Genomic DNA, 60,948 nt, shown 5'->3' with positions numbered 1-60,948 from the left:
GCACTCTTGTATTGGCAAATCCAAATCATGCGCGTTTGAGGACTTGGCTGGCTCACGTCTACCACTTGACGATCGACTCGCCTTGGCTCACCTACCATACTATCTGAGCATCTGGCGTGTGTTCGCCATCTGGTGGCCCGTGCCTAGACTAATGCACCCATCCCATAGGTTAATGGCAATTCGACGTACTTTGTTTTCGCCGTCAGCCAGTGCTAGTGCAGCCGCGGCTGCGCACCCTGCATGTACTACGTCGTATATACTTACCCGTACGACTGCATCAATCACGGATATCAACGTTTGCCTGAAAGCGAAGCTGAAGCTCACGAGTCGTTCAACTCCCACTTGCCGTGATCCGAGGATTCTGATGTCTCCGTCCTCTCAGCAGAAGTCTCCGCAGACTTTCTCATTCAACGATGGCAGTCGAAACACCTCATCTTTCACAGGTAATGGTGTATTGGGTCCGTCCTGCGACAGGCGGACACACTGCGCGGCGCCGCCAGAGGAGGAGCGGCTGGTCCGGGCTCGCCGCCTCCGGCCAGGCCTCGACCACGCGGCACCGAGCCCACGGTTTGCCCACGCGACGCTCATAGAGGCCGGGGGCGGCGGCGCGACCGGGCGCCCTCCCCGGTCGGTCGCTCACCACAGCTCGCCGTCCTTCTCCTTCGCCGGCACCTCGATCAGCCGCGGCTTGTCGATGATGCGCGCCGTACGGTTGCCCTTCTCCACGATGCCTATGATCCAGGCCTGGTAGCCTTCGGTCTTCTCGATGTCTTGCAGTAGGCGGCCGCCTGCTCCCGGGGCAGACAGATCAGCAGGCCGCCTGTGGGCACGTCCAGCGGCGGTTATAGCGCGTCCGCTCGGCTGGCGTCCACCGGCGGCTCCGACGCTTGACGCCCAAGCGGGGACGTGGTCCTCCTCTTGTGTTCCAGCTGATCAGATTCCCCCCCCCCCCCCCCCAATGACACCGTGGAGGCCGTTAAATGATCAGATCAGTAGGGTCACCTGACGAAATGCGTAACACAAAGGGCTTTGCCCCACACGCAATTCCTGATCGTTCAAATGGCATGGACCACATAAGCCGATGTGACGGATGATCTGCTACTCATGCGTCCTGCCTGCTTCACAGCTTATGTTCAGATTACACCTTACTTCGCTGAACAAGGCACAAGTAATCCCGTGGACTACCGATCGCATGCCAGTCAAATCGCCACGACCGGTGCTTCGCAGTCGGTAAGCGTGCCGACCGTGCAATTCCCAGTGTCATTCGATAACGCCGCCGACCGAGCCCCGCCATACCGGAGGTCTCCGCCGAGTTGCCCTGCAGCAGCTGGAACATGTTGCCGCAGGCCTTGGCCACGGCACCCATCTTGGCGATGACAGGCAGGTTGTGGATGACGAAGGACACCGCGTTCTTCTGATTGCGCGCCAGGTTCTGGGCGTGGCCCAGCAGGCCGAAGCCCGTCACGTCTGTGGCGCCGTGCGCGTTGTACTTGTGCATCAGCCTGGCTGTGATGCGGTTGAGACGCGCCATCGAGTCCATGGCGCGCGCATACGCCTGTCGCAGGCAGGGGTCATCAACACTACGCTCGGGCCGTCACACAGCACAACGGTCAGGCGACGTCACACACTGCGCCGACACAGTGCGGCGGTCCGTATCGCACACTCGCCGTCAGCAGGACGCCCGTCGCCGAACACTTCCGGCGTCAGGAGTAGCTGTTGAGATGTCCGAAGACAAGAAATTTCCAGTAGCTGGCTGGAACCGCCGACCTCCGGCCAATTTGTTGACGCCAGGTCCCCTCCCCCTCCCCCCGCTGCGCGGTCAGATAGCGGTGGGATTATCGGTTCGTACCAAACCGCTCCCCGCTTCTCACCAACTAGGCGATAGTGATCCACTTTACCTCGCGTACTATCTCGTCACTTACCCGAGGAACTGTAGGCAATTCGCTTTTCTTTGAACTCATCTGGCGACTCCTGAATATTTTGCTCTCAGGTGGTCTGGACGGAGCGGGAACTCAGACATTTGGATTCAGGGTTGGAGTACTTTTACCCCACATTTTCCTTTCCTTCTCCCACATCATAGGCGAACACTTTTTCGCTTATATGTACAAGGTCGAGTTAAAAGAAAATGCCCGTATTTTGACATTAGTGTCTCTTGGCAAAATTGACTGTGCCTAGTTTTTTTATATTTTGCGTATCACCAACTGCTTCAACTAGCTCTGTCTGCCACCTAACTTTTGCCGCGTTCATGCTTTCCAAGCGAATGTGTTGATCTAACTCATTTAAGAAAGCGTTGAATTTAATACATGCCACAAACATTACAAAATTGCTGACCCTTCTTACCATCCAACTGTCGAGACCACTCAACATGCTGCTATGCTGCCTGGTTAAAACAGAGAGCCTGGGAAGATTATCCTCTTGGCCTGCATACTACTTGAATAATAAACCTTCTTTTACTGTGATCGTCACCCCAAAACAGGAAGGTAATGGGTACAATCGAAGGGAGGCTGGGGGAACATGTTCACCTAAATCTTGTCCGAGCTTTTGTTCTTCCAAGTTAGTTTCCATCCCCTATCTCAGCTTGGACCAAATCTAAATAACCAAAAAAGGTGCAATACCAATTGCCGATTGTTGGCTCTAAGAACCTGATGCACGTAAAAACGACTTCAGTTGATGAGAACGTGTTCCACTCAGGTGTGGGCCAACCTCCCGCCCCATATTCTGAAGCGTCTGACAACTGAATAGCCATGCAGCATCCCTTTAACTTATAAATCTGGACTTGCGGGATTTAAATGGAGCTCCAAATTTGAATATCAAAAGCTGGAATGTTAATGAGAAAGATTCAAATAATGACTGCTAGGTTTAAAACTGCATGGCCAACTGCAATTAATTGTGACAGCTACAAAGTAAGTGAGGATATTGTATTTAAAATACTTTTTAGGCCAATATAGCCTTCCATTAACTCAAACACATACGCATGGATTGGTGCCCCATCAGATCAGGTTACATACCTTTGCTTTATTGGTATATCAGTGTCATTTGAAGACTTAAATGCGAAAATTTGAAGGTATTAAACTATACCAAAGATGATCCATTTCTGGTCAAAATCCAGACCAACATCCCCATACGCTAGGACTTGCACAAAAGCACAAAATGCTGGGAATCATCAGCTCCGACCAGCTTTTCTATCCTGGCCTAATGCAAACCCATTTTGACACAAAATGTAATACCTCTGAATTTCGAAACCTTTCAGCATGTCTCCATGAAATCATTCAGTAGCCCATTTCTCAGTGAAACGAGCAGTACAACGAAACACTTCAGCTCATTGAACTTAGGATGACGTCTTCTCTGTTCAGTCAACTTCCCACATGTTGTGGGGTCTAGGCGTTCTACGCATCGAGAACTATCTAGTGCCCGAAGTACCCAACGTTTCTTCTTGCAATCTGCCCAAAATGTTCATCCATGTACACAAATGAACAAAACACCGACCATAGGAGAACTGCACTGATCCTAACGCATCTTCTCGTCCTACACCTTGAGGTCTGAAATACTTCACCTCTAAGAAACTAACCATCAGCATCGGTTTCGCGTTTCTTCCTTTCCTCCCAGCATCGCTTTCAATGAGTCGGCGAAACCTGGGCTGATGCACATTATCAATGCCCACTATCCGCTTTCGTATACAATCTTTCTTCTTCAAAACACATGGACAATCCACAACGACGCAGCCATGGGCGCCGTTCACGCCATGCAATGGCCGATCACGCGCCGAAGAGCCCGGAGAGCGGAGACGACTCCGAGAGAGGCGGAAAATTTCCACAGACAGCGTGACCTTCTGTGGGGGGTCTCAGGGAATCCCCCAGGGTCGTCCCCTGCCATAATCCGGCACCCGGAGACGCGAATGCAGAAAAAATTGGCGCGGATCGGCCGTCCGTAATATTGTGCAGTGCGAGCACAGACAAGAGTTGGCCCGGTGGAAGGTTTAACGATTGGAGTGTGGATGACAACCAATGGAGTGGACGTTTGCAAAAAAATCATTTGAGATGGTTTGCTGCACGACACTGAGTAGCGCGACGTGTACGTGCCCGGCATTCCTTGCTTAGTGTGGATCATGTGTGGTTTTGTGCGAGGAGAGCTTCGCGGGCTATTCTATCTAGTATGAAACCCGGCAGTGTTGGAAAACTTGACTTTTCCTGGTATAATGTATACCACGAGATTTTGTACTCCCGGATTATGACTAGGTAAAATTAAATATTTTATACTCCATCATGATGCAACAAGAACAGCTTTTGGAGAAAAAAACTAATTTTACCTCTTTGTGTCAGGATAAAATAAAACCAGAAATGCGCAACGGCTTGATACTTGCTGCTTCCATCAGGAGCCATGTATTGATATCTGCAAGAGCGCAAGTCTTGCACCCACCAGACTAAGATGCCCAATAGCAAGCAGCCTGTGTTGCCAACTAGGTATATGGTAAACCATGTATGAAAATGTGAAACATAAAGCGTGTGAATGTTGAATGGAATCGCCTTTGAACAATACCGGGAAATGAGAAAAGAGTACCAGAATCGCACCGGTCTCTAGATAAACAAAGCTCTCACTTCCTATGTCCTACGCAGACCAACTCAAACTTGAACATGACTTAACCTACCACTGACGACGAACCGCATCAATTGCAAAGGATGCAACGAACATTCATAGAAAACCGCACGCCCAATCACCTACCGCATACGGCCGCCTACCCGCGCGCCACCAGTGTCATGGCAATACAAATATGAGAATCACTCGCAATTCCGCGTCGGAAACGTCTCAACCATTCAGCGGCTTGTGCCCGCCTCCCAGCTCAGGTTGGAGGTTGAACATACAAAACTCTCCAATTGGTTTTAATAATTCGCCTCCTTGTGACTGATTTGTCAAAAGCATAAATATTCTGCTCGCGCTCATGCCTTGTACAGATTTGTAAACATTTGGAGGGAAGCTATATAGAAATGGGCATCACGATTATGAAGAACTTATTTGTATTCATCCAGAACTGCCATCTGGTTGGATTTTTGGCCACTTCCTGGTATCCGGAGTACAAAAATGTTACGACAGCTGTGGACTTAAACCAGGTTAAATTTGTCACTTAACGGTGTGAAATTAAAGCTGGTAATTCAGGCTTTACAAAGTACCCTTTTAAGTCGAGAAGCGTTGCCGTAAATAGCAAAACACAAAATCGCTCGGGGACAGCCATCTCACCCGGCAAAAACACCAGGACACCAGAGTAACATGAACTCACAACTTTGGCCCGGCAAATTAAGGACATCTGGCCTTCTTTGGCCAAAATCATCAATTAATTGTAACATAAATTATCATATTTCGCAATGATATTGGTTGAAGCGCATCAAAATCCATTAATACATTGCATTATCAGCCGCAGTCAGCGGAGTGACCGACTCCGATCCCTTTTGGCCGGCCTGTACGGATCTACCAGGCATTGTACTTGCGCTGGCTCGGTAAATCGGTTAAGATTGCTGCCTGTCTCTATTGTTCGGGTGGGACGTGCAGGGTCTCGTGTGTTGACCGGGAGTGGGAAGGTGGGGGGCATGACTGTTTAGCTCTTTTCAAAACCAGTTAGCTGGTGGGGCGTGAGTAGCGTGACCGTGGTGAGGCGTGAGTAGCGTGGTCGTGGCGAAGCATGAGCAGGTGGCCGTCTGTGGCATGTTCATTTGCATTTTTTGGGTACCATTTTTGTCTGGTTGTGCGTATCGTACCCACTCTCCATTTTGGAGGGTGTATAAGCTCGGTGTGTAGCCACCCCCCATTTTGAAGAGTGTATAAGCTCGATGCGTAATTACTCTCCATTTTGGAGGGTGTATACACAGAGCCTTCATAAATTGCAAACCAATGTATATGCACATGTGTTTCATATTACAAAGTACCAGACTGTGTTGTTTCAGTGTGTCATGTTTAATAATAATGTCCTTTCATTTCGAGTGCTTTTACATGTATTGCTTACATGAAAAGTGTCGCTTTTGTTGAGTGTCGCTCACTGTACTATTATCTCTCTAAGATGACCTAATAAAGCTGCTATGACCCGCAGCACTTGGATAATTTTGTACTCCACTATATACAAAATTGTACTCCGCTACCAGGAAAACTTCTCGAATTTCCAACGTGGAAATCCGGAGTATAAATTTCATCAGAATTGAATCCCCGACGAAGTGCCATATGCCAACACCGCTGCCAGACATTTGAGACGACGCTTGGGCTTAAGAAGCTGAAGATGTTCTGGAATGGTGTGGTCTCCGTCGACACGGAGCGCTAGCTGGGTGGCGGCTGAGGCAATGTACGCCTCTGGTCTGTCACAGAACTCATATCAATTACCGTCGGTGGCGACTTACTTGTCGGCTGGCCCGAAGTCGCCGGACTCCTTTGGAGCACTCAAAAATCCCAAGCAGAAAAGTTATTGAAGCTTGGATCACATCGTGAAACCGCATTCATCAAAATCACGCATGCTAGTTCATTTCTACACACAGCGCGGCGAACTTTTCCATGAACCTACGTACCTTCTTGACGTCGTCCTCGGTGACCACCAGCTTGACGCGGTTCCAGCGTTCTGGCTGGTCCAGCCACTGATGGGCGTTGACGGCCACCTGTGTTCCGAGCGGCTTGGTGAGCACCAGCACGTCGCCCATGACAGCCGCATCCGGCAGGATGAACTCGTTGGGCTGGCAGACGGTGGTAGCCACGCCACCGATGGTCACCCAGGGGTTCATCACCGACTGGCCGCCGGTCACCGAGGTGCCCGCATCCGCCGCCGCGTCCTGCCCAGCACAGCACGACCGCGTCACGTACGATTTAACGTTGCGCGCCATGCACACCTCCTCACTAGCACACACAAGCATCTTATGGTACACAGTGCTTAAAGTAAGAAGTGCTTAACATGAGCTTAGGTTGTGCTGATTACCACTGTCACTGCATCTGGTAACCAGAACTCAATATTACTATTTCTTTAACAGGTTAAGCACTTATATTTACTATTAGATAAACAATGTTAAATATCTCACTTATGTTTTAGCTCTGAAACATGTGCTTAAATTCAAACTTAATGGAATTAATCACAATGGATACCTCAACTATAAAATACTGGCCCCAGGCAACAATTTGAAACCAGCAGTTCCATGTCTGAGCCACAAATACAAAACTATACTTCACAGATATGTAGTGCCAAAAATACTACTGACCTTCAAAAGCAGTTTTAACAAAAATATACAAACTTTCATAACTATCATTGCAAATGGGCAACTTAAAACATGTTAAGTAGCTAAGTCCTCCCATGTCTATTATTCATTGGGTAAAAGCTCAGAACACCAAAACACATATTGCACAAAAATCACCATTGTGTATTCTGTTACCAGAAGCCAAATATTTACATCAGAGGGTGTCAATCTACCAGCAGTAAAAAAAAAATTGATAGAGCTATATGAAATACAAGCAACACCTCTTTGCATTAGTCTCAAATTTGATTTTTTGACTGGCATGTCAAATTCCTTTATCTTTGCCTAAGGACCTTGATGTAAGCTAGCTCCAATTTTTAAGAACTTTCCCCTGAAGCAATGTGTCAGCACAGTGGTCTCCTACAAAAATGAGGTGTCCAGCCTTTAACCTTTCTGTATCTGATTGGCAGCTTTCTTGACTAACAGCTCAAAATTAGAGTCAGATAAGCAGATACATAGCCAATGTGGCCCACACAGGCAAGTTAGCCTCTTGTTTAAAAGCACAATGCACAGTATTCTGCTTACATCTTAAAACACTACACAGGTATCACAGCATGACAATATACCTGAATCATCCTGCATCCAATGCAGAATTCCACAAACCAGACATGCAAAAAGCAATAACAATTGTCTGACCTTGAAACCACGCATCATCAAAGGGATGACGACATCACGCTCCTTCTCAGTCAGCTTGGTTGAGATGCCCAGCAACATCAGCATGTTGTCACAGTCTGTCACGCCCATGGCGTACATGTCCGAAAGCACATTGGAGCAGGCAATCTTGCCTGGATGGGTAAAAATGTTTTAAGTGAGCATCAGGTCATACATTTCAAACTGTGAGTAAAGCACATATCTGAATTGAAGTCCATTAACACTGACCCAGTGGTAAAGTTTCTAGATGCATGTTTGCAACCAACAAGAATGTGTAATCCAATGCACCCTGACATGTATATTCCGTGATTGTGATATAAAATCAATATAACAAAAAAGCAGGCTATACCAGATGAATGATACATATGACATATTCTACAATCTTTTTGCAGAATACCTCATGGACACTAGCTTGACACTTGTTTTACACACTTGTCTAAGTTTTTGACACTTCTTTAAGCCTGACACTTGTTTTACCCATCATATATGGATCTTCCACTAGTGGGTAGAAGAAATCTGTTGTTTGAACCAGTGACAGCCCTCCATGCCTCAGCGGGGTAATTGACGCATCCATTCCTATACCTGGAAAACATGTTGCAATGTTAAAAGCTGGAAGTCAAATCAAACAGCATCAAACAACTTAAATTTGAAGACATTTTCACTTCTATGGCTAGCCAGGTCAAACATCTCAAAGGAAAATCATTAGAGCACTGAAATCAAACACTGAAATGAACTGTTCTAGCACAAAAACCTTCAATATTCTGAATAACCAACAAATGGTCATGTAGAAATTATTGTAGCATGCAATTTTCATAACAGTAATGATTTCTTACCAACTCTTGGTATTTGAAGGTGCATAAAATGGGCATGTTCCTGATCCTGGGCACTCGCGTCATCCTGAAGTCCCTCCAAGAGTTTCAGAAGAATCTCTTGAGGGACCTTACACCCTCATCCTTTCAGATCAGCGAAACGCGTGAGCCGGAAGTTTGCATCCAACTCATGTGCCAACGGATCAAACGGTCGTCTGACCAGAACATTGCCCCCGAGCTCGAGCTGCGCAGCAGAAAGCGCGTCGTCGCTCGCTGTCGCGTTCTCCATCGGTGCAGCGCAAACAGCACGCTTCAAATTTACCGCAGCTCGGAAACACACAGGCCAACGCACCACCCATGCGCCTGCCCCGCTAGGAAATGACGGCGCCCCACAAAATGATGGCGTCCGGATCACGGGCTCTTCTGGGTCTGTGATTGGCTGAGACGATGCACAGCGCAGCACGGGGAGCGGTTCGTTTTCGATAAGGGAGCTCAGAGGCTGCTTAGAGTTCCACAACAACAATCGCACTCACTCATTTTGGCGCGGCAAGTCTAGAAGTTTGCCGCAGTCTTAAAGAAATGCTATATTTTACCGCACTTTTACCGAGGCGCGTTTTCCTTACACGTGGCTTTATTTTGCATGTATAAAACAATGGTTCAATGGGGTTTTAAGACTCAATATTCTTGGGACTTTGGGAAATGTAGCGCCGTGAAGCAATCTTTGAATATGGGACTCTTTTCAAGAATGAAAATAAGCCATTGGATACCGGTTCTCAAATTTTAAAACTTATGCGTATACCTGTGGCTATATGAGAATCCATCTTCCTGTGTGCAGCCCTAGAAAACTAGGCGTGCTACATGCACATATAGCGCTTATTGTCTTCACATCATGGTGGATTCTCACAGTTTGAGACTGGGTATTTCGGAAAATGTATGAAGAAATGAATTAACATTGACTGGTAAATGACATCAAAACCAAGCACTGCTTTTGATTCCAATGTCATTTACTCATGGCCGGCAAGTCGATGCATGAGCTGATGGTTGATGATGACTGATTCAGAGTTTTTGCTTTGACTGCTGTGGATAAGAATAAAATATCTTAGCATTCCAAACATGTTAAGAACGCGATACACAAGTATAATAGTATCGCGGCACTGGCCGTCCGCGATCTCCGGCAAACGACACAACCGGTGGATGCGCGATATATATGTATATTATGTGCAGGTGGCCGAGTTGACCTCGTATGAAGATCGCGCACGTGCTCCCGGCGTCGCAGCATGGGACGTCAAGCTCGCCGCACCGTAACTAAAAACTATTAGATTGTGTTACATGATCGAGAACGACTACTGAGAGGACACTGTTAAATAACAATCGAACTTCACAACTAATAATAATAACATCCCTATCTACAATCGACACGAATTAAGTGGGTAATTACAAAGACAGAAAATAACCCACATGAAACATTTCACATACATTCAAGGTCTGGCGCAAACGAACTTATATACAAACCCAACGTGGTAGGCACAGGCTTAAAACGCTACCGTGCGTTGACCGCCACAATAGGTGTCACGAAGTCAAATAAACGGAAATGACACATTCCACGTCAGCGGCACGTAAGATGACGTTCGACAATTCGGCGTAAAAATTCATCGGTGCGTATCCGACTTGTTCTCTAAAGATAAGGCACCAAGGCCGGAATTTGAGCAAACATGGGACGGAATAATTAGACTGGAGCTGAACTTGAGCGACCATGGGCGCCGCGGCAGGCCAACAAAGAAGCCAAGGCCACCGTGGTGGACCCGTGAAAGATGGGAGTGCCCCGGCAGGCTGACATATAACGCCCCGGCGGAGAACAGGGCCTTCTAAACAAAGGGAAACTACCCAAGACTAGTGTGCGAAAATCAATGCCCCCGTGCGGTCGGGAGTGCCCGGACAGGTTAACTGAAAGGGACCTGATTGGAGTGAAGCGTCCTTCGAAAACGAGATCAAAGTTAAAGGGCCCTAGATCAAAGAACAGGGCCTTTGATCATCGCGTGGCTCGGTGCCTTACGTTATATGGGCTCCAGCAACAGCACGAGACCCTCCAAGCGAGTGGAAAAAAAACACGAGACTGTTATGGACGGCCCCCAAGCAACCAGGGGCGGATCTAGGATTTTGTGAAGGGGGACCATGCGGCATTGTGGAGACCCTTGAAGTTTGGAGACCCCTCAAAAAATAACACTGCATTTCGGTCATAACATTTTAAGACAAGTCATATTTAACACATTATATATACGTACATATATCTATAAATGTATATATATATATATATATATATATACATTATATATATACATTATATATACCAGACCATATACATTATATATACATATATATATATATATATATATATATATAAGGGACATAGTATTAATCATCTTCATAAATAGATAATAGCCAATGGAAATGACCAGATGTCGGCTGCACATAACATTACGTTCGGCAATCGCGTGTAAAAATTCATCGGCGCATATTCGACTGCTGCTCTTAGGCAAAGGCACCACGGCTAAAAGGGACAAAACGTGAGCGATCATGGGTGCCGCAGGAAGCCAACAAAGTGGCTCCCGTCAACAAGTATAGGCTTCTCAGAGCGAGCAAAAATAACCCAGGACCGACGTGGTGGGCTCCTAAACGATCGGTAGCGCCCCGGTGGCGTGACATATAAGGCCTCTGCCCGACCACAGAACTCTCCGAGCAAAGAGACTTACCTAAGACCATGAATCAATACTCTCTGTGCCATCAAGAGTGTGTGGACAGGTTAACACCACCAGCCTCGATAGCAGTGAGGGGCCCTCCGCAAATGAAACCATAAGTAGAGAGCCCTCGATCAAACTAGAGGTCTCCTGGGCAACGAGTTTCTCCGCGTCTTACCTTATAAGAGCCTGGCAACAGCACACAGCCCTCCAAGCAAGTGGAAAGAACCCGAGACTTATATGTATGGCCCCTGAGCAACTGAGTGCACCCTGGCGTATAGGGCCCCGGAAAAAAAAACGTATGGAGTCCTTCGGGCGAATGGGAAGAATCTGTGGAGGAAAACCTGATCGATCAACAGTGCTCAGGCGTGGAGGCAGATAGCGTCCCAACAGCACATTAGGCCTTACGAGATAATGCAAAGCGATCAAGGGCAACGTGGGAAGCTATTGGTGATCAGATTCACCCGGCAAGTGGACATATAGGACCGTGCAACCAACAGCGTAATACCTCTAGACAACGTAATGAGCCCCAAAATTTTCCCCCAAGCAACACTCTCTCAATCAGCAAAGGATGAACTTTGTCCGTTGATGAACTCTTTACCTTTGCTAACAATTATTCTTGGTCGTCTGTACGCCCTAGGGCGTCCAAATTTGTTGTTTTTTCTTGTAAGAAAACTGCTTCTGTCCCGGTGGTTATCAGCCCCTTCAGAGCCCTTACGTCCCCTCGGCATGGTTCATAGGGCATTGTCCCGTGTCTCCCCCCCCCCCCCCCCCCCCCCTCTGCATCTGCCAACGGCCCGACCAGCTTAATAGAAGGGGCCGATAAGAAGATAGCGCCATCCATTCAAATAAGAAATACTCATGCCACAATGTGTAGAGCTCTGGACGATCGAATGCGCCCCAGCAGGTTAACAAATAGGGCACCCGTCAAGAGCAAGGGCCCTCCATTCAAAAAGGAAGGACCCAAAACCCAATGTAGAGCACCCCCGGATGATCGAGCGTACCCGAGCAGGTTAACAAATAGGGCTCCCAACAAGAGCGTAGGGCCCTCCATTCGAATGGGAAGCACCGGAGACCCTACGTAAATGGCACAAGAATGATGGAATGTGCCCAAACAGCTTATCAGAAGGGGCCCAACAAGAGCGTATGGCTCTCCATTCAAATTAGATGTACCCAAAACCCAGTAAGGAGGGCCCCGAAAGATGAAATATACCCGAGCAGATTATCAGGTGGCTCAGGCAGGAGTGTAGCGCGCTAAATTCAAACACCAAGACCGGGCCCCCGACAATCCAGTGTGGTGGAAGCAGCGAACAGATGGGGTGCTCAACAATTGCGTAGGCCATTGAGATAGGAAGCACCCAAGACACGATGTGGACACGAAGGCCCCGGATATTTAAGTGTTCCCCAGCATATTAACAGATGAGGCCCCGTCAAGAGCGTAGGGCCTTCCGTTCAAATATGAAATACCCACAACGCGATGTAGACGGTCACGAATAATCGAGTGCGCCCAAATAGGTTAACAGATGCGACCCCGAAAAGAGCGACGGGTCCTCCATTCAAAAAAGAAGTTCCCAAAATCAGATGTAGCGGTCCGCTACAATCGAATGGGCCCGAGTATCTTATCAGAAGGAGCCCCGACAGGAGCGTAAGCCCCTCCATTCAAATAAGAAGCATCTAAAACTCGGTGCGGAGGGCTCCAAAAGGTGGAGTGTACCCGGAAAGGTTATCAGATCACCGCGATAAGAGCAGAGGGTATTACATACAAACACCAAGAGCCAATGTGCAGTGCCCCCCAGCTTTCCGGTGTGGCCAAGGAAGCGAACGGAGGGGATCCCTGACAAGTGCGTAGGCCCCCGTTCAAATAGGACGCATCCAAAGCCCGACGTAGAAAGCCCCCGAAGGATCAAATGTGCTCGAGCAAGTTATCAAATAGCCCCCTTCCCCACAAGAGCGTAGGGCCTCCCAAAAGGAAGTACGGACTTCGGAAAAGAAGTACCCAGGATCCAGTGTGGCGGGTCCCCGAACGACTGAATGTGCCCAAGCAGTCTATCAGATGGCCCCCGACAAGAGTGTAGGGTGCTAAGCAAGTGACAGAGAATTGGAAGCGCCTTAGACTACTGTAAAGGGCCCAGAGCAAATCACCAATCTGTCGGTAGGCTAACCGAGATCCACGTAAAAGGCCCCTGAGCAACCGAGAATACCGCGGCAGGTTAAGGTATGGGAACCCGGCTATAACCCATACAGCCTTTCTGACGAATGGAAAGAATCCGTGGTAGGGCCCGTGATTGACAAGAGTGCCACTGTATACTAGCAGGAAGGGCCCCAACAACGCAGGGCCCTCCGAACAAATGCAAAGAAATGAAGGGCAACGTGGAAGCTCCTTAACGATCGGAATGATCCCGCAAGTGAGCACATAGGCCCACGGGAAACAGCATGGGCCCCTAGACAGTGTAATGGGTCCTACAATTTCCAGTTCACAACTCTTTCAATCACTGATTTTTTTACTTCTCATACGCCCTTCACTTTCGCTTACAACTGTTCTTGGTCGCCTGGAAGTCCAGAGATATCCAGTTTTGTTACGTTTTGTGTTAAAAAAACTGCATCTGTTCGGCCGGCTATGAGTGTGCGAGTACCGAGTATAGCGCGCGAGTAGTAGTATCTAGACCGAACGGTAGATGGCAGAGCGTCTCGCGGAGTACGGAAATACAGTCTAGTTCCGACCGCCGACTCGTGTGGACCTTCGCGGAGGGAGACTCAAACAATGAGGGCCCTCTCGGAACCAATGGGCCCCTTCAGGCCCAAGGGGGCCATGACCCCGTGCCCACTCCCCCTCTGGATCCGCCCCTCAGCGTGGGGCCCTCAACTTAAATAATAAGTACCCGAGACACATGTGGTTATAACCCGAAAAATCGAGTATACTCGTGCAGACTTTCAGATGCCTTTCGCTCCCGACAGAAGCGTAGGGCACTACCTTCAAATACTAAGACCCAATGTGCAGGTTACCTGAATAATTTGTTTCGCCCGGGAAGGTGGGCAGATGGGATCCCCGACAAGTGCGTGGGACTCTCCATTAAAATAGGAAGTACTCAAGACTCAGTGTCCAAGGCCCCCAAACGATCTAGTGGGCCAGAGCAGGTTAAGAGATAGAGCCCTCGACAAAAAATGGGTCCCTCCACTCAAACAAAAGATACTACAACACAACTTGGAAGGCCCGAACGAACGAGTGGGCCGGAGTTTGTTAGCAGATAGGGCCCCCGACAAGCGCATAGGGCCCTCCATTCAAATAAGAGGTACCCAAGACCCAATGTAGAGGGCCCAAAACGATAGAATGTGCACAAACACACTATCTGATGGCCCCCGACAGAAGCGCAGAACCCTAAATTCAAACACCCAAACCCAATGTGCACGGCTCCCGAGCAATGCAGTGTGCACAAGTGGCTTAACTTGTAGCGCCCCGAACGACTACGTGTGTCCAAACAGGTTAAAACATGGGCCTCCGATAAGGGCGTAGGGCCCTAAGCAAGGGACAGAAAGTTGGAAGGGCCCTAGATCAATGGAGGGGGCCCGCGGGCATATCGGGGATGTACCGGTGGGTTAACCAATACCACCGTGAAGAGCCCTGAACAACCCAGAATACCTCGGCATGTTGATATGTGGGGTCCACGGCTATAGCTTTATGAGCCTTAAAACTTCCCATTCGCCACTCTCTAGATTAGTGAATAATTTTTTTTGTCTACTAGTGGTCCTTCATTTCCGCTTGTGGCTTTTTTAGTGGCCTGGAAGCCCAAAGACGTGCAGTTGTGTTTTGTGTAAAACAACCTGCGTCCGTTCGGCCGGCTGTGGGCCCTTTCAGAGCCTATGGGCCATTTCGCGGTCCAAAGGGACATAGTCCCGCGACCCTCCGCTCTGGATCCGCCCCTGGCATAATGACCTCCGCAGTTGGGTTGCAGCCGTGCTTGGTTCACCCCGGCTCAGCCGTAGGTGTGCGTCCAAGCGGTGGGACTTCCACGGCTGGGTTGCAGTGATGTTTGGGCCACCTCGACTCGGCCGCAGGCGTGTGTCCACCGTTGGGCCATACACCGCGGGATGAGCGGGACTGCAGGCATGGGTTGCTTTAGGAACGGCGACGGCCTTGGTTACAGCTGTTTACGGAACAAGTGGGATCGCCTCCTTTTCGTTGCGGCCTTGATCGCGGCGCGGCAGCCCAGAGTAGTGCGCGCATAGCCCCACCCTCAGTGGCATGTTCGGAAGCTTTCAGGCGTCCATAAGCGCTGCGATGCGCCGCTGACGTCCCGCACAACGTCCCGTTATGCTCAGTGAGATGCGCTGCTGAGTAGATCGACGGTTCCGCTGGGCCCTCTGCAGCCTCCGGAGCGTAATGTTCTCACATAGTCAAGGAGGTGCAAAAGGTGTCCAACTTGTTTCAACGGTGCCAACTAGCGCCAAAATAAGGAGAAATCCGAGTAACGTTTGAGGCGTAGTTATGCCGATGAAATGCGGGTAGAGTGCAGAAAATTTGGAAACACGCGTCCGGCCTTTATTCAATTAACGGCGACAAATGCTGGAGTAAAACAGAAATGCGCGTCTTCGGTGCACCAACATATGTAACGAAAGACGAGTGTAATTTTCGTGCAAATGTTACTAGAGCGGTCTTCACGTTGATTTTTACAATAATCCCCAGTTCTTTTAAACTCGAGATCATTGGACCACTCACAATAGTGACCTAACACCGAGGCGTTCTAAACTTGGGGATGGGTTGGGCCGTGAGCGGGCCCTTTTGAGGTTAACAAGACCCCCAATGGTAAAGGGTCCCTGGATCCTGCCCCCCCCCCCCCCCCTCCATCTTCCGAGTGTGGTCTCCACCGCTGTTTTGATGGTTCCGTAACAGGGCTCACAAGTGTTTTATCTGGCTTATGTTATTATCAGCTGGCATCTGGACACCAAGGTAGGACTTTTGAGCAAGTGCGAGACGTAAAGCGACTGGATTGAGAGGGCGGCGTTCGGCGGCGCAGCAGGTAGCCTTTGCATGTGGCGTGTGTTTTGCACAAATAGCCTTTCGGAGCAGGGTAGAATTTTGAGTGTGTTAGATTTGCTTTAATCAAACATCTGTGGGCTGCGTTCCGTGTGAGTACCTAACTCAGCTGGTTATTGAGTTGGTACGGCTCTTGAGCAACACTCCTCCGACGCAGCCTGACATGATTAGTATTGGGCGAACATGTACACTCAGTGATATGTCTTGATCGTGCTCCAAGCTTTAAAATCGGCTGCCACCTTACAGGACGGGTGGTTTTGAACACCTTTTACCTTAGTTTTTTATTTAATAGGTTTTGGTTTCTTTGTTTTGCCCCCATGCCAGCCCAGGCTGTTCCAGGTATGCCTTGCAAGAGAAACATGCTGTCAACATTTTCAGGACATGCATGTTGCAAATCCAGAGATGTGGATTTTGGTGCCTGGTTGACATGAATTTCAACCAAAAGATTTCAGTTTGTCAGGAAATTTATGTTTATCAAAGATCATTTCAGGCTGAAATGCTCCAAAGACTCAAGTAGAGATAGAGTGAAAGGTCTGTACAATAGGGTATGGCCTGAGTTTAGCACATGTGTTCCTGGCTCAGTGCATCAGTGTGATGTTGGAATGGAAAATGCAGTGATTTTTACAGATTGCACAACCAATTTTGCATGAAGTGATTTGTTGTATCTCCAGTAATGCATGGAAACAACAAATGACAGTTTTGTTAAAACCATGAAAGGAAATACAACAAGCAAGACCACTGATCAGTGGTGAATACCAGGGGTAGACAACTATTTGCTGGTATTCTGTGTGTGCTCTGAGTGAGCTTAAATCTGTGGTCTTCAAGAATGTTTAGGCCAGCTTGCAAGATATCTGCCCACTGTGCCAGAATGTTATTGCTGTCTTAGAGTGAAGGACATAAGACACATGTGTCAGGCACAGGTTAGGAGAGTTTGTGCTAAATTTTCATCATATTTGGCTTGAATGATGTGTTAAAGTATTTTTGCTAGAACTTGTCATAACATAATTCCTCATAACACTGGCTATCTATGCACCAAAGTTGATTCTGATCTTGTGCTAAGCCTAGGGCTCTCAGCTTACAGTACATGTGTGCCAAAATTGTTGCTGGGATATGAATATCTCTTGGACATGCAGGCACTGGTGTAGCATGTTTTTTATTCTGTCACTCAGGTAACAATGGTATGAGCTTTAGGTCCCTGTAGAGTCCCTTTGTGATATGTCACAATCCTCATTTATTGGTTTACCCATGTTTGTCCATTTGCCCAGGCCTGAAAATATAATAACCACACTTGAACTGGAATAAAATGTCTGAACATGCTAGAACTACAGACCATCTCCTTGTTTCCCTCAGTTCCTCCCTGCTTGCCTACCTATCTATCTACCTGACTCCTGACCTATCAAGTCATGATGGGGTATCCTAATATCCCATTTTTTGAAAAAAGTTATGGGTGCTTGGGTCTAGTGTAGTTGTCTGATTCAAGACATGTTCAGTGGCATCCCTTTTCTCCAAATTTGTGTATCTGTGACTTACAAGATTGGTAGGTTAAAGCTAATTTTTTGGGTTGTAGCACAGCAAGACATTATACAAATGTACATAACATCTACTTGAATGTGTAAATTGGAGCCTTTAGGCCTCCTACAATGCTAATGCTACATTATTGACCATTACATCTTGCTGGCAGGTAACTGAAGAATTGGGGGGGGGGGGGGGGTGAGACAGGGACAGCAGTGCTTACAAATACCAATGTTTGAAATTGTGTCAAAATGAGTATCTTATGAATCCTGGCAGTGGAAGTAGCTCAGCAGTGTTTGTGCATATAACTATGGTATGAGCATATATGACCCCTCTTTAATGCCCTCTGACCTCAGTATTACCTTTACTACTTTACTTTACCTTATCCTGACCTCACTTTGTTATTGCTCACATTGTTGTCTAGAATATGTGAAGGTCCATGTGCTGGCTGCAGTTCTTCAGCCAGAATCTAAGCAGGTTTAGGCAATTTCAGGGGGAGTGATGTATGTAACAAATGAGTTGCAAGCCAGCAGACTTGCTGGCTGTAATCATGCTTTCCCTACATACCAGCTCTAATGTATCCAGGGGCATTGATCAGGAAATGCATTTCCTCAAGTGGAAAGTAATTTAACAGCTCTGGTGTTGAAGGTACAACTGCATCCATTGGGGATGCCATGATGTTTGACATCTGTATGCTTATTTTGAACACATTAATGTGCAACAGGAAAAATATCCTTCAAAAACACCTTGGAACATAAACATCCGCACCTGAGCACCACACTTAACTGTCCCTTCCTGGTACCTTCAGGCCTTTGTACTGTTGCGCACCTCACGACCCATGCTATCTCCTCAGCATGGAGAAATTGATTTCCACACAATGTTGTCTTGAGCTTTGGGAACAGGAAAAGGCTGATGATGTTAGATCTGGCAAAAAACGTGGGTACTGCTCACTGAGGCTTCATATTTTCTCAAGGAAATAGCTGTTTGGTGCGACATATGGGGTCAATGATTGTCGTGATCGAGCCCGAATGTGTCGCCTCGCTTGTACAGTCGTTTCGTGCACTCAGTCAGCATCATCTCCAGAATTAGCACATATTTTGGGATTAAAGGTGTCCCTCCTGGCAAGGAAGTTGATACTGAAGATGGGATCTGTGTCAAAACTGTACACATGACCCTTGCGCCCAAACCTGGACGTAGGATAATAACCATGATGGGAAGGTGGCATTCATTGCCCCAGGCCCCTTACCAACAGTGATTATGGACTCCAGGAATGGTTGCCAGCCTGACTTGGTGATGACCAAGCACCCATGCAGGTGGATCCTCCTCACTTGTATCCTTGTGATCTTGTGTGAGATAGTGAGGCATCCAGTTGGCAGCGCACTTAGTATTCAAGCTGCTTCGCCACCCAAAATTTCCATTTTCATGATCATTACTGTGGCCATGCTGGCGCTGAGGCGACTGCTGATGGTTTGAATGCCACACCGCCGGTCTCCGAGATCATCTGCTCAGAGGAGTGCAAAATCTACACACTGAGGTCCAAAAATTGGGCTAGGTGGCTTTGCATTGGAGGGTGCATGCGAAAGCTGGCGATAATTCCACATAGGTGTTTTTGCCATGTGATAAGTTGATATCGTGTAGTTCACATGTTTCACGGTTTGGCAACTTTGCATAATCACATTTCTTGGAATGATTTCGCTCCGGAAAAACAAAGTTTTTCGAGTGTGAAAAATATGTTGGACATTTCTATAACATATTATTTTCATCCCATGCGTTGTGCACAGGAGATTGCAGTGATTTTATTTATGAATCAGTATGGTACCTGTTTTTTTTTATAAATTTGATCCGAACCCTTGGAATAGATGGATTTCTGGGATCAGCGCTCACGCTATGCAGTGCTTGTTGCGTGAGCCCTGAACCCCACCATCCGATCGCGCAGTTCCGAGCAACGGCAGAATTTAGTGGCGAAAGCTTAACGTGCCACAATGCTCGGCACGGCCTGCCCTCTGACGTCAACTGACCTTTAGAGCGACCGCTGTCACCGGCCGCGGACCATACCTGTCAAGGGCAAATAGCGAGCACCCTAAAATGACTCGAACCCACCCTGCCACGGGTGGGTGGATCGGAAGGCAGGCGCTCTAACCAACTGAGCCACCTTGACGGGCAATGTGCTGCAAGCTATTGCGCTAAACAGAAGTTTGGCTCACCTGAACATTTTTAGCTTGCAAAGAAGTCCAACACCATGGTTTTACACGGCAGCTCTCTCTGGGGCTGGACGCTAATCCTGCGCGCGCCTTAGCCCCTCCAGATGAGGTTTGTCCGAGGTGCCCGTTCGTCCCTCATCGAACTGGCTTATCCTGCGGCATATGGCCTGCAAGGACGTGACACGGTGTCCGTTTACGTCGTTCTCAAAGGCGGGTGCACATTTACGGGAGCTTTCCCAGTCATGAAATTAATGCGAACGACCCCGCACAGGGAAGGGACGCCAACTGGCATGTGCCCAGCGTGTGCCGTGCGCCATTCTGTCTGGTGTCTAATTACCTGATGGTCTATGGAGGTCCGACTTTAACGTTTTGTGTGCAGTAAATTGTCTACAATGAAGGTTGTGTTTACTGAACTATATTGTTTATAAATGGCAGGAATGCGACCAGAAATGCAAGGCATTTTTGAAGGGCTGTCATGCGCCCAGTGTTCGGCCAGCCTTAGGCACAAATAGGTCTGGAAATGGGTCGATAAGCTCTTGTGCGCCTTGATAGGCATGGGTGATGATTAACGTCCACTACAGGCAGGGTGGATGTCTTTATCGGTAGGTGATGCCATTATCGGCAGGAGATGACATTATCGGTAGGAAATGGTTATTAGCTTTTTACGATAACTGGTTCAGCGAACACTTCCAACACCGTGCTGCCATCTCTTGGCGTGTTTGAAGGACTGGAAGTGAGCGCTAGGGTGGCAATTCCGCACGGCTTGTTTGGCAGCCACTTGACGTTATGCAAACGTTCCGTGGCGCAATCAACTGATGACATATTGAGGGGCATATTTACTAAATGGTGAAATTATGTTGTGTAGAGCAGTTGCTTGCACTTTCAAATACACCAATAGTCACAAGTGAGCATATTTTATCGTGTCTGATTCTTGCCTCAATATGATCAAACGAGGAACATCCCCTTTATTATTGCGTTCAATAGCCAAACGGTCGTAGCGCCCTAAAACCCAAATCAGTATCAACGAGCTCTTTGCTGAGTTTTTAACTTTCAGTATGCCTAGAGGTACTGTTAAAGCGCTGTCATAGAGTACATATGTTTTTCCATGTTTGGCTTTTATTAAAAGCCTCACACAGCAGGACATGGGTGCTTAAAACAAGAAAAGCATCCAAAAACATACACAACAAACAAACGGTGTGTATTTATCCTGTTGGTATGCCGAGTGCGTTCGCATCTAGCCTGCCACGGCGTGCAGTCATGCAATATCCATCACTAGCAGCACAAAGCAATTTTCAAGCAAATCAAGGACAAAACAAACATCGTCACGAAGCATGAAATATAGCATTCAAACAACGGAGGCCTTCAAAAGCAAGATCATTTTTGCAAAACATGTGCATTTCATCGGCCACCAACAGCAGTGTCCCGATCACCGTTTAGCTGAAGCGATCCTTTATAGCAGCACCACAAAAAACAACACATGCTCAAGTCTTACGCAGCCACCCTGAGCGCTGCTGATGTATCCACCTCTGTCTGTGTCCATTTTCGCTCAACCCGCGGTAAAACCCCTCATATGTGTGCCACAGTTCCGTGCATCGTCTCGGCCGAGATCACAACCTTCGAAAAGTGTTCAGATGGATATTTTCTGTCGTTGAGTGGTTGCTTTTATGACATGATTAATGAGATCAGTTTGCCCAACACAGTCGTGACATTCACCTAAAATCTGTGACTTCCACGGCGTATTTTTCAGGAGAGTCTCATCTGACCAAAACTGATGAGGAAGGATGGCATGAGCATTATTGTATCGATAACACATTTACGTGTGTGTCTCATCTTGCCCAGTATGACCTTTGCTACTGCAGTTCTTGTGATTATTGTGTAGTGCAAGCCTCGGTAGCGCATGTATTTCGTCGCCCTAAACGCATTTTGGCACGCGTGTGTCCAGCGTTCATTGCCATCCGGGCCCTCCATTTTGGCACGTGTGTGTCCAACGTACATAACCACCCAGGCCTTCCATTTGTGCTCGCATGCTTTGAGGTGTTTTTGTTTTTGTTTTTACATGCTTCGAGGATTATTTGATAAGCATGCTTGACTTCCTTATTTTTCAACAGTATAAAGGGCATCGCCGGTTGTATTGAAGTGAGTGTTACACATTTGTCTGGGATGTTGAACTGAAATAGCCGTCTTGAGAATTGTTCGGAACAATCCACAACTCTGCCCTTAAGACCTAAACCTGTAGTTTCTGGGCTACACACCCGTGAAAATGTGCATGCTTTGTCGTGCAGGCTTTTTCGGGGTTACGTAGGCATTCGTGACGCCATAATAACGTCATTCAAATGGTACCATTCCATTGGCCATGCGGCAATGAAAACCATTACAGATTTAAGTGCAGGGTCGTTCATATCTGGCGGTCATGAGCTCGGTTTTCAGATATAACGGCTGTCAATTTACCCTCAATCAATGTACAACTTGCGATGACGCAATCAAACAATGGCTTATTGAGGAGCAGTCTTCTCTACTGAAAAGTATACCAATAGCGATCAGTGAATATACTAACACTTGGCGCCGGCACCTGGTATACTAGAGATCAGTAACTCAGCATGAGATGTGTTAACTCATAATACTGAAAAACCAGGAACTGTACGTCTTAATTGTTTATATCAAGGATTCTGCATGGATTATTTATATTCACTTATCACAAAAGCCATCGGTTCAGGATTGGCTAGCTGCCAACCGGAAAACCGGCAAGCTGCAGCCAGCGTCGATTCATTTTATCGCTTGTTTGCCAGGGGCTCTAAGTGCTAGGGAACTAGGTGTTACTAGTTACGATTAGTCCTTATTTCCCCCGGCTGCAGCTCATGCGGCGACGTATCCTTGACATCACTGGCATATCCGCTGCGTTGGTAAATATTGCTTGTCACCATCAGTTTATTTTTCAAAACAGGTGCTAGTGAAACATTGCATAATAAGAATGTGTGCGAATGGCGACGCTGTTAAAGAGACTGGGACCAAGAAAAGCATCGTCGATGTGCCAAATGTCTGGAAAGTTGTGTCAGCTGTCACTGTCTTGGCATTTGTTTTTGCCAGGCGGCAGTTATCCGCGCCGTATGTACCATATCGATTATACATAGTTTTCAGTTTAAACGGACCTCTGTGGAAAGTTACTGTGGATGATAAATATAGTGCACGTATTATGGTGCCATCAGGTACCGTAGAACTTTAGCTCGTGCTCCGACGGCGTTAGCTGTAAAAAAAACAGCGAAAGTTACAATATTTCCGCTGTGGCGTCTGTTTGGGGTCAAAGGAAACTTTGTGGAATAGTTTGTTTGCTCCGTTTAAAAAAGTGAACCACTGGGGGATCTTCTTGGATGCATTTTGTAATTCTGTGTGCGTCTGCTCTACATGCAAGTGTACCGTAACAGGCTATCGCCGCATAGCACACGGCATATCACAGCAAGGACTTCTGACGCCATTAACGCCCTGGCTTGCGAGAATTGCTGGGCGGGGGTGCGTGATGTGAGAGGGCCTTGGCGCAGCCTCTGACTGAGGGCGCGGCTCGATCGGCAGCGAGGTCTCTGCTCGCGCTCGTGGTGCGGAACCCGCCAGTGGGCGCCGTTGACGACGGTGCAGCACCTATCTCAGGCGGCCGGTGACTGGTAGCGCGCGCTGCCGGGCACCTTCGCCGTCTTCAGGGCTGGCCAGCCGGCCGGCGTCACCGGCACGCCGGCCACATCGCGTGTAGGGGACGCCGGCTTCTTTTTCGGGCACGACGGCGGCGCTACCCTGGTCAGGCAGGCCATGTGCAGAGCTTGGAGGCGCTGTCGCATCACCTTCAGCAGCATCTCGCTGGCCTGGACTATGCTGATGACGGAGACGCCCAACAGCAGGCTCATGTTGCCGCCCACGTCCGAAATGAGCCCACTCAGGCCGTAGGTCAACTCCTCGGTGGAGAGCTCCATCTGGTAGGGCCAGCGCGCCAGCATCTTGCAGGTGCCCCTGTTGGCCATGCCGGCCGCGTGCTGAGAGGAGCTCACCTGCACCTGGTACATCTCGGTGCAGCAGGAGGGCTCGCAGTGCGGGCACGCGACGGAGCCGCGTTTGACGGCCGGCGGACTCTGCATGTCCATCAGGTCGCGGGGAGTGCTGCAGAGAGGCGGCGCCGATGTCAGGCCGGCCATCCAGGGCGCGCGGCAGCCCACCTGGCCCGTTTCGTGCTGCCACATGCAGCGCTCCGTACACTTGGTCTCGGTGTAGCCACGCTGCGGCTGGCAGGGGCGACGCTTCAGCGACTTGAAGACGGCGCTCCGGCCGGTGACGTCCACGTTGGAGATGTCGCCGGGGAACAGCTTCACCTTGGGGTGGTCGGCCACGTTGAAGTAGCGCGACTGCATGATTGGCGGCTCGTTGCCATGGAAGTATACGTCTACAAATATCGAGGAAAATTTGTTGAAGTAGTCGTTGATGTACAGGTTGAACGTGATGTCCAACTTCTCTTCGTTCTTCACCACCAGCGTGGTGTTGGGCGTGAAGGTGTAGCACATACCGTTGCGGGCGATGACCGGGGTCCAGCGGCCGGCGGGGGCCTCGCCGCCGGCCGGCCCCGGAGCCCCGCACGCTCCGCGGTTGCACCCGCTGATCAGTTCATCCAGGTGCGTGCCGGCCTCCAGCCAGAACGCCTCCACCGACTCGTTGGCCGGGAAGCGGTTCCAGTCGACGTTGGTGCCGCGCTTGTTGAGCAGCCCCATGGCCTGGACTCGACTGCGGCTGAACTTGCGCGAGGAGCAGACGGTGAAGGCCGGGAACAGCACCCTCTCGCCCTTCTGGATGGTGACGGTCATAGCGGCCGGCTCACTCCAGTACAGGTTGAACTGGGTGACGCACTGCAGGAGGCAGACGACGGCGCAGCCGGTGAGCATGGCCGCGTAGAAGACGGTGCGCAGCGGGCTGGAGTCCATCGCGGTAGCCGGCGGCGGGGGTGGCTGGACGGCACGGCGCTTCCGGGAGGGCGGCTGACGCTGAGAGGCTCGATGCGCACCGCTGGCGCCGCTCCGCCTGCTACTGCTTGCGCCGAATACGCCGTGTGCTGCTTATCGGGACGGAAGGAATGGGGTGTGCTGCTCTGGTTGGAGATATTGCAGGCCGCCTCATGCGACGAAATGGCTCGATGTTGTGTTTGTCTGTGCGGCAAGACCGGTGGCCAGTGGACTGGTGGCGGGTGTCGCCTTGCTGTCGTCCTCGGTATCGGCGTTGGCAACTGCCGGTGGACTCGCTGCGCCGCCCGCGGGCCACGGCGTCGGCGGAGGCCAGCGCACCACCGTAGCCTCGACCGCTGTCGGCACCCGACGTCCTCGCCGGTGCAGCGCTGGCGCCGTGAGACGTCCAGGGGTCGCCGCCACACTGCCCGGTCAGCCGGTGGGGTTCGGGATCAGGGGAGCCGGCCACCCGGTGGGGGTCGTCACCGGAGCTCGTCCCCAGTCGCCACCTCCCAGGGTTCACTGCGGAGTGTCGGTGGTGGTCGCGGACTGGCAAGCGTGTCGAGCCTGAGCGCGAGCGCGTCGACGGCCGTCCGCTGGCCGGCGCGCACCTGTGTGGGAACGCCGCAGATGTCACTCACCACGCCGCAGCGCGCCGCTTTGTTCGCATTGAGCGAGTAATGTGTTTAGCAGGTTGTTAGCATTCATTGCGTGCGACGAGCTGCTCCCCGTCGCAGGCCGAATGGGCCCCAGTGTCCCCACTCCCACCGAACTCGGCTCGGCTCTCAGGCGAAATGGGCCCCAGTGGGCGCACTCCCACCGAACTGGGCTCGGCCTTCAGGCGGTCGGCAGTTGCATGCGGACGGCGTGGTCACGTATTGTCACCGGTGTGTGGATACCAAAGCAGTCGACGCCACCACTTCATCACGTGTCCCTCATACGGAAGCGCGAGTCCGACGATTGCATGGCCGACAATGTAGCGTAATTGGCATAGTTCTCCGTGGGAACCCCGTCGTGGTAAGGGGGGTGCAGTTCTTTCAGAGCGGCTTACACGGGTGCAGCATTGGGAAATTGAGTGTTAAGCAAACGCCTCCCCCCGAATGAAATTGCCCTCGAGACCCGCCTCCCCGTGTCGGACTTCCTCCCCGGATGTTGGACGGATGTCGGCCTGCCGCCACGCTGGTCTGGGCCACCGGGCAGAGAGGGTTCCAACAAATGTTGGAGTTTTAATGGAGACATGCCTTCCTTTGAGAGATCAATCACACAATTAAATAACGAAGTGTGGGAGGTGAGATGGCCGTTAGAATTGGCTCGGCACTGCGTCGTCGTTTTTGGAGACAATTTTTTCCTTAAGTGGACATATTCCAGACCGGCTTATAACGTGACACGTTTGTGAAGGGTTTTCAAGTACAGGTAATGGGAGGATTGATGTGAGGTAATAGCATCGCAGACGTGCTAATTGTTCCGACTATCTCTCCCATTTGGTGTATCAGTATGTACACGTTTTTGACGAGTCAACTCTCCGGTTGTTGTCAGGCGCTATGGAGTCCTCGGGACGGGATGATGTTTGACTTTCAGCCATGTACGTTCCACATCCTGAATTCTCTCCTTTGAATAGCTGAGATTCGAACCATGGTCTTCGGGTTGCGAGCCCAGTGCTCTACACTGGGATGATGTTTGACTTTCAGCCATGTACGTTCCACATCCTGAATCTCTCCCCTTGAAATAGCTGAGATTCAAACCATGGTCTTCGGATTGCTAGCCCAGTGCTCTACACGTTAAGCTGGATGGGATGGACAAAATATCCTTGAAATGCTGTGAAATGTTCTTGCTGATTACATCAGTTGCTAGGGCACTGGGCTCGCAATCAGAAGACCTGATACGAACCCCAGCAATCCCAAGCAGAGACTGGGTTGTGTGGCGTACATGGTTGAAAGCCAAAAAGCATTATGCAGTCCCTTCAAATACTCTATAACACTTGACGGCCGAAGAATTTACTGGCCCAAAATGTTTTGCACATGCTAACATTATGTGAGGGCGATAGTCCGAAGTTATTCCAACCGGGATTTTTAGTGGTCAGATTGCCCCCCCCCCCTTCCCTCCTTGAAATTTGAACAACTATTGAGCAAGCGCGATGCTGTGCCGTCGCAGATAATGTGTTGGAATGCTTGGGAAGAATGGGAGTCGGCAGGGGTTCAAGGGCGCAGAAACTACGTACAATGCTGTGAAATGTGACTGGGCACGTTGGCATTGTGGCCGTACGAGCGCGAACCATTATCCGGAGTCACTAGGCCCCTTCAGGTGTAAAGGCCCTTACCGGTGAATGAGATGTGAACTGAATTTGTGTATGGCGCATGCCTCTGGCTCAGGATCACGTCGCGCAAAATGGTTAAGCGAAATTGGGAACCCAAATTCGGGTTGAGCAAAGTTCACTCACAAAACAGGCTGAAAAGATGAAAGATATCGCAACCGACTAGAAGGTAAAAAGCAGACATCGCTTCAGCCGGCAGTTGATTGAGACAGAAGAGGACGGAGATGGAGATGTGCGCGGGCAATGACGGAAGGGGACGGAAACAAGGACAGGGTGGGAAAGAAAACAGGTTGGGTTTAAGGCTGGGATTCGTGAAATACGGCTTGAGTTGGCCGGTGCGATGCAAACATTCCATATATCTGCTGAGATGTCCCTGTACGGCCAGAGCATTCCGTTGACACTCATCGTGCCACACATTGCGTGGCGCTTCTCTGCTGCCTACCCTGTTTGTTTTTATTTCGTCGCGTTCCGTCAATCTTCGACGTGTCCGTGCCCGGTCGCCGCGGGTGCGCCGCCTTAGTCACGCCGTTTTATCCCGACCCGCCGACGTGTTGATCATTTGTCCAGCCGCGGTAAACGCCTGTCCCCCAGTACGAGACCCGCTGTCGCAACCGGCTCCGGAGATAGCCCGCCCCATCGGCCGGACAGTGTGCCACACGTGGGCCTCAGGGAAGGACGCCGCTCGGCAGCACGGACGCGCTCCCTGTTGCTGTGCCGTTCCCTCGGACCGATTGCGTTGTCTGTGATCGGAGTTTTCGACGCGGGTAGCCCGAGCTGCGAGTGAGTTTGTGCGCACTACAGCTGCTTGTGTTCGCCTGGCTGGGCGCGAAAGAGGGACGTAGGAGTCGGTGAATGCGCTTTGCCGGATTCAGGTGCTGCCATTTGTGTCGATTTCTATCTTTGTGAGGGCCCTGCCCCCCCCCCCATGTGGGGTTGTCCCCCCCCCCATGTTGGCTTGCCCCCCCCCCCCCCCCGATGTTTTTGGCTGGAATGCTGCGAAAGCGTGGTTAAAAGACGATTACAACGCAGACTGTCTTGTTTGATGTTTTTGCGCAGTGGCGTCTCGTACCGCTCAACAAAGTCATGGTTACTCTCACCATGAAATAAAAATCACAACAGCTGAGCGGATAAACGGTGCAATGAACTTCGCATACGTAGCGCCATAAGTCACGCAATAGGTCGTGAGGTTGAGGTGAAAAGCTCTGGAATATGGGATTACCTAAGTCCTTCACGGCTAACCCCGTCCCGTCCGCCAAAACCAAAATACGTGCCGCCTCCCACGACCGTCATAGAAGAGCGCCATCGGCGCCCTAAGGTGGCCTCTAAAAGGGTGCGTTCACGCGCCGATCAGAAGGGACGCATGCGTCCGGTGCCTGCTCCCTGGATCCACCCTTGCGTGACTCCTATACTGCTTAAATTAAAACTTTTTTAAATTATGAAAAATTAAAAACCGTGTTTTTAATCAAAGTAAAGTGGGCTTAATCAGGTAAGAAAAATGGGTAGGTTGTCGAGCCTTCGGTTCGGCCCCCGTTAAGTTACAAGAATTGACACCCATGGGTGCTGCATCCGCCGAAGAAGCCGGCTTCATGCTTTGTTATGGCGCAGAAAGCCCCTTTACTGGCACGTGAAAACAGTCACAGTGACTCATATATGGTACTTGTCGTGCATAAGACTAACGAAGTTATCTTTTGTTTACTATAGTGGGGGTCTTTTCACGGTTCTGTGAGCAGACCTGCCAACTAAGCGACCTTCGACCGACCTGTCAGGCCACTGACCGCCCATCGGCTTGTACACTCACCGAATTCCCCCTCTGACCGTCCGGTCACCCGATCCTCCTCGACCCGCGGGCGACCCGTGCCTGGTGACCTGTGACCTGTGCGACAGCTGACTGAGCGTCTCCCGTGTGCGCAGGCGCAGGCGCGGCCATGGACGGCCCGGAGCTGGCCGGCTGCACGGCCGACTGGTGCCCGGCTGGCGGCTGCCTGGCGCCGGTGCTGCTCTGCTGCTCGCTCGGCCTGCTGTACGTGGGCAGCCTGTACGTGTGGCGGTCGGGCCTGTCGCGCGACCACCCGTCCACCATCCGACGCCGCTTCGTCAGCGTGCTGCTCGTGTCGCTGGTGTCGCCCGTGTTCCCGCACCTGTACCTGACGTCCGGCGCCGGCCGCGCCGCCCCGCTGGCGCGCCACTCGCTCTGGGAGGCGATGGGGCTGCGCTGGGGCGGCCTGCTGCCGGCGCTGGTGCTGCCCTACCTGCTGACGGCGCTGCTCTTCCTCGGCCCTCTGCTGCAGCAGTACCACGTCGGCCACTGGAACCTCTACCTCGAGCCCATGTACTGGTGGCAAAGCCTGCGCAACCTGGTGTGGGTGCGCAACCACGTGGTGGCGCCGTTCTCTGAGGAGTTCACCTTCCGCGCCTGCATGGTACCTATCCTGGCCACCTGCATGCCGCCGCAGCAGGTGTACTTCTGCGTGCCGCTCTTCTTCGGCATCGCGCACCTGCACCACCTGATCGAGCGACTGAACCAGCGGCAAAATGTGCTTTCTGCGCTGGCGGCCAGCCTTTTCCAGTTCGCCTACACCACGGTGTTCGGCGTCTACTCGGTACGTATGTGTAGGTGGAGGGAAAGGTTGACCCTTATTCGGGATTATTGGCGAACGTAGAGGATTGCAGTCGGCTTGTTGATGGCTTGGGGACGTAGCAACCCGTCTATAACGTTGACGGGGGTCGTGTGCTGTGTGGCAACGGTTTGCGAGCACGATCAAATTGTAGTGCGTAGCTTCGTGATCTGAGTCCCGTGACCCACTCGTTGATCCCTCGCTGATCACAGCCAAAGTGTGGTTTCGCCTCCATGGCGAGACGTCTCGAAGCAATGAAGCCGGGGCGAAGGCGCGTTCTGTTACACGCCGTCCCGCTGTTTGTGCCTGGAAACTGTGCTGCGCCTTTCGCCGTCGCTCAGCGAGTGATCGTGCCTGCCACATGCGGCGGACGCCAGTCCGGTGCCGGCCCGCCAGCCGCTGACGCCACGCGCTCGCCCACCCAGGCGTACCTGTTCGTCCGGACGGGTCACATGGCGGCACCCTTCATCGCGCACGCCTTCTGCAACCACATGGGCTTCCCGGACTTGTCTGGCCTGGCGTCGGAGCCGGAGCCGCGGCGCGCCGCGCTCGTGCTGGCGTACGTGGCCGGCCTGGCGCTCTGGTACCTGGTGTTGGGCGCGCTCACCACGCCCTCGCTCTACGCCAACGCCGTGTATGTGGCGGCGGTGTGACGGCCGCTCACGCCGCCGGCCGCCGCCAGTCGTGAAGTCTTCAGAGGCCCGGCTGGGGCCGAGTGGCCGGCCGCAGCAGGGTGGCCGGTAGCCGGTGTCGTGAGATCTCCAGCCGGCCCTGGGGCCCGGTCGAGCGCCGCCACCTGTAACCTGCAGGCGGCTCCAACGCCGCCGGCGCGAGCGTGACCTCGGGCGGCAGGCAACCGCGGCAGCGGGCTGACCGCACCGGGAAGACGAGAGGCAGGAAGTGGGGGCACGCGGCCGCCTTTAGCCGACTGCGTGTCGGCTGGCACGCACACTACTTGCGCATGCGGTCCGTGGAAACACCTCCGGATGAGGACGCAGCACCGACACATGCGGTCGGGAAACACCTGAGGAGCGAGGACGCGGCACCGACGCACCTATCGCACGGCATTGGACGCGGACGGGGGTTCTGTACTGAGTTTGCCATGGGTTGTGCCAGGTAGTTTGCAGTGCATGCCGGACACGACACAGGTGGTGTGCAGGGAGCGAGCGCACAGGCTGGGGTGGTCGCAGGATGGGCGCGCTCACGCAGTGATAATTACTGAAGTGCCATAGAGGCGGAGGTTAGTCAGGATATTTAGCGGGCTTGGCGCGGTTTGTTGACGGTTCCTTTTTCACAAGGAGCTTGTCCCAACATGCATCGGTAGCCACGATAGAGCCTTCTTACAGGCGGGGCATTGCTTAAGTCAACACTTAGCTTGCGAGGTGCTGTGCGCGCAGATTTGCGGCTTTACTAGTCGTGCAAGGTAGGGTCGTGGAACCGCGCAACGTCTTTGAAAGAGCTACCGATGCTACAGGGCACAAAAGCGGCGTTGCGGTGATACAGGGAGGCGTGGGTTGAGGGGCTTTCGCTGTGATGAAGCACTAGTTGTTGTTTAGCTCATGCCTGACAAACGCGTGTGCCGTGCAATTGAATAGGGCTTTTGACTGAACGAAACGCAATGTTGCGGTGCAATAGTGCACGGGTTGCTCTGTAATACCGGTTTTCGTGTGACTGACATTCTCCGAGCTGGGTGCATAACGCGAGCGCACCCGTTTCTCTGGTCGCTGCTACTCGAAGGCACATGACCTCGCAAACCTGACTATCGCTTGAGCCTCGAGCGCTGCCAAGCGATGAACAAAACACCAGGGGTCCTTCGGTTTGTGCGATGCACTGGTGCCTGTGTCGGCTTGCGAAGACCCTCGGTGGATTGGGACGAAGGGCACGTGTGGGGCCGCCCTCGGGCTGGCAAACCCTCCCCTGCGAGATGTGAGATCTCTAGCCCGGGTGTGTCAATACAACTAACAAATGCGTGTCCTGTGCTGTCACGTCATTGGGGCTTTACGACGCACTCAGCTGCTGATGCTATACGGCGTCGCCTGCCTCTCACCCTGGCAGGAAGGGCGGGCGCCGCGGGGAATCGAACCCCGTACCCCTGGTTTCCCCGACGTACAGTGGTTAACGCAGACGCGTTTACCACTACACTACCGGCACCCTGTGTACCGGTGTCCTGTGCTGACGCAGTCCTGGGTGGAGCACGAAAGCGCGAGACATCGATGCACGCCAGATGGCAAGACCGCCGACATCACCTTACGTACGGCCGACCAGCGATTGCCGCTTCCATGGGATAGAACCGAGCTTATCATCACTGGCTACGTGTATTCTCCCGCCAGGCACGACAAGTGTTTACAAAACCGCGGCCGTGTGCGAACAGTCCTGTCTGCGGAAGCCCGAGGCAGGTCCAGCCGCGAGGGCGCGCAAGATCGGGGCCAGCCGTCCAGTGCAGCGGCGCGGAGGTCCACCACCAGCCAGCGGCCGGACCAGCTGAGCGGCGCGCCGGGGCCGGGCTGCACCGGCCGCGACCGCTCGGTCTGGCGGGGCCACCGCGGCCGTGTGCTCCCAGGTCGGCGGAAGGCAGGGCCTGGGCGGCGTCACTATCAGCGGACGGCCTGGCCCGACTGGTCGCCAGGTTTGAGACCGGGCCAACACTGGGACGGATAGTGACTTACAGACCTGTCACAGACACGCCCGAGCGGAGCACATGGCCCGGGCCATGGGCGCGCTAACTGAGGCGGCGACCAGCGCCACCCTGAGGGGTTTATCACGATTGTATATATGTGTAACGCGATGGAGTGGATGCTGCCATATATGTGGATGGACACGCGCGGGTCCACGGTTACAGCACGCACGGTATAAAGCCCATAACATATCACACACGTCAACTGCATGGTGGGTCTCATGTCCTAAAAGTACGCGAATGGAACGTTCACCAAAAGGCACCGGGCGCTACAGCCGTCACAGCCAATATCCCAGTCAGGAGTACAATCATTTGCAGACGAGAGTACAGGCAAAGGGGCCGAGTTTCACTCAAGAGTACAAATGCTTCACACATCGTGTGGGTTCCCCGCGAGAGTTTGGGGTCGCCGCGCGTGCGGCAGCGGTCACCGGGCGCCGGCGCCGGCGGTGGCGGTGGCGGTGGCGGTGGCCGTAGCGGCGGCGGCGGTGGCGCCCGTGGACGGACGACGGTCCAGGCCCGAGAAGCTGTAGAGGTGGCGCGCGCCGCGGCCGGCGGCGGGCTCCGGCGCGAGCCCGGCCGCCCGCGGCATGCGCCAGTAGACGCCCGCGTAGAACAGGACGACGAGGGCGAGCATGGCGCCGCCGAAGCCCAGCGAGCCGAGCAGGGAAGCCCAGCTGAGCGGACGCGCGCCGCAGCCGAGCGCCTCCCACAGGGTCAGCGTGCCGTTCGCCTGCGACCGGCGGCTCGTCACACAACCGACAGGGCGCGGGGAGGGGCAGGGCGGAGCCAAGCGGAGAGCGGGCACGCTGTCCGGTTACGAAGACTCTGCAGAAGCGAGGCCATGCCCGGCCGGTGGGTCGATATCACACGCAATGTGTTACATTCGCTTCTTGCACTTCGCCGGTATCTACTGATATCATCTCTGGGTGGCACAAACCAAGCGATGCTGTCGTGTGACACAAGAAGAAAAACAGCCACGTGCGGACCAGAAAATAGGCAGAAGCGACACTAGCAGAAGTCTCACACCTTACCAATATCAGCCACTGAAAATCACGTCGCCTGCACGGCATGCGTCAGATATATGTAGAGATGTCCACATAGTGCAGGACGTCCACGAAATATCCCAACGTCCACTGGCCTCAACACCGTTTCAAACTAACGACTTTTGACGTCACATCCCGGCCACCCACCAGATCCATGACGTCACGGCAGGTGTGCCAGTTGTCGGGGTCGACGATCACCGCCTGGGCCGCCACATTCTGGCGCTCGTACAGCGCGCTGCAAGAGCCGCACGCGCTGGCGCTGCCGTTGGCCGCCTGCAGGAGAACCAGGTCCGCCCGACGAGGGGGTCAGCCGCCGCCCACGTCCAGCTGCCATCTCCCAGCTGTGACGCGGCCCGGGCGGCAGCATGGCTACAGGTCCCCACTGCACGGCACGACGAGTTCCACATCCGCCAGACACTTACTCTTGACCAGGCGAACAGCTGCCATCAGAGGTTCGACATATACTTTCAGAGCGCCATAACCGGGTCGTCGACACGACTACATCAGCCTACAGCATGCCCTACGCGTGGGACATAAATGTGTTTTGTGTGCTCGTGTCAATATTTCAGAGTTTGGCATATCCAGAACGCTAGCATTACACGTAGCACATTTCTGCATAACGTATCATTCTACCTCTCAAAACATCTTCACATTCCGTTGGCCTGGTAAGCACCAGAAGCGTGTGTTCTCCCGGGCGGTACCCTGGTACCGCTCACGAACCAGACTAGCCCGTCATCAGCCGTCGGCAGCGCTCCGTCCCCACACCGAACCGCGCCTGCGCCGCTCGTCAGCCACCCGCGAGCGCCGCCGTCGGCGTGGCGACACCAGGCGTAACGCATAGCGCGCTCCAAAAACCCCCGATAATGGCCAAGGGAGCGTTTGTGTGTGGGATCATCTTAAAAAAACGAATGATTTTCTTAAGCCAAGTGGCGTTCAGGTCGCAATACATGATTCAAATCATGTACCGAAATCGTGGTCCATGTGCTGCTTTTACCATGCTGCGCGATACTACCATCTACAGCTTACAGATAATTATAATGCGCATTACTTAGACATGCTATTGTAATGGAATGTCTACGTTGTCTGTACTGTGTGATTACACACGGCGTACTTCCGAAAACAAGTAGGTTCTTTTCCAACACAGCCCTTGTCATGCCTTTCCTTGGCTTTCTGTGACCGAGCAGCCCCAAAAGATATCCGTGTGAACTCCACGTGCGCACAATATGCCACAAAGGAAGATAACCGGCTGGCCGTGCGCCGCAGCTGCCGGGCGGCCCGACTGGCGCCGCTATCCCTGGCGTGCCCACGCAGGCCGCTGACAATGAGCTGGCGCCTTATCTCTCCCTATCTTATCTCGTGTCCCCCCTTTCGTGCAGCTGGGCGACTGGGAAGAGAGGGGACGCGCAGGGCGCGTTGAAGCCTAGTTTGAGTTTGAGTTGAAAGGAGGCAGATTTACGATGTCGTTGACAGACTAGACGGCATAAACCCGGCTCACCCGAGACTTTCGTGGGCTGTTCAGTGCGTGCAAGAACAAATACCGTTTACAATGACGATCAGTAGTTTCAGTCACACATTATAAACGGGGACACTAGAAACGCCAGTAGGTACGAAATGCCACGTTAAAAATTCGAAGGAACTGGCGAAGATTGGTCGCCGCGAAGATCTTTCGATGACATGGCCACCAGACCTGCCCGGAATCAGGGGAATAACGGCGTCGATAAAGATCACATAACAGGCGCAGCGTCCGAAGCCGACCTCCGTCACCATTCCCGGACCTAAGCGAGAGGAACAAACTTGGCTCCATGAGAGTGACTGATACAAAAAGTCCCAGTCGCCTCATAAAAAGTCTACTCCCTCAACAGCTTCCCAACCGTTCGCGAGAGAACCACCAAACTCCCTTTGAGTGCTCAGTTAGCAACACAACGCAACGAAAAGACAAAAAATAGCCTAATTAGGTCACGTCATTTGGCGAAACTATGGCATCATGACAATGAAAAATTGATTGAATTCCGCCGGCCAGCACACATTTCTCTTGAGATTCGGTGTTTTGTTTTCGCTCAGACAATTTGATGCAAGCATGAAAGATCTATTTTATTCTCATGCGAAGTGAGCGGTCACGCACACCTGAACCGAAGCTACGCCAAGACCATGCCAAGGAACATCAGGCCAGATCAAAGGTCAGATGTCTTACTTCTGAAGGACTCTGCCACGGATTCAGCACAAAATTGTGGTTTACAGGGAAAAGGCTTTAAGTAAAGAGATCGCTCCTTTTTGTGTGAAAAATTTCCTCACGCCTAAGTTGTGAACGGAGTCCGCGACCGCGACTGAACGCCGCTTCAGGCCGTGTAGATCAACCATCATAGGTGAACTTCATATGTGATGTCAAATTGTTGGAAAAAAGTAAAACTCAAATGCTAAAGTTTGTTGGCTATCAGTTGAGCAGTTTGTGTCATGGGAGCAACACTACACAGAGTCACGCGGCCATCCCGCGGAGCGTTTTCCACCGCTGCGACAACGGCCCGCGTCTGGCCGGCCGGCCAGCCATCGCCAGGCGCGGCCGCCGTCCACCGTCAGATACCCGGAAACCAGCCATCGCCAGGCGCGGCCGCCGCTCACCGTCAGACACCGCCTCGTCCGGTTGTCCGCCTCCACGAACGGCAGCACAGCCGGCAGCAGGGCGTAGCTGCCGTCGGGCCCGCGCGGCGCGCACAGGTCGCAGCGCACCAGCGCCAGCAGGTCCGCGTAGTAGGCGTACGCCTGGAGCAGCACGTGGGTGGTGTCGCGGTCCAGCAGCTCGTGCGCGCACCAGGACTGGCCAGGACCCGGCTGCCGGGTACAGACAGGCGTCACACACGGCCGCAGCAGCGGCAGTCCGCACCCTTGCGCCGACCAGCTCGTCCTGGGCACCACCAGGCATCATGAAATGGACACATGCTACGTAGTACAGCCACCGAACTACGCTTCTTAACACGAGATATCCATGCAGATGTTTGCCTAACGTATCAGTTATCAAACCCGGTGGCATTAATCTGGCTAATTTTACGGCAAACATGTTAGTTTTGATAGGTGACAGATTACCGTGCTCATCAAACCAATCTCGGTGTTCGCTGCCACTGCTGTATGAATCGTGGCAAAAATAGAATAACCAAGTTATCGAATTAGCTGAAACACAAAACATCGGCATGCTTGCTGTCACTCGGTGTTCGCTGTGCGCGAGCGGCCGGTGGCTCGCTCGGAGGCCCCCACAGAGGCGCTCTGGTCATCACACGGCCACATATACCAACATTTACAGGCACTCCAGTCAGGAACACACGCACACCGCTGATGCACACACACACATACACGCAAATACGGGTGAGGTGGACGTACCCCCATCATGCGAGTGTAGGCCAGGTCGACGGCCCGTCGAGTCTGATAGCAGCTCAGGCAGGAGGAGAGCGGCCGGGCGGCCATCGCCATGCAGCGGGTGGTTCTGCGGCAGTGGGGCGGCGATCAGGGCCGCGCGGGGCACACCAGGCCGACGGCGGCACCACACCGCGCGCCACCAGCGGCGGTCAGTGCCGCGCGGGGCACACCAGGCCGGCGGCGGCACCACACCGCGCGCCACCAGCGGCGGTCAGGGCCGCGCGGGGCTCCCACCAGCGGCGGTCAGTGCCGCGCGGGGCACACCAAGCCGGCGACGGCACCACACCGCACACCATAGCCCGCCACGCCGGGTTCAGCGACACCACAGTCAACCAGGGCGGACGCAGCTCTCTGCAACTCAACTCAGCAGTCTCTCTCTCAACGACAGGGCACTGGTTTCACACCGTCACGGGACAGGCAGAGGAAGCCTTATAGCCGGTCGGCAAGCGTATGTGGGGTACACACAGGAAAGACGAGAAGGACTGTAGAACGGAGGAAATACAAGAATTTGTCAACCAGCGGTACGACTCACAGAGACGGCGCATTGCTTGGCTCGACTGAAACGGAAACGTCAGTTGGCAACTAGAATGGTGCGACACTACACCATTGTGCAGCATTACGTGATACATAAGACGCTTCCCAGTCCTGTGCGACCAAAGGGCAAAGGTCACTATGCGTTAACTTTCCGTTTAACTGGACGGCACAACTCAAACTAGATGGCGAGTTCCGGTCACATACAACATGCTTTGCGGGCGCTGCGAACCACCCAAAAACCCCTATGCAAACCATCAGAAACAAGTGTTATGTAAATGCAGCCTGCTGCAAACCACCCACAAAAAAACATATGCAGGCCATCAGAGACAAATGTTATGTAAGTGCAGCCTGCTGCGAACCACAAAAAAGCAAACCATCAGAAACAAATGTTACGTAGATACAAACACATACACACAAACATAGTACCCTGCACATGATCCACAACTTTCAATGGATCAAATTGACAGCGACATATTTGCTGTGATATGACCTTCCCGACATGCATGGCATGGTTGCAACACCTACCAAATGCCTCACGTCAACCTACAACCACCGAGGCCTTACACTTACTGTGTAATTGCATCAGCCAAGTCATTCAGCTCCTGGATACACTTCTCGCTCGTGTGCAGTTTGTCCTCATCAACGTAGGAGTCTGGTACATCACAATCTCGGTCCCTGGGGAGCCAGCCGATAAAAACAGTCCTTGGCACTGCATATGTGGGACACAGGCGAGCCGTTCTTTCAGAAGAAGGGTGGGTCAGGGCAGGGTGATTGCATCTACCTCGTTTTCTGGTTGCAAAGTACATGTCTTATTACTGGAGCATGAAATTACCCGTGACCAGGAAGATAAGTGTTATGTTTACGCTTGAACGCCATGAGAACCCAAACAGTAAAATAATACACGTAAGCGGAAGTGTTGGCTGTTCAAAAATGCATTGTTTCCCTGCATATATTGCAAACAATATTTTCACTTCGTCATCTAAACAAATTTCAATTTATACAGCCACCCGCTTGCAAAGTATGGTGTGCCATGCAGGAATGTGCAACACAGTAATTAATAATAATATCGGTTGGATAAAGGGCCTGTGTTAAGGAGAATGCCACGTGTATGGTCAGACCTTCTCAGCTGTGGTTGTGTTCCGCAGTGAAGGCCACACGGGATATAGCCCACGCGTCATATTCCACACAAAGTACAACAATATTGACAAGTGTCTGCAGACACAGGACGTTGGGGACGCCAATCTCGCGACTTACAGAGAGATCCACCGGCGACAGAATTCACTGATATGATTCGGGGGATTCAGTGGGGTAGAAAACTGATAGAGGGCTTACGAGCTACTCTTTCATTTGTATCGACTGCTTTCCAAAACTGGGCAACACAAAACATTTATTCGGTGTTAGGACTTCATAAATAGCTGATGCTTTCAAATATCTAGCGCTCCAGCTCTTTATTAAAGTATTAATTATTGAAAGTATCAGGTCATTCATTCCCTTGAGATAACGCTCTGAGCCGATTAAGTTGAAGATAAAAAATTATTGTCGAAACATTAACGGAAAGCTATGCAAACAGCCATTTTCACGTCTCACAGCTTAAAAGCGTCGGGAATGAAACAGGGCTCAATCCGAGACCATTGGATGTGGGCTTTCTACAGACAAGCTTTCAAATTTCCCATGTAACTCTGGAAACAACTGCTGGTTTCAAACCTCTCCTTGGTGTGTTACACATGAAGGAGATGCAAAGAGACAATTTCATATTCTTCCTCCTTCGTGAACCCTCCTGTTATGTGCTTCATGCAGTTGGAAGATGCCAGCTATGGTCAGGATTCTGTGAGTGGTTGGCAGATAAGCAAAACAATCCTACTGTAGGTCTCCATCCCTTCTACCCATTGTGCACAGCCTAGTCAGCGAACGTGGCAAACTAACTCAGCACTCAGCGGTACTGATGCATTGACATAGAGAATGTCACCTTTATCAGTCAGCGATCGTAAAACGCTGGTGCCTTAATGTTTCGAGTAAGGCGGCAACACCAGCCTTCTAAAATCGAACAATTGTTTACTGCGGCACAAAGTCGCCTGAGGCAGTAAGTTTTAGGCTGGTTTTACCACTGGAAACATGCAACTTACTTTTTTGATAAGCATATTGATGCTGTCATGATCCAAAACAGCAATATGACCTGAAAAGAAACCACGATCATCACGTCACCAATGCATGAATCATTGCATTTGTACAAGTACACTTAGCCTACGAACATACTGACTGGCTTGCAAGTTTGTGGTATGAGGCTAAACGCGACCATATGCTTGGTGTGAGCCTGTGCGGGGGTGATCTCCCCAATCAGTGTAGTGTAGGGGGCGGCATCTAGGGGTAACCCCAACAAGCGTCATTAAGACCGGGGTTTTATTCGTCTCCGGTTGGCTGACATACAAACTAGCGTATTGCTTTCCCATGTCAATTTCAAATCGTTTCGAGACTGTGCACACCTCGCGGGCCAACGCGTCCCAAACCGTGTAGACCACATGGGGGGACTAGCTAGCTGACCAATGACCTTATCCAGTTTTACTCGTTTAAAATCAAACGGAAGGACCATTTCATACAATGCCAGGCTGTTCTCTTTGACAATGGAATAATTAGTATGCCGATACGGCTGCCCTTGTCCCTGTCTCAACTGCAGCAATGGGATGAATAACTGCTATTCCGCTGCAGGAAAAACATTTCGTTTTCGTCGGCCTCGATTTGCCGCTAGCCTACGTGGCACCAGCAGCCCCGTTTAACCATTCAACGCAATCGGATACTGACATGACCTTCAATGTCCACTCCAGTCAACAAATCAGTCAAATTGGTCTCTGTCCACCAATGCATCCCGCATGCTTGTCCTCACCGCGCTGCGTGGTGAACGTCTCGCTGATCCGTGTATCTTTGGACCAAGTACTTAAGTCGGACCGGATGCGTTCTCTCAAGATTGTAGCGATCTCCGCCTCTCCGAAGCTGACTTACTGCTGCAACTGCATCACTGATATATTTCATTTACACTTATTTAAGTATCAATTTTGCTTTTACACAATGCTTGCAGCTCCAGAAACCCAAAGAAAAACGCATTTTATGAAATTATTTTTTCTTTACCAGCTCAAGATGGATACCTGTCCCGACCAACTTCAGGCACCTACACGGTAACAACACACGAAGGGGCTGACACACATCAAGGCTATGCATGCCCCCATGCAGGATGCACCCGGCGTTCACATGAACTAAGTGTAACTCATACATTGTTCAGACGTTATGCTATCCCACCGACCTTCCTATCAGCTTCTGGCATCCACAGGATACCCCCTCTCCTTTATGGCATAGGATCTTAATGGCAGAGCTCCATCTACCTTTGCCATAGGAAGAATTAAAAAATCCCTATGCGCGATCGATATGCACATGTAGGAGCTACAAAAGGCCAGTAGAGACTGGGTAAGGGTACCCTGGTGTCCTTGTCAGAGACCTCCCCCGATACCACCGCTCGCACACAGCATGGTCCACGAAAATTGGTCAGCATCCGGTGCACTGTAGCTGGATAATTAAATTTTCCCAAGCTGTACTAGTATTCTCCACAGCAACACTATCAAGAGCATCAGCATCAGGTACATCCGGCACCATCACCACCCACCGCACCCGCCTGCTGCACCAATGCCACACTGTGGCAGTGGGTGTGATGTTCAGTGCCTGAGGGTAGGATCGGTGTGGAGCTTGACCTGGGCCAGCTGTGCAGCTGGGGGATGGTAGCTGAGCCTCATGAAACAAAATAATTGATTTAAATCATGGCTTGGTGAGTGGGTACACATATCCTTGCATGTGACAACCCATGCATGCAAAGCAAGATGCCTCCAAACACTCTCGCCAAACATGTGGCGCCCATTCCTCTCACACTGCCATGAGCTGCTCAGATTTGGGCCACAGAACTGTTACTATCCCCTCAGATCTTCAAGTGCTTTTACATAATTACTCTGAGTAATGGTGAAGGATGATTTAACTTGAGGCATTTTAGAGCTTTAGACAAAATGTCTAACCACCCAAGGTGTTAAGTTAACACCAAATTTCAATGCATATGTCCAGTAGCATGAAAACTGTGGGGGTTTTGGGGGCCAGGTCCACACCATAAGTGAGGGGCCCACTAATCCATTTTGGCTGCAACAACTCTTTCTTGAGCAGATTAACATCAAACTGGTGTAAAAACTGCATCAACAACACTTCTCTGAAATCCCCAAAAGAAGGAGGCTGAAATTCAATAAGGAATCAGATGAATACCATTATTTTTCCAAACCAGGGAGGCAGCTAACCTCAACACATTCCATATAACAGGCACAGGTACCACAATGATCTGCAGGTACTGTTAGAACACAACCCCTACTTTGCCTCCCCAAAGTTCAGCCCAAGACCATTGCAATATAGGCATAAGTAAGGAAAAATCAGGGCTTCAAATGGTGATTGGATATGCATACCCACTTTTGTCATGTTTATTTGCATACATAATATACCACATTACAACCCTACTCACAGCTGTTTTTCCAGCCATGGCCTATGATCAGGCTTCTAGGGTACCACTCACAGGCCAGGGACCAGAGAACCATATCTGAACACTGTAAGGAACAGAAAATGAACAGAGTGCTGTAATCCTATCTAGGCAAAAATGAAAAAATCCAAAGGAGCTGGTCTATTCCCCCATTACACAGGCAGCAATTGTAAATATGAAGGTGGTGAGATGGCAGCAGTAAATACAGTGGAAACAGGATGGTGAGACATATAAGCTAAAGGTAGCCTTTGACTAACTCCCCCCCCCCCCAATTCTAAGTGCCACATCATTACAATTTGTTAGTATTATTTGACCCATACCTGGCTGGAAATCAAGTTACATTTAGGCATAGGTCATGTTGCTCTTATAAGCCTTATCAGGCAAGCATGCTCCTGGTTGGCTGCCAAAGTTTTTATGTACCCTTCACTATAATAGCCATACAATATTACAGGCAAAGCTGCAATGTCATAACCATCTTCATATGATGGCTATGCTTGCAAATATATGGCAGCTTGGTCTTATACAGCACTCTTGCTCACCTGTTGAATACTGTGCATGATGGACATTTTGCTACACCAAGAAGTAAATGTTGATTACAATGTTACACAATGAATTGAAGCACTTTCACGTGATCTTGATGACTTAAAGCAAAATCTGAAATAGAACCAAATGTTATCACCACATATCCATACACAAATGCACACACAATTGCCAACAGCATGCAAACATACAAATAAAATAAGGGCAGTCAGCTCAGGAGTTTTGAGAATTGAGTTTGGAGATGACCATTTGGGGAATTTTAGGGCATGTCATCTGGAAATGGCCATGCAGCACCCCACGCTTCAAGTTCTTATCCTGACTGACTTCAGCACACCACGAGGTGTTTGTCAAACAGCAGCACCAAGAACTGATAAGCTCTGACACACAACCATGTGCCTTCATGCTTTTAATGAGCATGCACTGATTTTAAAAAAGCATTTTCAACAATACAGAGACATCAGTCCTGCACCTCCTTTCCTCGCGAATGGAAAAACGTTACAAAATCCCCTTGCTTGCGCACTTTCCTGTGCAGTCAAAACGATGGCCGATTGGTACTGCCGGCGTAAGCGTCGCACAACCCACACTAGATACGACCAGCGAAAACAAACCTTTCAAAACAAGCTGGGATCATTGACCTGCTTCTGGATATTTGACGCACATCACAAGAAACGCGCGTTTGTGAACGTGTTCAGCTGCAAACACATTGAGATTCGTATTCAAATTGACATTCGAGTAATACTTCAATGTGTCTGAAACGGGGTTAGCACAAAACGGGCTAAAAGTAGCTTATTTTCCTTTGTTGGCGTCATTTTTCGTCTAAACCGGTTCTAACCGTGCAATGATATATCCTACCCCAGTTTGCTTGGGGAAGCTCGTCCTTTCTTTAGAATCCATCTGAGAAAAAAACAAACCTGAAATGGTCTGAAGAATGAGTACTCACCCCAGGAAGATAGAATACGAAACCTGGGACCTGCAGTCTGCACGGGTCGCGCGGCGCCGGCTTCTGAGCAGCTTTTGGCGGCTGCTAATGGGCAGGCAAAACATTCCCCCCATCGCGACGGATGACCGTCGCGATGCGGGCCTTGCCTCGCCGCTCGCGGTTGACATTGCGCGTGCAGGCGGGGCGCAGCGCGGGCGCCCTCTCGTGCATGGCGCGGGCCCAGGTGCACCCGATACTTCAGAGTGGTTGGTTCGAAGATCCGTCGCCAGACAGCCGCCACCCGGGCTGTCGGCTATCCCGGCACGGATGCGGATTGGAACGTACAGAGTTCATAAAGTCCAGTGGTCAAAAAGTCTAGGATCGCAGCAGCCAGCGCTCACAAGACCCAGAAAACGTCCAAAGCCCCTTGGACAGGGGAGAATCATAAAGTCCAGCGTTCCTAAACTCCAGCGTGCGTGAAATCCACGGTCCTGGGATGTTGTCCCACTTCTTCGCAACCCTTCACCTAATGGTTCGAATATTACCCGATAGATGGCTACCTGAGCCGATTTCACCCGCCTCAGCCGACGAGTGACGTCATGCGGTACAGTGCTGTCCAGTTAAACCACTGTGCATGGATGCGGACAGCGTCTTTTGTTTGTTTGTTTTTTTTAGTGCACAAATTTTGCCGCGTCAGCACGCCCTTGGCGGCATGCGCATTAGATAATTCAAAACATTGGTCCCTGGCTCGTGGCATCGCAATAGCTCGTTATTCGGCAGTAGCTGCACGGTAATCGTGGAAAGTACTTGTCGGGCTGCCTGCTGTTTGGTATTGTGGGCTATGGATAGGATTATCCGCAGTATTTGGTTCCGTTATTTATTGTATGGGTTGGTGATGTTTCTCATATTTTGAAGGAACTGACGACTGATGCGTAAGGCTGACGGATTTGATGTCTGTTCCAGGCAGGCAAGCATATAGATCTCCAGCTCCTGGCACGCTAACCTATATTGTTAGTGACTATTTGACTGATTCCCCTCCCTCCTCCAATTGCAAATTCTTTCACACGCTCCTGCAAACGGTGCTTATTCTGAATTCTACATGCCTTTACTCTCAAAGAGAAGGGGTGGGGGCTGTCTCATCAGCTGAATCCGAATGCTACCCCCTGGTAACACACGTTCAATGGCCCAGCCTGCTCGCTTCTTCGATTAAGTACGTTTTAAACGGGCGTGGTTACCAAAATAAGTTGGTTGGCTGAGCGATGAAAATACAACGAAGAGGACCGTGATAATACGCCAACGAATTGGTTTTTCTCCGAATTCGGCTCACTTTCTCACAAATCTGCAGGCTGGAACCCAAGTTACGGCGGGGGGTGAAACCCCTGTAACTGAATAGGAAACCGCACTCCTGGTTGCAAGTAAATAGGAAGTAAAAAAGCAAACGTTGACTGTGAATGTATTCAACTGTCTGCCAAACGTCACCGCTGCCACCGCTCAATCACTGTCTATATGTGGGAATAATAATGTGCAATCGGTTGGACGCGGAGCTCGGACACACAGGCCAGCCCAGAGGCTGCCCAGCTCGACGGTCCGACCGGCAGCCACGCCCGCGGCGGGCCGGCGGACGAGGCAGCCCGGCCGCCAAAAAAAGAACGCATTCACGCGCGCGCCGTCCCTCGCCCAAAAACTGAACCCCGCCACACGCGCGCGAGGCCTGTCCGTGGGGCAGCCCGTGCGCGGTCGAGACGCTGCCAGCTCAGTCGGGCACGTCGCCATCTTGACGTCAGAGCCCGAGGCCCCTGACTCGGTTTCACTCGGTTCGCCGCAGTACACATTCTGGCCGACCGGACATCCAGACGTGTCGGACATCTCGGGATCTCGCTCGTGCTGGACCGGAGCCGCCCCCCCCCCCCCCCTCCTTTTTGACGGGCGCCTTAATGGATGAGCCTCATGTCAGTCAGGAACCAGCACCGGCTAGGGTTTTTCTACCCGTTTGCTCTAGAGACCAAATGCGTCGAACTGGGATCCCTGTGCTATTTATTAAATCCGGTACTCTTGGGACATTTTGAAACGGTGAGTGGCCCCGCTTTGATCCAGGATCAACCATCCCAGTCAGAGGGCCATCGGCGTCAGAGAGGGGACCAATGTATCATGTGTAGTAATAGTAACCGATTGCAAATCTGAAAGAGGACGGAAAGGTCCTTCAGCCCCAATCGAGAAATGCATGGGGTCTCAAGTCTTGGCTGAAAATTATTTTGGGGTCTGCCTGTTAAAGGGGGGGGGGAGAAGGTCGAGGGGTCTCGGAACCCCTTGGAAAGAGCTCTTTTTGGAAGCGCGTAGCCCCAAAAATGGCCATACTGAATGAGAAGGGCAAAAATATTGTCAAATAACAATTCGACAATACCGTAGCAGCGTCTAGCAGTCCAAGAAGCCTTCTCTGGCGAACTCGTGGACCCCCTCTGGCCGCTCAGTCGGGACATGCGGTTAAGTCACCCATCAAATTTCGCGCCAGGTAGTGGTCCAGAATCGGCAAAGACAAGGGGCCATTGAAGGTAATGTCGATCGCATTTGTTATCGAAAATTAGTTTCAGTGCGTGTCCCCGTTCAATAACGACGGCCTCATGGCAGGGCCAAGCGAATACACCTTCAAAAATACTTACCGGTCTTAAAAACACTGCCACGCGAAATGCTCACATGCATCACATATGTTTTCGTGATTGACGTGACAAGTTATTTAGATTTCTCTTTCGGTGAAAATGACAGCATATCGTGCAATTTTCTGTTTCTTGTAAGGATTGTCTGGCCTCCGGAATATCTGGCCGAATTATGACCAGAGTGGCATAACGTGAGAGCTCTGGCACCCACAGATCGGAGTGCAAAAGTGTGGATTCATGTAATGTTGCGCGCAGGAAATATGTGGCTGATAGTAATATCCCTTCTGCATGTGCGTTGTACGTATGTTAAGTACCTATGCTCGCTATATGTCTTAACCGTCGCCCTGATTCGCCGTTTTGCATAACTCGGACTGATATGGGAAGAGGGGGTTGATGAGACCCTCCCCTGCGTTTCCAAGCTTGCAAAGATAGAGCTTGCCGAGAACAGCAGTATGTTGTTCTGAACATGATCTCACGATTAGTGCTAGTTTTTATGTTGTTGACAGGTCAAAGGCCGAATTTTGCAGAAAACCGCACTTTGTAGCTTTCTTTAATGTTTACGAGAACAAGCCGTTGCGGTGACATGAACCTTAAATTGGCGTGTGTCTTGTTCAATTCTGAGTACATTCTGCAGTGCAATTCTCCTTGCCGCCCGCCGCCCTGAGCCAGCCATAGATCGCCGTCGAGCGCTCATCACAAATTGCCGCTGCTCCGAAACCAGAAAATCTAGGAACACGCTTTGGTATCAAAACACGTGCCATAGTCACTGCCTATCATGGCGAGAATTAAACGTCATATTATTGCTGCGCTCGATATCGGCAACGATTTTCCGTGACACGATATTCCTCATTTTGCTAATAACTGAAGCCATAGCGGGCAAAACAGGAAAAAAACAATGCTCGCTTCCTTCCATAATTGCTTGCTCCTAGCTTGACCTCACGCTGACCCCGTCCCAAAATACCAAGCCTCTCGCAACAAGTTGTGCTCTGTCCATGGGCTGGCGCCGAAAGGCTCCGATGCTCTCGAAGCTTTCCACGTCCGAATAACGAGAGCATCTGTATTGACTCGCCAGACTGTTCGCACACGCTTGGCGACAGGCAGGTTGGCGTGAATGAAAATGGCGCGAACGGTAAGATGATCGATCAAGGCAACCGATCGCTTTTGTCGCGTAAGACGAACTGCAGTGAACGCATAAGACCGAAAGAAATATGACAAAGATACGGGTATGGAATTTGAGTATGATCATAATAGTTTTCAATATGCTCAGCTCCTTTCATCGTTTCGCTAAGCCTCTGATAATGGATGTAGGAGCACACAGTGTGGTTACGGCAAGCCCAGTGTGTGGGGCATGCTACAAATGCTCTTGAAACGGGAGACGCAAAAGTGTAGGCGTTAGGCGACAAACAGCCGATTGCATAAAGGAACACCGAGACAAATGTCAGAACATCATGTTATTGCCGCTATAGAGCGGTTACGTGACCGGTAGGTAGTAGGGTGGCGGCGGTTTCTGCCATTTAATTTGATTTTTCAGCCATTTCGGGCGGAGGCAGGTTTTCTCTGATGCATGTCTCGGTTAAGATGACAGCATACCGTGCATTTGTGTTTATTTTCACATTTTTCTGGTCTCCGCAATATCATGCCTAGTTGTGAACGGAGCTGTAGAACGGGAGATATGTGTCACGAGAATTAAAGTGCGAATTTGTGAATTCACGTCATGTAATGTTTAGAAATATGTGGTTGATGGTGATATCCCTTCTGCGTGTGTTATGCCGTACGCATGTGTAAGTACCTACTCTCGCTGTCTTACACATAATCTTATTGTTGTGATGGATATCGGCAATGATGGTCCGTGAAAAGATGATCCTTATTTTGTCGACAACTGCAACCATATGAGGCAAGAATGTTTCCTTGCTTCCATATTTGCTTGCTCGTTGTTTTATCTCATACTGAGCCAACTCCCATGCGACAAGTCGCGGTCTGTCTGGGGTCGGTGCTAGACGACTACGGGGCTCGAGAAACCGGTTCATACCGAACTACCTGTCACGGTTCACACCGAACTACGCCGACCTCACGAGCCCGCTGCGAGATCTTACCAAGACTACGAGGCTTGAGAAACCGGTTCATACTGAACTACCTGTCACGGTTCATACCGAACTACGCCGACCTCACGAGCCCGCTGCGAGATCTTACCAAGACTACGAGGCTTGAGAAACCGGTTCATACCGAACTACCTGTCACGGTTCTTACCGAACTACGCCGACCTCACGAGCCCGCTGCGAGATCTAACCAAGACTACGAGGCTTGAGAAACCGGTTCATACCGAACTACCTGTCACGGTTCATACCGAACTACGCCGACCTCACGAGCCCGCTGCGAGATCTTACCAAGAAAGACACTCCTTGGGAGTGGACCAGCCGTCACGAGACTGCCCTTCAGCGACGCAAAGAAGCTCTGAGTAGCTATGGAACGATGTCCTGCTTCGATCAGAAGAAGGATACGTGCCTCATCGTAGACGCCAGTCCGCACGGACTCGGTGCCATCCTGTGCCAGACCACACCTGAAAATCCTGAGGATATCAAGGTCATCGCATACGGAAGTCGTGCTCTGACCAGCGTGGAAAGCCGGTATTGGCCACGCGTCACCGCGCGCGGCGACAGCCCGCGTGGATGAAGGACTATGTGTAAGCAATCATCTGAAGAAGGGGAGGGATGTAGTGTCTATGTATCTTCGAAATGAAAATCGTTCACATTCCCCTGTATTATCATACCCTCCCGGGCTACCTATGAAATGAACCCCTGTTTGACCTTGAATAAATAAACAGTTTCCCCACCGACCGTTACCACGCGTTTTATGGTTCGCACCGGACCAGACCATACGCGAGCTGATCCAGCTCCATAAACACCACAGTGAGCACTTCTGATGTGATTGTGGCAATAGCGTTCCCATTGTGTCTTTGTAGTGTTCCCATTATGAGTGTTTCTTACATGTGTGAAAATGAAAATAGGATTCTGTCTTACTTTAATTAGTTATGCTTCATTTATGTTCTCCGTACCAAAGGAGGTTTTCCAACAGTAGTGCACAATTTTTCATCCTTTAAAACTCAAAACTTATTTCTTGTGCCATTTAGTCTTCTCCAACGATGAGATAGGAGCTCGAAACGTTAGAATGGAAGGAGCGATGAATATATCAGTAATTTTGTGCGAACCATCTTTAATCTAAGCGATGATGCCAGATCATGCCCGGAAACTAGAACGATGCATCAAAAAGCTCGTCAATGTTGCGTCAGCAGTTGTTTTTAATCAAATATATATATATATATATATATATATATATATATATATATATATATATATATACATCATTATTAACCGCCATGAGCGATTCGGTCAAAAGCACCGGCCAGAACTAGCATGACACCATATCGGAGTGATCGTAACCAGTAAAGTTCACGGTAACTAAATCTTCATACATGTACACTTCGAAAATGTCATACAGCTGGAGAAGTCTTCTTACTTTGTGAGCTCCTTAGACTTTAGGGCTGCATCAGCCCAAAATCCCCGTATTCCGGCCATTAAGTTTTAATTGTCTTATGTATGTAGTTCGTGTACGGGAACCAAGCTCACTGCGCACAGCCCTAGAAAACTACGCGTGCTTTGCATGCAAATACATGGAGCTTGTCCATCTTCGTCGGATGATGGTGGATTCTGTCATTTTAAGGCTAAGTATTTCGAAGATAACATGGCAGTATACATCTAAATTGGCTGCTAAACATCATCCAAATCAAGCACGAGCTTGATTCCTAGCTTATACACGGTTAGCCGGGTAGTTGATGAGATCAGCTGATGGCTGAGGACTAATACAGAGTTTTTGCTTTGTCTGTTGTAAGGGAATACAGGATATCTCATCCTTAAAACAATATATCAAAACGTAACGTACAGGTATAATAATAGTCACAAATTTGATGAACAATGGAAATAAGAAGGGCAATCGAGCAAAGGGCAATAACCGAAGATCAGTGTACATGAATTAACGTCCCTGTGTAACCAAGAGTGCCCGGTCAGGTTAACATAGAGGGCTCTGACAGATGAAGGGTCCTCAGCAAAACAGCTCAAAAAGGGGAAGAGCCATAGGCCAATGAAGAGGGCTCCTGAGCATCGAGTGCCTCGAAGCGTTACCTTATATGGAGCCCCAGCAAGGGTCCTCCAAGCAAGTGGAAAGAACCCCATACCAATATGAAGGGCCCCTGAACAGCCGAGTGTATCCTGGCATTTGGGGCCCAGGCAGCAGCGGCGGGGCGGGAGAGCCCGCCTACCGCGCGGACGCAGCGGTCCCTGCCGGGCCCGCGCCGCCTGCTATGTCTCCGGCTGCGCCGCCGCCCGGCGCATCTGCACCCACTCCGCCGGTAAGCCCCGGGGCGCGGCCGCACCCAGACCGGACGCTGCCGCCAGGCGTCTAGGTAATTTATAGTAGCCATGCTTGACTATACACATCACGTGATCATCAGTGGAATGCCAGGTTGACTGTGCCATCTGTTGACAAAAGAGGGAAATAGCGGTAGGACTCAAAGATGCTTCTGTAGTGTTATCTAGCAGCAGGAATCCAAAATAGCCTGGTTGCCATGGATAGTGGACGTCTTGAACACTGGACTTTACGACTCTGGACTTTGCGATTCTGGACTTTGTGTCCCTGGACCTTATGAACGCCCCCAATGAGCACGGAATTGGACGTTTTTTGGACGTTACGAACACTGGATGCTACGATCCTGGACGATATGAACACTGGACGCTGCGATCTTGGACTTTTTGATGACTCCCGGGGGGGCGGCACTGAAGACGCGGCCGGCCGCAAGATGACGGAACAGCCGTACCGGGTATCCTAGGTGCTGCAGCCGAGTGCTCCGCATGCGCGAGGAAGCAAACGTCCCATCCCAGGGCAAGCACGGCGTGGGGCGTGATGAGCGGCTTCTCGGGGATTCCGCACCGTGGCCTTTCTGGGGTGGGTTCTTGGGGACTGGCCAAAAAGAGTGGGACTCCCCGGTCTTTACGGGGGGGGGGGGGGGGATTCTTTCACGTATCCTTAGATATCTGCAGTCTGTGTTTTGGTTCATACAAAATGTACCATCGTAGTTGTCTGTTGGTTGAAGCAAATTCGTGATGTTTGTTCGATTAGTGTGCGTAATAAACGGGTGCAGTGAGCATATCTTTCCCTCCCTAGTACGCTGTGCCGGGTTTGCTCTGCGTTGAACGCTAAATGACCTCTTCCGGGCCCGCACGCCCATATCATGTGACAAGCGGAGCAAGTGTGCATTTATCTGAACCATGATGCATTGATGTGGCCAAGTGGTGCAACGTGATATTTCGCGGAAATGGCTGGCGCGGTGCCCTGGCCAACGACGTGAGAACACAAGATAGGTATTGGGAAGCGTTACCTTCCAACGCTTTATAAAAATCAATTGGTATACATGTTCAACATATCCCGGACCTTACGTCTCATATGTGCGATTTTCAGATTGATACTCCAGACGGAGCACCACGAGCAGCAGCACGAACTCATGACGCAGTGTCAAGATGTCTTGCTTCTGTTTCTGTAACTGCTAGTTCCGTACAGACAGAAATTTTGAATTCGTAAATTCGAAAATTTTCATTTGACCCCTCCTTCGGCACTGGGGTCTTCGACACGGGCCTTTCGCAAAGGACCACAAGGCCTTTCCAATGTCTGTGAGTGCGAAGCCTCGCATCGTCAGCTTTCCAATCTGCTTTCATTGTCAAGGTGGTCAGCACAAGAGGCCCTTTGGCATTCAGACCCCTGTCCCTTTTTGCCAAGTTTGACACTGGCCGATCTGGGGCTCATTGCCTGACCCATGATCCCCTGTTAAGTACTATAGGTCCTGACCAGCAGAGGGAGGGGGGGGGGAGAGGTCCTTCACGGTTTTAGGAGCTTCGGTCAATGGAGGAGGCCTTCTGATTGACATTTGCAGGTTCCGGCTTTGTCCTTGCTTGAGAAAGGGACCCCCTTGGGCCCACACTTTATCGTCGGCTTCCAGGGGCCCAAAGGACCCTTCGGGACGTTACGTGCTTCCGCCCCCCCCCCCCCCCCGCTGCTTGCGCTCATTTTGGTGGTGCCCTTAGAATTCGGTTCCTCGTAATTTTTTAGGCCGTTGCTGGCGCCCCCGGAATTCAGCATTACATTGAATTGAAGGTTTGGGACCCTTTGTTGTGCCCCCTTGTCATTCGGTGCCTCTCAGAAATAAAAGCTATGATATTCAGAAATGAAGGTTTTTGGTGCCCCTTTTCCGAAGGAGCCGATCCAGGATTTCGTCAGAGTGAAAGGCAAAGCAATCGTGGTGCCCCTGGATTTCGATGTCCGTTAAAAGGTAAGCTTCTGATCCCTTTCAATCGCCTGTTTGGGTTTCCTGCCTCTGGGAGATGTTATGATGCCCCGAAACAGGTTTTGGTTCCTCAGCCCGGCCCGCCCCCCCCCCCCCGCCCCCCCCCCCCCATCACCCAATGGGCCGGTGCGGAATTTCATCAATGAAGGGTCACGGACATTGCAGTGTCTCTTGGAATATGTTGGCTCTTGAAGATTAAGGTTCTGGAAGCCCATTACGGTGCTTCCGGAATTGTGTGCCTCTTGAAAATAAAGGTTTTGGTTTGACCAAATGATTGGTTTGGTGTTCTCTTGTCGAATAGGCCGATCCAAAAAATTCGTTAAGGATACGACAGGGAATTGCGATGTTCCCGGAATTTGATGACTCGAAATCGAATCCTTCGGTTATTTGTGGTGCCTCTGAAATTTGGTGCCTAATGACAATGCAGGTATGCGATTCCGAAATGATTTTTTTTTATCGAAATGGTTCTGAAACTGGTCGATCACAGAAGTTATGTCGCTTTTGCGAGCACTGCCAGATGACGTCAGAATAAGACGACCAGCCGCTCCTACAATTTTACGCATGCCCAGCGCGTTTAAGTATGCGCAAGTTTACGATTGTACTTAGTAACTTACCTGGGCCATGTCTAGAGGGTGCTGAAGCTATCCTGAGCATGGGTGGTGATGCCATCTTTGCTGCGGAGATTCCACGGTGATCGTATCCTGTTACCGTGAGTCCATGACTTGTTGTCTCCTGGCATGAAAGTGTGACGCTACTGTCTGGGGATCCCACCATGATAGAGGTGGCTAAAGATGTCAGTCACAAGTGATGCCACACTTCCAGTTTTCCAAATATCTGTCTGCGTGTGTGTGTGTGCTTATTGCGGATGCCGTTCCGGTCCACCGACTTCCAGCTCGTGCTGATAAGCCTCGGCTCCGGAGTCGCTCGCTGACCTGACTCGGAGCCCCTGCACAACGGAGGCCGCTCGTGCTGATAGCCCCCGGCCCGGAAATCCCTTGCTGACCTCGCCGCTTCTCATAAACACCATTCGCTTCTCGAGTGATATTGGGGGAAGTTCCCACATCACAGTAGTGCAGGTACGTACAACAGACGCGTACACTTATGACACGACGCCACGACGCCCGCACCACGGCGTGTGCGGTCTTTGATTATGGACAATATGGATGCACCCAGATATGGACTATGGTAGCAAACATTACGCGATGCATTGTTGGACAGCGTTCGGCACCCAAGAGCAGGGTCTCCAATTTGCCCCACTTTAGGGGGTGAGCTCTCAAAAATTGTCAGCCTGGATATTAGACCTGAGGCGATGAATAGAGGAATGGCCTCGAGTCCAAAATTACTGTCGGAGCGGGTTCCACGCCACTCTTATTTATGCAACACTCTTGTTCTTGTCCCAGAGATACTCTGACACAGGCTACATTCGTTGGAAGTTAAGTACCTGCATGGTCCATAAATTATGCTATCGAACCAAACCAAAATGGCCGCCATTCACCAGCGGCGCAAAACAAGCTACAACGCAACGAGATCTGAGCGCACCTTAACAGACTCGAAGGAGCCTGAGTGACCTAGTCGAAGGGCACCAGTCTGCCCCTGGTGCCGGTGCTGACCGAGACAGGCAGAATTTGAGCGGACGCTATCTTCGGTCGCGTCTCGCCGCTGTCGGACACCATAAGGGCGGACCGTGACGGACGGGACCCGTGAGTAATGTGAGCACTGCTGGCAGCGGCGGCGCCCGGCACCGTGCCAGTTCAGAGCGGCGCTGATCAGGTGCGCTGCGCATCCCGCCATCATCTCTTATCACGCTCTCGCTGAAGCCTGTGACGGGAGAACGGAGTCAGACGCCGGCCTTCGGGACGCTTGGTTCGCAGGGATGTTACGCTCGTGAGACGTCGGTCCGCGGAAACAGACAACCCCGATACAGGAACAGATAATCAGCTTTTCGTCCGGCGGCTTTGGATTCATCGTTGATTGGTTGTAACACAATGACGTCGCGTGACGTTGCAAACAAAATATAAAGCGATCTGTCGAGTGTACGAGCCTTTTGTTTCCAGTATTACATGTGGAGGTACGAAACCTATGTGATCATATTGAAAACACAGAGGGTATAGTTGGGCATGCATGAAAAGAGGTTTAAAATATATTAAATCAACAGTGCAAAATATATTAATCCACAGTACATGCTCAAACTTATGAAAATCATCGAAATCAACAGTAAACACAGCTATTAGCTATAACGGAGAACGATGAGCAACATCGCTACGATCCCACTGACCTGAGGTACTCCTGCTGAGCCTGGTGCTGGGCTAGTAGGGACGAGTGCAGCGAGGTGGGTACCCCGTGCGGCAGGGGCAGGCTCAGCCGCTCGCGCTCCAGCAGCTGACGCTGCATGTGCTCCTGAGCAGCGGCGTGCGCCGACAGCTGTTGGCACAACAGCGACGTCAGCGGTACCGGCCGTGACATCACGGCACGCCGGTCGTGACGTCACGGCACGCCGGTCGTGACGCCGCGGCGCGTCGGTCGGGCAGCGCCGGGCCGCAGCCGTGAAGTTGACTGGACGGGTGCAGGGCCGGGCGGCCCAGGGCCTCGGAACCAGCTGCGCCTGAACGGGCCGCACATGATCGCGCGGAACAGGCGAGATGAACGAGCAACCAACGGAAAGGACGAGCGTCTTTCCGGTGAGCTTAGGGGTAGAGCGCTGGGCGAATCAGAAGACCCGAGTTCGATCCCAGCACGTTCACGGAGAAATCCGGGATGTAACGTACCATGGCTGAAAGAAGCCGAGCACCATACAGTCCTTCTCAGGGCCCAGCAGCGCCGAGCAAAGCCCGGAGCATTAACTGGCCGAAACGTTATGTTCACATCACTACACCAGGCGGGAACGATAGTCCGAACAGCTGTTATATCCCACAAACCTCGCAGGTCCATTAATTCCATCTTGTTCCACCAGCGCAGTTTAGACAGCAGCTACAACCCGGCGGACACGGTCAGCGACCGGTGGGAAGACAAGCGAACCAGACACACGAAGGCTACACCCAACCGCGCACCAGATGGGTTACGAACGTCCCTAACTCCAGCACCGGAGCACAACGGCCCGTCGCCTCGGCGCAGAGCCTCACCTGCACCAGCTGTTCCTCGTAGGAGCGCGGTAGGCCGGCCGGCGGGAACAGGCCATGGAAGGGCGGCTCGCCGGGCCGTGGCGGCAGCAGGCCGGGCCGCGGCGCTGGGAAGCCGGCCGGGCCGGGTGGCGGCAGGCCGGCCGCCGCCGCCGCCGCCGCCTCGCCCGGGTGCACGTGCAGGTGGGTGTGCGCGTGTGTGTGCGAGTGTTGATGGTAGTCGGGCGGCAGCAGGCCGGCGCCGACCATCTGCGCGCCGAGACGGTCAGCCGGGTCCGACGGGGGCAGCGGCACGCCGCCGCCGGCCAGGCGCGCCTCACGCTCCCGCTCCATGGCCGACATCACGGCCGGCGATGGCGGCGGCGGCGGGTACAGCGCGCCCGGTGGCGGTCCGAACAGCCCCGGCGCCACCATCTGCCGCCTGCCGCGCCAGGGATCAGGTCACGTCAGGTCACGGCTGTCCAGTCCTCCAACAAGCCAGATCCACAGGTTCCGTCGCACCCATCGATCAAGACGACACTCACCGATAAGACCTCAGCCGTCCCATTCTAACGACGAGGAGATCGTATGAAGGTAGCGAATCATTGAACGCAGGGAAGTGAAAGAATCCAGTCATGGCAGTACCACAAGCACCAATGGGAAGCAAGTCCCCGCGATTTTTTTCCACGTGAAGGCCTGGTCCGGGCCAAGAACCGGTCATCGCACAGCGACCACCCACCTCTGCATCTCGAGCCAGTGCGGGTCGAACGGTCGCGCTCGTAACATCTCCTCCTTGAGCCGCTCGTTCAGGTCACGCTCGCGGAGCTCTCGGATCTCGCGGTCTCGCCGCTCCAGCATCTCCAGCTCCATCCTGAGGGAGCGCCCACGCGGCGTCGGTTGGCAGCAGCGTCGGCGGCGTCCACCCGTGCAGAGCCGATCCCCATATGGCGCACTCCCCCCCCCCCTCCCCCCCCCCCCCCGGACACAGCTGGTGTCTCAGCTGGTGCCTCTCCTGGACACGGCCGGTGCCTCAGCCGGCGCCTCTCCAGAACACCTCCCCTGGTGCGGCGCCTTCTGAAGGTCCGTGCTGCACAATACTGCAACGCTAACTGACGAAGGCAGGACTGGACAAGGAAATATAGACCAGAGCCAACACGGGACAAGAAATGGACAAGACCCAGCACGGGGCAGCCACTGACCTATCCCTGGGGTACATGGCGCCCGGGTGCAGTCCGGGGGCCATGGCGTACGCCGGCTCCATGTGAGGCGGCAGTGGGAAGCTGCCGGAGGAGAAGACGCCACCAGCGGGAGAGCTGGCCGTCCTGCTCGCGCTGTACTCGCTGCAATGGAAACGCCACGTCAAAGCCAAAGCCAGGCTGCCACAGCCCGCTAATCGCGTCCTTTGATTGGCTGCGGCCGGGCCTCTGCGCAGACAGAGGCTGTTGGCTGCCGGGTGGCGGAGGGATTAGGGGATCCTGTAGATATGAGGTGCCCTGACCGGCGCAGATGGTGATGGGGAACGGGATGACACTGCCGGGGCATGGGGCACGGAGACTTGTCTCGTTGTCAGATACGATAAAGAGGACTAGAATAAAATATACGCCGACCGTAGGTTTGTTATAAGCAACAAGAAATGCGAGAAAATAAGACAAAAAATACCTGGTCTTTTAATAACATGACCCGCAAAAATGATTCTGACGTTTCGCCTATCAGAACTTACGCTTCTCTAACATTAGGCACCTCGTTAGACCCAGCGACGCCCAGTTTCATCGCATGAAACAATAACCATGCTCAACCATACATTGTGCCACATGCCTTCAGACACCAGGCCGACGCGCGAACGACTAATGAGACCTTCGACGAGCTGAAGAGTCCAGTGAGCCTACTTGTCAGCGCAATACCCACAAAGTAGCCACCTGTACAGACACCGAGGGACTATACAGGCAAAATTCCTTGGAAGTTGGCTTGTTGGCCATTCGGGTCTGATTGACTTTCTTTATAACACATCATGCAACTTTTTACTATCTTCCTTCCATTGTCGTTCAGGGATGGTCACAATTATAGGCTTTAATCATACACGAACCTGGCGTCACACAAAATGTATGCATGCGGAAAAGCGACGATTGTACCGATGACCGCTGAAATGTGAACGCGTCGGCCAGTCCACATACCACACCAGCAGTCATCGCGTCGGCCAGTCCACATACCACACCAGCAGTCATCGCATCGACCAGTCCACATACCGCACCAGCGGTCATCACATCGCCCAGTCCACATACCACACCAGCGGTCATCGCATCGACCAGTTTACATATCACACCAGCAGTCATCGCATCGACCAGTCCACATACCACACCAGCAGTCATCGCGTCGACCAGTCCACATACCACACCAGCAGTCATCGCATCGAACAGTCCACATACCACGTCAGCAGTCATCGCATCGGCCAGTCCACATACATACATAGCGACCAATCCACATGCATACATAGATATCAGCATAAAACAACCACAATCAGATTGCAACCAGACTGGCGGAGGCTGGCGGCGGGTGGGTGGGGGTGGGGGTGGGGGTGGGGACGGACCTGCGTCTGACTGTCATAGGCTCGGCCGGCCGGCCGGTCAGCCGAACCTGCTCTCCTGGGAGGCCGGACGGAGGGCGTGGAGGCCCCCTCTCCCGGCCGGACGGGTCCTTGCGCTGTGGCACACAGAAGAACAGTGTTAATGCGAGGGGTCACCGCAGGGGCGGCTGACATCTGGAGAACGATCGGATGGAGTGGAATGACAACGTTGAAAGTGTAGAGAGGCAAACAATGTGACAACAATGTGGAGTGTGGGCTGGAGTTAAAACGATGTATCTACGTCATTAGGCTCCCCCCCCCCCCCCCCCCAAGCATGTGACATCTCCCGTTACATAATACTGCCGTGTTTAATCGAAAAACGAGTAGGTTAGTCCATTAAGCAAAAATTCGAAATTGTAAACTAATCTCACAAAGTATGCCAGAGGCATGCATCAAAACAATTGCAACAATATTCGGCCCCATGCCCTCGTCAGCGATGTCATATTGCACGTGCTCCATGCGCGAGCAACACCGCCGACCAGGACAGTAGTCGGTTCCATACCGAGACCAAATACATTTTTCGTCATGATCTGCTAGTTCATTGATCATATTCATTGATCATTCAAAAAGTTGAAAAGGGGTTGTTTTGGTGGAACGTAAAGAGAAGTAATCATGCTAAACATTATAGCACTATCAAGTCATGACAATCTAAACAGCGCTTGGTATAAATGTAACCTGTTTGTTCGCATTGGTCGCCTTTAATCACCATGTGCTGTTGTGGCTGTTGCTGCTGTTGCTGCTGTTGTTGCTGTTGGTGCTGGAGCTGCTGTTGGCGGTCCCGCTCCTCGCGCTCCTGCTTCTCCGTCTGGCGACGCTGGCGCTCCTGCCGGCACCGCAGCAGCTTGCTGTCCGGCACCGGCTTGAACGTCAGGTCGGTGCGCGCGCAGCTGCTGGCTTCGCCTCTGTTCCAGTGGCGCAGGAAGATGGCGCTCTGACTGCGGTGGCACTCCGAGTCCTCCACTACCGGGTCGGGGCTGGCTGGCCGCGGCGAGGCCGGGCCTTCCTCGTCCGTAGGCTGCTCGGCCGCCGTTAGAGTCGGCGGCAGCGGCTGGCTGGACGGCGGCGAGCTAGCGGGCGCCGTGCGGGAGTTCGGCGCCAGTGGCGGCGCGAGCGCGATGACCGAAGCGGCGGCGGGCACGACTGGCGCCAGCCGCCGAGCCGGTCTGTGCCGCCGCCGAGTCGACCAGCGGCCCCGACGTGCCCCCAGTGGGCGGCGCGGCCGCGTCAGGCGGCCGCGGCCAGGCCATTTCCGCCAGGCGGCCGGTCGCCTCCAGCCGGGCCGTCGGCGACGGCAGCGCCGGCGAGCCCCTCTCGCGGGTGTCACTTTTGCGCAGGTCGAGCGTCTCGTCCGGTGCACCGGCGCCGCCCAGAGAAGGACGCGGCGGGTACCGTGGCTGCGCATACGGGTACGGGTACGGGTACGGGTAGCCGTACAGGTGGTGCGGCGCGGCGGGCATGCGCGGCGGGCCGGCGTACAGCGGCATGCCCGGCATGGGCGGCATGCCCGGCATAGGCGGCATGGGCGGCTGCGTGCGCAGCGTCGCTGGCGGCGGCGCCGACACCATCACGTGGTCAGACGTCCGTGTGGTGGTGACGGCGACGAGCCCGAGCGCAGCCGGCGGCTCGGACACGACGGCGGCGCGCGGCTCCGGCCCCTCCCAGGTGACGCGCGGCTCTTGTTTGACGGTGGTCAGGTTTTGCGGCTCGGCGTCCGTCGGCGGAGACAGCCAGCGGCGGGCCGCCTGCGCCGCCTCAGCATCCAGCCGCGCCACGTTCGGCTTCACATCGGTCTCCGGCTCCGGCTCGGCCGCCGACTCGGGCGCGGCCTCGCTCGACTCGGGCACGGGCTCGGCAGCCGCCGCCTCTGGCAGCAGACTGGCCTGACCCATTTCCGGTTCGGGCTCTGACTCAGGCTCAGGCTCAGGCTTTGCCTCCAGCTCCGGCTCAAAGTCAGGCTCCGGCTCCGGCTCGGGCCCCGGTTCAGGCTCAGGCTCAGGCTCAGGCTCAGGCACAGGTTCGGGCTCCGACTCCGGCTCCCGCCCAGGCTCCGGCTCCGACCGCGGCGGCTCACGCTGGGGCGACATCGGCCGCGGAGCCGTCGCCGACTCGTCCGGCTCGTCCGGCGCCGGCGACGAGGCGCGAGACGAGGCGAGCTCGCCGTCGGCTGCCTCCTGCTCGCTGGTCGAGTCGCTCAGGCTGTCGTCGCCGGACGTCTGGCAGACAAACGAGACGCAGAGTTAGAACGAGAGGGCCGGGCAGCACGGCAGCCGGTCTAGACCGCGCGGCTTATCGAAGAACTCGACTGGACCACAGGGATGCGGTGGTGCGCGTTGGTCCATTGCAATATGCGGAGACAGAACGTGACTGTACGCCACCATTTTAATGGTAACTGACGTTTAAGGGCCGAGAGGCTCATTTGCCACGTGGGTCAGCTTCAC

General features: G+C 52.2%; 5 protein-coding genes and 1 long non-coding RNA gene across 9 annotated transcripts in view; 1 reads left to right on the top strand and 5 right to left on the bottom strand.

Annotated features, from left to right (window-relative positions):
• Positions 1 to 433: 433 nt before the first annotated feature.
• Positions 434 to 9,112, bottom strand: LOC119109567 (inactive selenide, water dikinase-like protein). The gene is given in 7 exon segments (XM_037233241.1): positions 434 to 773; positions 776 to 820; positions 1,297 to 1,555; positions 6,543 to 6,800; positions 7,890 to 8,038; positions 8,382 to 8,486; positions 8,738 to 9,112. Coding segments are annotated over 7 exon segments (1,218 nt in total). The 5' UTR covers positions 9,003 to 9,112; the 3' UTR covers positions 434 to 636.
• Positions 9,113 to 16,486: 7,374 nt separating this feature from the next.
• On the top strand, positions 16,487 to 32,061 carry Sras (Ras converting CAAX endopeptidase Sras). The gene is made up of 3 exons (XM_037233255.1): positions 16,487 to 16,572; positions 29,386 to 30,074; positions 30,515 to 32,061. Exons 2-3 carry the CDS (start codon positions 29,400 to 29,402, stop codon positions 30,740 to 30,742), a joined length of 903 nt encoding a protein of 300 aa, XP_037089150.1. The 5' UTR covers positions 16,487 to 16,572; positions 29,386 to 29,399; the 3' UTR covers positions 30,743 to 32,061.
• On the bottom strand, positions 23,024 to 25,145 carry LOC119109820 (acid-sensing ion channel 4). Its single transcript, XM_037233572.1, has 2 exons — positions 24,852 to 25,145; positions 23,024 to 24,773 (listed from the first exon to the last, which is right to left on the bottom strand). Exons 1-2 carry the CDS (start codon positions 25,143 to 25,145, stop codon positions 23,829 to 23,831), a joined length of 1,239 nt encoding a protein of 412 aa, XP_037089467.1. The 3' UTR covers positions 23,024 to 23,828.
• Positions 32,062 to 32,385: 324 nt separating the features above from the next.
• On the bottom strand, positions 32,386 to 43,410 carry LOC119110559 (uncharacterized). Of its 4 annotated transcripts, none has more exons than XM_037234433.1 (8): positions 43,358 to 43,410; positions 42,837 to 42,951; positions 39,869 to 39,918; positions 38,316 to 38,420; positions 37,176 to 37,278; positions 36,423 to 36,632; positions 33,954 to 34,079; positions 32,386 to 33,493 (listed from the first exon to the last, which is right to left on the bottom strand). In XM_037234433.1, the coding sequence occupies exons 2-8, from the start codon at positions 42,861 to 42,863 to the stop codon at positions 33,188 to 33,190; spliced, it is 927 nt and encodes a 308-aa protein (XP_037090328.1). In that variant the 5' UTR covers positions 42,864 to 42,951; positions 43,358 to 43,410; the 3' UTR covers positions 32,386 to 33,187. The 4 variants fall into 4 exon arrangements, with proteins under 4 accessions (XP_037090328.1, XP_037090329.1, XP_037090331.1 ...); XM_037234434.1 differs by having other exon boundaries at positions 43,307 to 43,378; XM_037234436.1 differs by having other exon boundaries at positions 43,362 to 43,378.
• A 10,414-nt stretch (positions 43,411 to 53,824) lies between these two features.
• LOC119109089 (uncharacterized) lies at positions 53,825 to 56,010 on the bottom strand. Its single transcript, XR_005095391.1, has 3 exons — positions 55,915 to 56,010; positions 55,071 to 55,216; positions 53,825 to 54,613 (listed from the first exon to the last, which is right to left on the bottom strand). It is a non-coding gene; the product is annotated as an uncharacterized LOC119109089 (long non-coding RNA).
• A 597-nt stretch (positions 56,011 to 56,607) lies between these two features.
• LOC119109818 (arginine-glutamic acid dipeptide repeats protein) overlaps positions 56,608 to 60,948 on the bottom strand; it is a 58,880-nt gene continuing 54,539 nt past the window's right edge. Inside the window, exons 12-15 of the mRNA XM_037233571.1 lie at positions 59,835 to 60,053; positions 59,278 to 59,470; positions 57,090 to 57,230; positions 56,608 to 56,761 (exon numbers count right to left, since the gene is read on the bottom strand). Coding sequence (XP_037089466.1) covers positions 56,608 to 56,761; positions 57,090 to 57,230; positions 59,278 to 59,470; positions 59,835 to 60,053 — 707 coding nt within the window. The remainder of the gene's footprint in view (positions 56,762 to 57,089; positions 57,231 to 59,277; positions 59,471 to 59,834; positions 60,054 to 60,948) is intronic.

The sequence above is a fragment of the Pollicipes pollicipes genome, unplaced genomic scaffold (genome assembly GCF_011947565.3).
Source record: "Pollicipes pollicipes isolate AB1234 unplaced genomic scaffold, Ppol_2.1 Scaffold_7231;HRSCAF=8579_pilon_pilon_pilon, whole genome shotgun sequence".
NCBI classification, from domain to species: Eukaryota; Metazoa; Arthropoda; class Thecostraca; order Pollicipedomorpha; family Pollicipedidae; genus Pollicipes; species Pollicipes pollicipes.
Note: the sequence above shows the minus strand (reverse complement) of the source record. Positions and strands in the feature narration are given on the sequence as shown.

What these genes read in the sequence shown, in the direction of transcription:
- LOC119109820 (XM_037233572.1), bottom strand. Translation starts at nt 25,145, where the DNA reads ATGGACTCCAGCCCGCTGCGCACCGTCTTCTACGCGGCCATGCTCACC. An exon ending in TGGAGGCGTTCTGGCTGGAG is followed by an intron (nt 24,774 to 24,851) that starts GCCGGCACGCAC and finishes GCCGGCGGCGAG; the next exon opens with GCCCCCGCCGGCCGCTGGAC.
- Sras (XM_037233255.1), top strand. Translation starts at nt 29,400, where the DNA reads ATGGACGGCCCGGAGCTGGCCGGCTGCACGGCCGACTGGTGCCCGGCT. An exon ending in CGGTGTTCGGCGTCTACTCG is followed by an intron (nt 30,075 to 30,514) that starts GTACGTATGTGT and finishes TCGCCCACCCAG; the next exon opens with GCGTACCTGTTCGTCCGGAC.
- LOC119110559 (XM_037234433.1), bottom strand. Translation starts at nt 42,863, where the DNA reads ATGTCCATCATGCACAGTATTCAACAG. An exon ending in TTGGCTGATGCAATTACACA is followed by an intron (nt 37,279 to 38,315) that starts GTAAGTGTAAGG and finishes CCACTGCCGCAG; the next exon opens with AACCACCCGCTGCATGGCGA. An exon ending in CCTACACTCGCATGATGGGG is followed by an intron (nt 36,633 to 37,175) that starts GTACGTCCACCT and finishes TGTACCCGGCAG; the next exon opens with CCGGGTCCTGGCCAGTCCTG.